The sequence below is a fragment of the Hyalella azteca genome, unplaced genomic scaffold (genome assembly GCF_000764305.2).
Source record: "Hyalella azteca isolate HAZT.00-mixed unplaced genomic scaffold, Hazt_2.0.2 contig5737, whole genome shotgun sequence".
In the NCBI taxonomy this organism is placed as follows: domain Eukaryota; kingdom Metazoa; phylum Arthropoda; class Malacostraca; order Amphipoda; family Hyalellidae; genus Hyalella; species Hyalella azteca.
In genome coordinates this window covers 115965-188053 of record NW_025935919.1, presented here as the reverse complement: position 1 = coordinate 188053, position 72089 = coordinate 115965, and the positions used below count along the sequence as shown (strand labels likewise).

General features: G+C 39.9%; 3 protein-coding genes across 3 annotated transcripts; 2 read left to right on the top strand and 1 right to left on the bottom strand.

The window, feature by feature from the left end:
- Positions 1-6245: 6245 nt before the first annotated feature.
- Positions 6246-10627, bottom strand: LOC108681713 (phosphatidylglycerophosphatase and protein-tyrosine phosphatase 1). Its single transcript, XM_018170776.2, has 6 exons — positions 10505-10627; positions 9513-9595; positions 8320-8467; positions 7777-7972; positions 7284-7435; positions 6246-7128 (listed from the first exon to the last, which is right to left on the bottom strand). The coding sequence occupies exons 2-6, from the start codon at positions 9536-9538 to the stop codon at positions 6931-6933; spliced, it is 720 nt and encodes a 239-aa protein (XP_018026265.2). The 5' UTR covers positions 9539-9595; positions 10505-10627; the 3' UTR covers positions 6246-6930.
- A 2140-nt stretch (positions 10628-12767) lies between these two features.
- LOC108681712 (phosphatidylinositol transfer protein alpha isoform) lies at positions 12768-31338 on the top strand. The gene is made up of 10 exons (XM_018170775.1): positions 12768-12867; positions 13353-13395; positions 16454-16484; positions 17467-17630; positions 18875-18974; positions 20732-20809; positions 22957-23124; positions 23634-23755; positions 24410-24500; positions 24822-31338. The coding sequence occupies exons 1-10, from the start codon at positions 12768-12770 to the stop codon at positions 24861-24863; spliced, it is 939 nt and encodes a 312-aa protein (XP_018026264.1). The 3' UTR covers positions 24864-31338.
- A 17746-nt stretch (positions 31339-49084) lies between these two features.
- On the top strand, positions 49085-54977 carry LOC108681717 (lariat debranching enzyme). The gene is made up of 5 exons (XM_018170779.2): positions 49085-49475; positions 50428-51673; positions 52223-52335; positions 53472-53614; positions 54515-54977. Exons 1-5 carry the CDS (start codon positions 49198-49200, stop codon positions 54757-54759), a joined length of 2025 nt encoding a protein of 674 aa, XP_018026268.1. The 5' UTR covers positions 49085-49197; the 3' UTR covers positions 54760-54977.
- The last annotated feature ends 17112 nt before the right edge of the window (positions 54978-72089 follow it).

The window sequence follows — 72089 nt, the reverse complement described above, 5'->3', positions numbered from 1 at the left end:
TACGGTCAAGGGACAAAATTCGCTGTGAATTTAATTTTTAAACTACTGAGCAGATTTGTAGGAACCTTTGTATAAAAATGACTATGTATAAACGTCACCTAACGCTGACGTTTAGCTTATGGCAATTTTTTTCGATCTTGCCTTCATTCGCGAGTTATTCGGCTACATGTAGAAGCGACCGGTGTTTGTGCGGTCAATTGTCAAATTTGTAGCGAACATGAAATATCTCGCAAGCTAATTAACTCAGCTCGATGAAACTTTGCACATGCGTTCATTGGGACCTGAGGATGACAGTACAGATGGTCCCCACTTCTACTACCATCATACATGCATTCATATTTTGCCATCGCTTTCATCTGATACTGTTTTAGAGTATTCTTTACCCCCATTCCTTGCCTCCACACCTTCAGCCCATAGTCTTTCACTCGCTTATTTATTTCTCTTTTCCATTATTTCTCATCCCACTCTATCCCAACCGCACCCCGTACTGTCACCACCCAGTCGTCCTTTGGCCATGCTCCATGCATACCACACTTACGTATCAATGCACGACATCTACGTGCCCATTGCTCACTTTATGCTCCACATATACATCTTTCGTGCCCAGCGTTCATGTCCATTCGCTCCAGTCTTGCCCGGTGTCAATCTGGCGTCTCATTATATTCCTGTCTCTTATACACATCTAGATGTGTATAAGAGACAGCAATATTACCATAAAAACGTTCTTCTTTTAAATAAAACAAGTTTCAACTTCATAACGTTCTTAGTTTTTTATTTATTAACAAATTAAAAGGGTTACTTAATTCTGAAACACCCTGTATGTGGAATTCTGTAATTCTTTACGTCTGAAAAAATCCTGAAAGACGAATTAATGCTACGCATAACACTGAAAATACTTTAAAGCTGGAATTTATTTACTTGATTTTCTCCTTGGTGCCAGTTCACACCAAGTCCACACTTCACCTCATATTTCGTACTTGTAGGTTAACGTACTAGAGGACCTAGCCCCTAGGGCACAGTAGCATGTGAGAGTCGCGCTCAGCGCCGCGAGCCCCGGACAGCCTGCCGTACGTGTGCCGTGTTCCCTATGAGGTTTTTCGCTACGTTGGCTTGTCATATCACAACACGAAAATGAGGCAACACCCCGAGATTTCTCATGCTATTCTAGCTACTTATTCCTCATTATTGGCCAGTGACATAAAAGTATACGATTTTGTACATTAAGAATTAATGCAAATGTCACGAATGTTTCTTACTCCATGTTTATTGTTCTACTTGGAGCTGCAACTCAACCATCAAATAGTTTTGAAGGAGGATAAGAAGCGGCAAATCGCTGGTTTTATCTTGTATCATCATTTTGCCGTTAAAATCTGTAGGGAACATTCAATAAATGCAGTTAATTTAACGGGAAAACTAAATATCCTGACATTATTAAATGCAGCACGACATGTCTGAACTGAGCGTCCTCTGTCACGTATGCTCTGGCTTGCAATAGCTATGCAAGTCTAACGATTTGGGGAAATGCAATGACGACATAATCGTTAGTGACAAATTGGTGCTATCTGTATACTCAGCCGAACTATTTCGCTATCCAAATAAACAGGCGTTAAAATCGTATAAACTTCCTATTTCAGCATTAATCTTCAATGAACATAAATCAAACGTATCAACATAGACGAAATATAAAAAGAAATAAATAGAATACAAGTTACAGTTCCAGAGCAAGCTGTCCTGCAAGTTTTTATAGCAGTCACTGTAGTAAGCACCGGCAAAACAAACTGCGGCCACGTCACTGCTTGGGTTGTTACCGGTGCCTTCAAGGATACACTGCAGGACAGGGCAAGGAATGAAACAAGAATCTCTCTTCTATGCGGACAAAAGCAACGAAGAGCTCCGCCTCAATGTTTTGCCAAGAACTGCACGACTCACGCCAACTGCGATGCATGCTGCGCGTTACCATGCCACATCTAACAAACTTTGCTTTAGTAGAATTTTTCCAGTGTTCCTCGGAAGATTACCCGAAGGATAACTAGAATTTGAAACAAGAACCAACACCAGGGGCCACGGCTATAAGCTAAAAAAATTGCGCTGCAACTTCTCCACGCGACAAAATTTCTTCTCGCTTCGAATCACCGACATGTGGAACAGCCTCCCCGATGACATCGTTGGCGCTCCAAGTATGAACGCGTTCAAGAACAGACTAGATAAAGCTATAGAAAAATATATGTTCAGATTTGAAATGCCTAGCTCCTTATCGAACCCGGTGGAAGTCTAGTAGCTACTCTAAACTGTCGTCAGTCATGAAAAGATCCAGTCAAATGACACGATATTAGATCTTCTGTGAACAAGGAACGAAAAGATCAAGAATCGGCGACAGGCCACATCAGGCCTACGCTTCAGCGCCGACATCACTATGTTATGTTATATCATAATGTTATATAAAATCTATTGACTGGTATCTGTCGTCGAACAGCCTTATGCATCTCTTTTAATTTTGTTTACTATATCTCCGTCGATGGTCGCCAGAAATGGAGGCGTTCCTTTGCATCCAAGTCCGGTAATTTCAAAGACTGCTCCTGCCAGGGGCTTTGCTTTGAGGACCTCGAGCGGGGTGTCGTGACGCGCGGTGGTCACATACATGACGTCGTACGCAGGGCCGCCCCAACACATCGACGTGATGTTCAGAGCAGGCATCTCCACAGTGCGCACCACAGCTCCATTCATGGGGTCAATGCATGAAATCTGCGAGCATGAATGAAAAATAGAAAATTACTAGGCAATTGAAATATTCAGCTAATAGAAGTACAATATAGAGGTAATATAATAGAGTTGCTTTGTATTCCTATACTTGGAACAGCATAAAATTCTTGTCGGCTCATGTTGAAGCTGATTGTCGAAAACGGTGAGAAATAAAAATATATTTTTACAAAAAAGTTTTTATGAAAAAAACACAATGTTCTAAAAACGTTTTTTGTTATAATTTTTATCAAAAACGTTTATGAAAACGTTTTTTATCGATCGCTCCATGATCGATAGCTCCACCTTGTAGAGATATACTGGTACGTTGGTGGAGTACTTTTCTCAATTCTCTCGGTGTGAACGACATTTTTCTTAATCTATCTGTAGGATCAGTCAAGAGCATGTATGTTTTTTCTGCTTAGCTAATTTTAAAATAAAACCACATTCCTGCCTAATAACATTTTTGAAGGAACAAACTTAAAACTTTGAACATGTAGCAGGTACCTAATGAGAACCGTTCATGAATACTGAACACTAAAGGAAGCTTCATGGTCAGCTGACAGAGATACACGCCGATGTTGCATCAAGAATTTAATAACTCTGAACTTTGATCCAAGATCGTCAGAACAAAAAGAGTTTGATGGCTTGCCTTCATTATTACTTCTTGTGATTGAATTGTAATACGTAGGAATACTGGCAGAGTTGTATCACTTTCTCAAGGCCTAACTCGCGACACGCGTTTTGAGGTAGGGAGCGCCTTTTCTACGCCATAGGCGTCCGAGTCAGCGACTCAACTTCGCTATAAATGTGTACAACCGCGTTTTGCACTACTTACAGTGCATGCAACATAATTCATTTGTGCAGACTAAATGAAGTCCACATCAAACACCTAACTATAGTCGTGTATGTATCTATAGAAACGGATATTTTCAATTATAATACAGCACTACGTTAACGGTATTGAGAGAAATGCATAGCTGAATTATATTCAACAGTTTTTAAATCACACTTATAAATCAATAATGAGACTTGATACAATGAAATGAGCAACAATGTTGAGTTTGAATAAATGGGCAAGTATGCTGAATTATTGGGTCTGAGAATCATCAATGTCTGGAAATCGTTAAACATTCGTAGAAAACGATTTGCTGGAGTAACTCAAGGAAATATATATACATACATTGCTGAAGATTCCTAGGACGTGGAGAAAAATGCTGGCCCGAGGAGCGAAAATTCCAATAATCTTCGGGGGAAAATGTTGCAACCCTTTAAGTGATTTGAGAATATGTAGAATATACAGAATGTTATTCGTCAAAATTGAGAATGAGAATCATATCGGTTAACACGATTGCCTCGGAATCGAATGCTCTGACAGTCTTCCAATGGTCATAAGTCTTTTCGCTATAAATTTGTACAACCGCGTTTTACACTACTTACAGTGCATGCTACATAATTCATCTGTGCAGACTAAATGAAGTCCACATCACACAGTACAGACCTAACTATAGTTGTATATATATCTATATAAATGGATATTTCCAATTATTATACAGCACTACGTCACGGTGTTGAGAGAAATGCATAACTAAATTATATTTAACAGTTTTTAAATCACACTTGTAAATCATTAATGAGACTTGATACAATGAGATGAGCAACAACGTTGAGTTCGAGTAAATGGGTAAGTATGCTGAATTATTGGGCCCGAGAATCATCACCACTGAGAGAATAACCACTGGGCCGAGGGTGGCCCAGTGGTTAAAGTTCAGAAGTGCGCCAGCTTCTGGTCAGAATCGGCAAAAAGGCCGGGCGGTTAAGCACAGCAGAATTGTAGCAGTGAGTTGCGAGACCGCAACAAGCTGTGAATGTTCTGTGATGTTAAGAATCGGCGACAGGCCTACGGCCTAATAAACGCTGACACCGCTATTATTATAAAGTCTGGAAATCGTTAAACATTCGTAGAAAACGATTTGCTGGAGTAACTCAAGAAAATATATATACATACATTGCTGAAGATTCCCAGGACGTGGAGAAAAATGCTGGCCTGAGGAGCAAAAATTCCAATAATCTTCGGGGGAAAATGTTGCAATCCTTAAAGTGATTTGAGAATATGTAGAATATACAGAATTTTATACTTTTTAAGCAATTTTTTAATTGAGAATGAGAATCATATCGGCTAACACGATTGCCTCGGAATCGAATGCTCTGACAATCTTACAATAGTCATAAGTCTCACAGGTGTCATAGATTTTTAAACGCATCCAGCAGGTTTAAATTTGCCATGAACAGTGAGTAGCCAGCACATTAAAAGATCGTAATGTTACAAATGAATGAATAAATTGAGTCATGTTGGTGAATTTAATGATGTTCGCTGGACGTCAAATGTGAGCTGTTCAGCAGACGATGAAGTCACAGGAACGCTATATACTGCAGATGGTAACGGCAGACGTGCGGTACTCAACTGTGTGAACATGCTTGCATGCGCTCGTTATGGTTGTGAGATCACAATCTTGCAAGGATAAGAATTGTTCACGCAGTGAGGTTCACAGTCTACGGTGACGCTGTGGCATTCCAGACGTTACATAATATATAGCGGTTCCAGCGTTTATTAGGCCGTAGGCCTGTCGCCGGTTCTTAACATCGCAGAACATCCACAGCATGTTGCGAGCTTGAACTTGCAACTAACTGCCTCAAATTTTTTTTTTTTTTTTTCTTAACCGCCCGGCCTCCTTGCCGATTTTGACCAGAAACTGACGCACAGAGCTGGGATCGAACCCGCGCCTCTCTGTTCCAATCTTGGTACTCTGAACTTTATCCAACGAGCCACCCTGTGGAGCGCAGCCGTGCACCACCAATTTTGTGCACCAATAAGCCCTGAATTGAACGACTTGGATATCTCCGGATATCCACCAATCAGCCGTGAACCACTGCTTTGTCTTCCTCCGGCCTCGCATAGAACCTGCCGTGCACAGCCAGGCCGCGGATCGAATCTGACTTCCAGGCATCGTTAAATTACGTAATTTTACGTTCACCGCATCTGAGGTTAGGTTTCAGATGGCATAATTATGTTCCAAAATTTATCGTCCTTCGACGCGTGGCCGTTCGAGCGAGGGCTGGTTCGACCCACGGCCTAGATACGGACGGCTTGAAGTGTTGAAGGCTACGTTCCGGAAGGCAGGAATCATGATGGTCCATTACATCCAGGGCAGTGGTGGTCTTCGGCAGGCGACCCCCACCCAGCCCGTTCATATGAATGAATTTTCCAGAATCGTGTTCTCTGATTCGGTCTTTACAACATTTATATATCTTTCAATCACAACACCGGTCCTAATCTTGTTGATAATTAATAACTATGCTTTACGTGATTTTCCTAGACTGGAAGTGATCTTCAGCACCAATTGTCATTTTAATTTTTGATTGGTTGAGACTTTTTCGAGTGCTTTCACTTTCTGAGCTTTAGCGCTAGGTAGTAGTTTTTCTCACTTTGCAGTAGGGAATATCAAGTAGTAAATCAAAATTTTTAATGAAATCAGTTTTGTTTGAACAATATTCTGCCATCATGCTGCTTCTCAATTCTCAATATTTCACATAATAAGTTTTTTATTTAATGCACTTCATGCAGTTTGAAACATGGGATTGATGCCAATTCCCGAAGAGAGGTAAATCTCTGTGTAATTATATCATAATTAGTAGAATTAACAGAAGCTCTCAACAACACATATTTAACAGCGTTCGAACAACACATACATAATGATATTTTGGTAAGTAAGTAACTATTAATACCGAACAATCTCTTAAATACTAATATACGGACAAAAAACGCACTCTTGTCATAAAAGTTTACTGGCCATTGGAGCTGATATTAATCTCTCTATATGAGCCATTCATAGCTGCCTTGGTGCTGCCTTCGCCACAAGAGGGAGGATGGTGATAGAGAGAAACCCCACGAGGCAGCTAGGGGAACAGCAACAAGGAGAAAGGTTGGAGTGGGCTAGCGGGGAAATAATCTTTGTGTGAGGAAAAGATGGGAGAGGCGCCCAGCGCCAGATTCCCTGGGTATGGATATTCCTCACGGAGGAATGGGGGGCTGGATGAAAGTACGAGTCAGAAGGGTGGGCTCTACGGGGAACAGAGATCCTACGTTGGAAATGAAAGCTTCTTGAGGGCGAGGTCCTGTGTATGGGCGAGGAACTACGTAGGGGAGGGGCTATGAGCAGCGCCTCGCAGCAGGTCGCGGTGGAAGGCATCAATGGCGGCCAGTTGAGCGTTGCCCAACCAAACGTGAGGTCGTGTCAGAGTGAGTTGCTCCACCGCCTGCTGGGGGGCCAGCCCGTAAACCTGGGGGAGGGAGACGCTGGTGAGATAAAAGGTTTTTATACTGAAGGTACACTACCTGCTGAGTAATTAACCAGCTTTCAGGAGGCAATAGAGGACTGTTAATGATGTTCAGATTTTATAATTTATTAAATTATATATCAAAAATTATGTCAGCAGTGACATGTGTTTCTTGGCATGTTTAATCTAAATAAAGGAGAAGACCCTACACAAAAGGAGGAGAAAGAAGGAAGAGGGCAGCAGCACCTGCATTCGCTTCGCGTCCTGCCCGCCTTGCAGTGTACGTAGACACGCCCACAGTTACTGTTGTTCTTGCCAGTGTTGCTGTTGCTGTTGTTGCCGTCGGTGCTGGCGTCAGCATCTGAATGAAGAATCATATTGTAATATACAACTAATTTGGTGACAACATAGAAATGTTTGAGAAGGTAGAGTAGCAGTCGGGCTGTCGAGGCGCTCACTAACGCGGCGGGGCGCTCACTAACGCGGCGGGGCGCTCACTAACGCGGCGGGGCGCTCACTTAAATCCACCAATCATAGACAAGAAAATAGAGCGTAAGTACTCACGTTCACTTAGCGAGTTTTGAAACTATGGCCCCTGGGCATTCTCTAGGGGGTGCTGCTGAAGTGGGAGGAGGGAGCATTAACTAAGACAGGAGTGCAACAGGTGGTAGAGGGGTAAGTTATTGATAGAGGAACGCTCACTTAAGGGTCGAGGCTGCAAGATGAAAGCCACGCCTCTGTGCAGTTTTTCCAGGCTGGGGGCCTCAAAGATATCCGTTGTGCTCAGCTGGAGGAACTCCACCCCGTGACTCCCCCACTCCTGAGCGGAGGGGGTGAGAAGGAGTTCGTAGTCTTCATTCATGGAGACCACAGCACGCACCCCCTGCTCGTCCACCAGCTGTGGGGGAGGGAAGGGGGACTTTTGGGCAACGCAGAATATTCTCTTGCAAGGCACCACTACTGATATGGATGACACCAATCATCCAATATTATTCTTGTAAATATCTACATATAGTGATACATTACATTGATTAGTGATATGCAACGATAGAATACAATTAAACGCCAGCGTAGTGAAGATTATACTAGACAAGCTATCCACTATCCAAACTTTTACAGCCTCCACAAAACCCATCCAGTTAAGCCCCAATATAATAAGCCAGTAACCTTCTCATCCATTCATCCCCATATATACCTGCCAACCAGTCCTCTCAAGCATCCAACCAACCCTTCCCCTCCTCCCACCTCCCGGGCCATGCTCCTGAAGGGCAGCGCCCCCAGCAGGACGCGCTCGTCCACGGCGCTGTACCAGGTCCTGGCGGTGACCCTCTCGAGCAGCAGGTTCAGTGCCAGCGTCGGCAGGAAGGAGAGGCGAGCAAACACTCGCCCCATCCTAGGGTGGGTAGAATAGTTGAGCAAAACTGATAAATCAGCGAGTCGTGGGTTCGAACTCTGGCTAATTATATGTTTACGAATCCTAAGTTCAAGCAGACGGTATACCAGCACACGGCACACCACTAATGCCACTGACATGAAGCTGTAAGGGCGCAGCTCCTTTATTTGAAATCCTGATTTCAAGGACCAATTCTTGCGACCCTATTGTTCGGGACTTATTTTAGAGCCCCAAACAATAAGGGCAGGCGACGCCATTGTTAACAGCTGCTCTCTGACATGGCCGCCCTTTGAATATTGTGATGCATATTGTGATGTTTATATGGTGATGTATATCACTTGTGTACATTGTGTGACGGAACTCAGGGTACAATTTTTGTTAGCATAAATATTCAGAAAGCAATAAGCATTAGTTGTGACTGCTAATTATGTCTGTCAGTTTATGGCATCAGAAAAAAGCACATACTAATGATACAGTACTGTGAATACTATATTCATTAAAAAAACCTTATAAATTTAGATTATCTATGAAGAGAATTCTTATTTTATATGCCACTTGCGCACGGCACAGCTGAAATAATCATCACATTACTCATCATGCCACGCACAGCTACATGGCATCATGCCACGCACAGCTCCGTGGCATCATGCCACGCACAGCTACATGGCATCATGCCACGCACAGCTCCGTGGCATCATGCCACGCACAGCTCCGTGGCATCATGCCACGCACAGGTCTGTGGCATCATGCCATGCACAGCTCCGTGGCATCTGTCTCTTATACACATCTAGATGTGTATAAGAGACAGCAATTTAACGTGAATAATAGGCTATAAATGGGACTTTTTATATATAAATATATATATATATAAAATATTCATTTTACATAACTTTACAACTGCATTACGCAAAAACTATTGCATGAACATCCATGGTAGTAGCTTCTGTCTCTTATACACATCTAGATGTGTATAAGAGANTACCGTACAACTGTCTCTTATACACATCTAGATGTGTATAAGAGACAGTGAGAAGGGGGGGCTCACCTCAGAGGCTTGAGCCCAGAAGACATGGCAGGAGGTCTGGGCTACAGAAGTGCAGAAGTCTGAGCAGAATTCATTTCAGAGATCTGTGCAGATGCAGGAGGTGCAGGAGGAAATGTTCTACACATAAGATTATCCCAAAAACTCCAATGACTTAATAATAATAATAATAATAATTATGTCATCCACATGATATACAGGGTTTATTCAAAAAGAATCATCATTCAATTTCGAATCTCTTAATATTAAACATCATTAAAAATTACAAAATACAATTTTTTGCCTGTAAGGGAAACCCCACAATTTGGATCATTTTTAATGTGTTCAATCAGTCCATATTAAAGTGCCCAGCCTATGTCTTTTAATATGCAATATGTAAGTCTAATTTGCCCCAACTGAGTTACCAACTCTGCTGCTGTTTGTTACACAATGCCTTGCACTGCCCATTCTTTTTGCTAACATAGGCTCAAAAATGCAGTCTTTTAATAAATTCCTACATTGAATTAGGCTGGACATTTATTACTGAGTTGAACTCCAAAAATTTTTGGACACAAAATGCATTATTTGGTTCAGATGCCATCTTCAGACAAGTTTGCTGCTGCTAAACCATGCAAAGCTTGACAGCTTTGTATTTCCAACAACACCTTGTTGATACATGTAGCAATAGTGACAAAACAGTTATGATTTCATGAAGCAGGATGATTCATTTTCATATACCCTGTATATAGTGAACATTTTACCTTACATATATCATCCACTTATACAAAATTCCCCAATATGACTACATTATCAACTTGATGTATAAAATCACCATTATAACTAGACCATCAGCATAATATATGAAGTCACTGTTTCCACTACATCATCCACACACATAATTTCAGCTTTATAACTACATATTCTACATGATAATATCACCTTTATTTCTACACCAACCACATGATATATAATCATATCACCACAACATCATCAGAATGATATATAGTCACCATTACCTGCTGGGTAGGAAAGCGGTTCTGGTTGCCAAATTGCTCAACTGTCACTGTGTACTTCCACCCAGCAGTTCACTTCAATATTTAAATCTTCACATGCATAAAATTATAGAGTTTTTTATTTATAAAGCATTAATTCCCTGTTGATAAAAAAAGGTTGCATTAATAATACATAGCCCAGATTATGGTGCACATTAATTTATATGTCCAATAAAATATTATGTTATAAATTGAAAAAGGTCTCTAGGGAGGCAAGCTGACCTTCAAAGTCCATCTAAGTCTATTCAAGCTTATTAAATTTTTTATAATTTCTTATAAGTTTTATCAATTGATTAAGTTTTATCAATTGATTAAGTTTTGTCCATTGATTTCTTTTGAGTATCCTATATTTTTACATTTCTTCAATTTATTTCAAGTTCATTCAATTATTTTCACATAGCTGTCAATCTCATCAAGTCCCCAGTTTATTCAGAAAGGAAGAAATACAAGGCATGATTATAATTATTAAAAAATCTCTCACTACCCTTATTCTGCCCATATTTTCCTACTGGTCATTGATATGCTTTTTAAACAAGTAATAATCTAGATATCTTAGCCCTGATCATCATGAGTGTAAATATTATGCCATACAAAGCTCCAACATATTGAAAGACATTTGATTCACCCAAACAAGGACATTCTAGGTACTGTTTCTGAGTAGGGAGGTCATGTCACAGGTAAAATAAACTTGTCACCTTATTTCACTGAGTTTAGTTAGACAATCAAGGTAAAAGTGAAGATGAATCAAGTACAGGTTCTATTAAATGATCATTTTCAAATGCATTCAAGAACAGACTAGACAAGGCCATGCAGGAGCATATGTTTAGTATTGAAATGCTTTGTATCCTACAGAACAACTGAAATCTTGAAGCAATTTTAAACCTACCGTCCATTGAAAAGATTTGATCTAAAGGCAATTCTAATCAAGAAAAGTACAAGAATCAGCGACAGGCCTACCCAGGCCTATTCTTCAATGCCAAAGATACTATACTATACTATACTAAATAATACATAACACAGTGTTTGAATTAAAGAGAAAATGTTGAAATTATTCAATCTTTGATTTATATGGGCCTTTGTAAATAGAATAGAAGTGTCGGCACTGAAGAAATAGGCCGTCTATTTAGGTCTGTTGCCGATTCTTGAATTTTTTGTGACTTGATTCACAAGGGATCTGGCCTTTGGAACCCGATCTTTCCATAACTGACGATTGATCGAGATAGCTGCTGGACTTATTGCCTGGTCCGTAATTTGCTAGGCATTTTGAGACTGAACATATGCTCCTGCATAGCTTTTAACAAAGTAAGCTAAACATTGATCAATCCGTAAAAAAATTACTTGGAGGAGGCCCTTTCTCACTCGAGTCACAGGTGAAGGTAATCAAAACCACCACAGACTACCTTTTAGAAATTAATGCCTCAAGCAAATGTAGCTTACTAAATAAAGTTTACTATATTTGACCTATCTCAATGCTGTTCATTTGTCTTATTGAACTTCTACCTGTAATCTCTAACAATCATGAGCAACTACAAATAGCTCTCTGTGGAACTAACTTCATCCTAACATTCAACAAATGCACCACTTGGTGCATCCCTGTGTTTAAGTATAGGTGCTCTGTGCAGATCAATTAAATACTGTAATGACAGCTTATCTGGGCTGTTATCCTGATATTTTTTCCAATGACAGGAGATTACTGAGACAATGACAGACATGACTTAGGACCTCAATGAGGTCCTCAGTCATGTCTGCATTGGAGGTGCCAGGAGGACAGCAGAGTTAGGTTGGCTGGCAGAGATTAAGGAAGTTATGGGGTTGGGGACCTGATAAGGAGCTGGATCTGGACAAATAGTGTGGCAGTGGAGGCAGGTTGGGAGCAATCTAATTGCAGGGTCTCTCTGGTTAGTTCAGTGACAATTTTTGTTATATTTGACTTATCAGTTTTGGTACAGAGGGCAATAATCTTCGACATGAGTTCAATAAATTCAGTTAGAGTGAGACTCTGCAGCGTAGAAGTTGCAGGGTCATTGGTCAGTGTTCCACTGGTCACAGTATTGATTGCCTGAGGATGTGTAGATTTAACTTTCTGAGCCCAGGTTTTGAATTCAGCAGTTGGAGTGGAAGATAGAGGAGAGTCAGGAGACTGACAGATATTTGTACCAGAACTTAAGACCTCATTGATTTGCCAAACATTTTTTTTAGACAACTGCTTCACCATCTTCATGGCATCATGATAGGAGACTCTCAGCTCATCCCTGGTTTTCTCCACAGCCTGGGCCTCCTTCATGAACCTACATCCCCCATAGTTAGCAGTGTGCTGGCCACCACAGGTGCAAAAGAGGGGGGCTTCCTTTTGCTGAACAGTCTTTCCCATTGTGTGCACCACTGCATGGGGCATTTTTGCAACTAATGGCATTGTGGTGATATATTTGACATTCAAAACACTGCCAAGGCTTGGCAATGTAGGGGCTTACTTGGAAGCGCTGATACTCGAGGTAAATGAATGCTGCCAGTGTGGTTGAGTTGAACGTGACTTTAAACATTGGTGTCTTTGTTTTCTCTTTCCTTTTCAGAATTCTTTCTGGAGTGGCATCGCTGTGTCCAGGTCCAGCAAGAACTAAAGCCTCACCAAGGTCCTCATTCAAGACATCTTCACCCAGCAGTCCAATGACACCAACAGATCTAACAAGATTGGCAGGAAGGTGACACTTTATGGTCCATGATGCAAGTCAATTGAAAGGATTGATAGGTATTCAACAAAGAGGCCATCCCAGTTCCGAGCTCCCTCTTAATGGTAACAACAAGAATTTTGCAGCCAAGATTCTTGCTAAACCCAGCAATGCCTGCTCTGCCAAAAGGTGAGTCAGCCAGGGTCAGATCATAATCATTTGAGAAGAATTCATCAACTGGATGGGTCTCTGCAATTGGCTCAATGATAATGACTTTTCCAAACAAGTTAGGAGCAGCAGACTCTGTCTCCTGGATAGGTTTGACAGAGACTCTAAGGTTGGTGATAGTTTTAGTGACAGCAGTTCTTTGAGCAGGAGTCAGCAGGCTCTCACCATGGTCAGGAAGATGTGCCAGGTGCGCGGGAATTTATTTTGTCATTTTAACGACCTGCGCAGTGCGCCGTACTATGCTGGTAAAAAATGCACCGTGCGCCGTACTTTAGAAAGCTAAAATAGTTCTACTATTTTAGTCGACAATATACGCGAGTATATTGACTACGCGAGTAGAACTGACAATAATAAAATGTAAGACATGTCCGGGTTACTTCTGACTCTTCCGCTTGTCCGCCTTGTCGGATAAGGAACGTACGGTAATCGTAAACTGCGGCTATTATACATAAGAAATGTAAACAGACGGTGTAGGTGTTCAGTGTTGCCATATGACTTTGGAGAAAATTTCTTCTAAAATAAAGTTCTAGACACGTTGGTTAACTAAATACTTGACTGAATCTTGATCATTACAAACAAAAGGCCTGGAAAATTAAAAAAATCCATCAAATAAAAGACAAAAAATATCTATCAAAAAAGAGACATCTAAATAATTCTTTTACAAATCTAATGTACTAGTTTAAAATTGAAACATTTTGTCCACAGTCCACTTTTGATCCACCTTTTCATTTATAGTCACCTAGTCATTCACTTGGCAAAGCTGCCAGAGCACTGTGGCAATGGGAAAGCTTTTTAGCTTGGATGGAAAGCTTTTTAATAAGTGAACTTCCATTCTTAAAATTCCAGCCTGATCATCGTACATGTGTAACGTTGGAGACTCTGGATTTTTTAGAAGTGTTGCCTTTAAAAAGTAATTTTTAAACGCATATTATTTTATTATTAGTCATTATTAATAGTTGAAAAGTGTAGTCTTGAAATACCAATTGTTCCAACTTCTCTTCCAGTTTCTCTTCGAAGAGCTGGTGCTTCAGAATCATTTCAGCGACGTCAGTTGTGCGCAGTTTCAGTTCGACATGACTAAAGCTTTGTTTCCAATGTTCATCAAATTCACTGGCAAACCAGAGTACCATTTCCCAATGTATCGAGACATTTCATTATGATAGTATTTCATCATTGCATTAAGTGGTTTTTTCAAACATGTACATTTGGGTGCAAGTTAGTACCTAATTAGCATACTAAGCAATTTTGGCAAGATGTTTAAAGATAAGTCATCTTTGTGATGAAATGTTAAGGTAATGAAATGTCTCGGAAGATTACATATCAGGGAACCTCTATGCCGAATGAGATATGCTGTGCCTGGGTGTGCCGAGTGTGGTCTGGTGTATCGAGGGTTGTCTGATATGCCGAGTGTGATGTAGTGTGCTGTGCATTTTTAAACAAAGTGTGTAGTGTGCTGTGCACACTACACACTACTAACTGTAGCGATCGGTGTGGTGTGATGTCCCTGGGTGTGGTGTGCTTGGTTATGTTATAATGAGCTTCTATGGTTCATTGTGCTTATAAATGAAGAACTTTTTTTCGTGGTTGATTTTGTGACGCATGATTTGTATTTTCTGACGTAATTTGTTTGTGGGCAGCAAATAGTGCAAGGCCCCGTGCGGGGCATGACGTGCGAGTAGGAGGTGCGTTGTACGTCCATCTNAGTGCAATAAATAAATAGGACCTAGCAATAATAAAATAATAATAGCTAATGATTTTGTCACAACGAGGCTATGCAATCACCAACGAAACATCTTGAGTTGACTCATTAGTCATTAACTGTCATTATGCAGGATATTTGGGTTTGAATGGTAGCTACTGAACTGTCCAAGCTAAAATTTTTGTGAAATTACATCTGTGTGAACAATGATTTCTTCAATCAAACAAAGATACATTATACACAAGCACTGCAAGATTCCACACCTACTGAAATTGTGTGATATTAGAGCTGTGATATTTCTGAAAAGAAGAAGGACTTCTCCCAAGTAGCTCATTCCTAAGGCTTTTTCCTAATTTCTTCAGTAAAAATAAGAATAAAGCCATTGTCACTTGCAATTTATTAAAGTCACATGAGGAACAATTTTTACCTGCAATTCTAAGATAGTTATGTCTAATATTTCAGTTTTTTGCAGATTCTGTAACCAGACTTTTTTTGCACCATTTTGTAGAATGGTAGTACCTAATCCAGTTAGGTATGCTTATTTGGAATATTAGGCAGATTGGCATAATTTTCCTTCAACGAAGGGTAAAAGCAATCATTTCACACATGATTTTAAAAAATTGCATGTTAAAATAAGCCTTATTTTTTATTGAATAAATTTGGAATGGGTAAAATGGGTAAAATTGGCCAGATTCACAGGCACTTTTGCCCAATTTTCTGCTTCAAAGGACTTGATATCAAACTTGAAGAATAGTTCTAAAAAATTTCTTCTCTGCCACATGGCATGAACTATATTTACTTTTTGAACCTCAAGTCCTGCTAGTAGAGCTATCATGCCATTCCTAAAGCCATAGTGGCAAACCAGAGATTTTTTAGAATCAGTTCATTTTTAATTTCCTCATTTACTCAAGATTTAAGCTTATTTCCTACAAGACTTAAAAATGAACTTGAGGGAGTCTAAAAAACTCTCTGCTTTGCTACTATGCTTAAAGGCACAAGATTCCTGCTAGACGAATTATATCCTGCCATGATTAATTGCAAATGTATGTAAAGAGCAGTTAACCTCAGAGCATTGTGCCACATATTATTTAACTTTTCTTCATCAGTAATAGAATATATTCAACATTTCAGAGAGATTTTGTCAATATAACAGCATTTTCAGGTATTGAAGTTTGCATCCTAGCACAAAAATTAGATTATAAAACTGAAATAATATTTCCTAGCATTGAAATTTTTTTTGACATGAATATTTTTTGCTTAATATCAGTGTAAATTATGTAGAAGCACTCAAGGCCTAATCAATATTATCTTTATTTTCAGTAAAGTGGTGCTTCCTCTCACAGTGGAGGAGGTGAGTTCACTTAGAGCTGCTAGGACATTTCTGAGTGATCATTAGACCTCATAGCAGCTAGTGGACTACACGTCATGTCCTATATTGTAAAGCATAAGACAGAACTGGGCACTGCAGATATTGCTGACAAATTATAAAGACTTAATCTTTTGTTCATGAAGCTTGGTAACTTGACTATAGTATAAGTCACTTTAATTTTGCTCCTCCCTGCCCCAATCCCCACTCTAATTCTACTCCATCCCCTGCTCCACTCCCCACTCTAATTCTGCTCTACCCCTGTCCCACTCCCCACTCTAATTCTGCTCCACCCCCTGTCCCACTCCCCACTCTAATTCTACTCCATCCCCTGCTCCACTCCTCACTCTAAATCTACTCCATCCCCTGCTCCACTCCCCACTCTAATTCTGCTCCACCCACTGTCCCACTCCCCACTCTAATTCTGCTCCACCTCCTGTACCACTCCCCACTCTAATTCTGCTCCTTAACTTCAAAATTTGCTTGCATTTTTTCTATTGCACATTTTGGATCTAAGTATCACTGCAGTGCCATCAATCATGTCAGAAAGAATACATAATAGATTACCTATAATTATATTTATAATCAAGTTGAATGGTTTACTTCAGTAGAATTTCTGGATTGTCTAATGTCACCAACTCTCCTTCCAATCCTAAAATGTTTGAAGTCCTATCAAATTACCAAGAAAAGGCTCAATTAGGTCTTGAATTTTATTTCTATCGTGCCGATATCATTATGAAAAAACACATTTGAACTTTATTCCTCATGTTTGAAGCTGATTGACAGGCAGTTTTTGCAAGTTCATTATTATTTCAACTCTGATAATTCTCATGAAGTTTGAATGTGAACAAACAACTGGATAATTAGTAAATTTACAGTTTTATAGAATTTGGAATTCAAATAATTACAAAATTCTCTTATAAATGTCCTTTGCTGAGGCATCTACAATCTTTCTTGTGTATTTCAGTATCAAGTGGGGCAGCTGTACAGCGTAGCTGAGGCAAGCAAGAATGAAACTGGCGGGGGTGAGGGCATCGAGGTGCTCAAGAATGAACCGTACACAGACCATCCTCTGCTTGGCGGCAAATACACTTCTGGCCAGTACACTTATAAGATCTACCATCTGAAGAGGCAAGTGTCAGTACACTTATAAGATCTACCATCTGAAGAGGCAAGTGTCAGTACACTTATAAGATCTACCATTTGAAGAGGCAAGTGTCAGACAATCCTTCATGAACTTCCAACAAGGTTCATTCTATGAACTTCATTTTCTTGCTATCAAACAAGGTCATTTCGTTCGGGAAGTTGCTTGTCATTTTTTGACTATTTTTTTCTATACTTGCCTTGCTTGACTATTTGTCTCTTTTCTATTCTACATTGTTGAATTAGTTATTTGTCAACCAGAATTAAAAAATCCCTGAATACTTTTTTTATGCCCCAGTGTTTATTGAAATTTCCTGATAAAAATAGCTGTTTGTGACTAACAAGATGGATCTTTATTTTTGCTATTTCAGTAATAATAGTGTTGACGCAGAGACTCTTATTATATATAGCAAAACTCTTTATTTTCCACTGTAGCTATTTGTGAGAGTCTTCCTCTATGAGCATCTCAGTTGTAGAACAAGAAAGATTATAATTTAAATTCAATTGATCAACTGAATCAAACACATCAACTGGAAGCTGCCAAAATTTGTTCCTGTTTTTGCACAATTTAGCTGGACAAAATAAATGATCTCTGCTAGGTTGCTGCAGTAATTTCTGTACAATGTACATCTGTTATTTGGTGTGCAGCAAAGTAAGAGGCAAGTGTCAGTACACTTATAAGATCTACCATTTGAAGAGGCAAGTGTCAGTACACTTATAAGATCTACCATTTGAAGAGGCAAGTGTCATTACACTTATAAGATCAACAAGGTTCATTCTATGAGCTTAATTTTTTTTTGCTGTCAAACCAGGTATTTCATTCAAGATTTAGCTTGTCGTGCTTGGCAATTTTTTTATATGCTCGCCATGCTTGACATGTGATCTTTTCCTATTTTTGCCATTGGTAAGTGAGTTATATGTTGACCAATCATTGTATAATTTTTTGATACCCTGGTGTTTTATTGAAATTTCCTGATAAAAATTGCAGTTTGTGAATAATATCTGGATTCTTTTCTGCTATAATGCTGAGGTCTTGCCCTGGGAGCATCTCAGTTGTAGAACAAGATTGATTATAATTTAATTGCAATTGATCAACTGAATCAAGAACACATCAACTGAAAGCTGCCAAAATTTCTTCCTTATTTGCACAATTTAGCTGGACAAAATGTAAGATCTCTGCTAGGTTGCTGCAGTAATTTCTGTACAATGTACATCTGTTATTCGGTGTGCAGCAAAGTTCCAGCATTCATCCGCATGATGGCGCCTGAAGGTTCCCTGGAGGTGCATGAGGAAGCCTGGAATGCCTACCCATACTGCAAGACTGTCATCACGGTCAGTTGCTCTGCCTGTATGTCTTATTGTGCAGTTAATGCACTTGTTAGTTCATCATGTGCTGACGTGATGCCTCTTACAGGCTAGTCTCAAGTATGCCCTTGAAAAATGTGAACTTTTTCTTGATTATTTTTCAAGACTTGACATTTCAAAAATATATTTTTTATTACAATCAATTTCCAAATTATCAAGTGATTTTTATTCTTTCACATGACCAATTTTTACCCAAAATTTCCTTTCCTCGTGTCAGATTTAAAGTGAATTCCTGATCATATATTATTTGTGAAAGTTTAAACTATGAACAAGAATACATGAACATATTATGTTTTACTTCCTTCCATTCAGGCTAGCAGCTCAGCTGCCAATGTTAAGTTTTCAAATATCAATTATCAAGCTTCTATTTATTGTTATAACTTCACTATGTCTTTATTTATCCAGGTATTCCTGATGTCACTCAAACCCTTCTGTCTGACCTAAGGGGTCTGAAATATTGTGTGGATCCCTCCCATCTTTTCCAGAGCTCTTGGGGATAATCTTCATTTGATTCTAATTCCCCAGAATCCAGGCTACATGAAAGAAAGCTTATTTAATCTCCATTTGATTCTTTCAATTCTAATTCCCCAGAATCCGGGCTACATGAAAGAAAGCTTATTTAATCTCCATTTGATTCTTTCAATTCTAATTCCCCAGAATCCAGGCTACATGAAAGAAAGCTTATTTAATCTCCATTTGATTCTTTCAATTCTAATTCCCCAGAATCCAGGATACATGAAAGAAAGCTTTCATATCACCATAGAGACGCTTCACGCTCCTGGTAAAGGTGAACTGACTAACGTGAGTGCAGCAAATGCATGCATACACAAATACAACTCTTTCTTGTGGACGTTTTTTTGTATAACATTTCTTTTGTATGTACAAGCTTCTCGTGATACTCATTTGCTGTAGGTATTTAAATACGCTGCATTATTTCTTCCAGCAGCGGCAGCAGTAATGCTTGCTGCTCGTCTGGCTTATTTCAGTTTGTGCGTGCTGTAAAATGTATTTTTAACTGAATAAAGTTTTTTGTCTATGTTTTGACATTTAGTTTGCACAAAATGTACATGAATTGCCGTTTTGTCCGTGTTTTGAAGCATGTGAAAATGTTGCTTAATATTTTCCTCGTAGCATACAGTATTGTGCATGTGGACATCACTTGTATGTATCACATTTGGACCTGTTAACCTGCTACCCAATAAGCATTTCTTGTATATTTACCTCAGGTAAATTAATTATTATTAATTATTTTTATTGCCAACTCTTTTACGGAGGACAGGCTGCTGTACAGTTTTGCCGTGGCTGCATGCTTACTAACTTCCTCTCTTTCCAGTTCTCTTGGTTTGCTCGATTTTGTGTTGATTTTGCAGCATGTTTTATGACGATGCAATTTACTTACAATCCTCTTCCAATGGTCCTGTTTCTCATAGGATCCTTGTTTGATGGAACTTGGCAGCAAAATTTTGATTCCTGTTGTCCTTGGTTTTGAATTTTTTTTCATATCCTGGCACATATTCAGGCGAAATAATTTTTTTTAAACATCAATTAAGTTGTGGCTTGTTGTTTGCATGCTCTCCCTCCTTTAAATCGTACCAGTTGCACGTCCCAGGTAGAAGCTGCAGAATATCGTTTTAATTTATTTGCATGGAGCAACATGAAGCTTTATGTCAAGTATCACAGTTTATTATTAAATGGTTTGCTTGCTTGTGTTGGCTGAATCTCAGAACCCTGGATACATGAAGGAGAAGTTCACCATCACGGTGGACACTCTGCACCTCCCTGGCAGAGGAGAGCTCGAAAACGTGAGTGACAGCACTACCGTAACTGGTGGATGACGGAACCCTGTGTGCTGCTAGTGGCAGCACGGCTGTAACTGGTGGATAACAGCAGTCTGAGTAATATGCCGCTAGTGGCAGAACGGCTGTAACTGGTGGATAACAGCAGTCTGAGTAATATGCCGCTAGTGGCAGAACGGCTGTAACTGGTGGATAACAGCAGTCTGAGTAATATGCCGCTAGTGGCAGAACGGCTGTAACTGGTGGATAACAGCAGTCTGAGTAATATGCCGCTAGTGGCAGAACGGCTGTAACTGGTGGATAACAGCAGTCTGAGTAATATGCCGCTAGTGGCAGAACGGCTGTAACTGGTGGATAACAGCAGTCTGAGTTACCGGCTGCTGCAATTCAATGAATGCCAGTTTGCCTTGCCACATTTCTCAATGAGTTGACACTCGTATTAAAATTCAGACACCCACATGCTGTCAGTGGCATGTAATTTCTGCTGATATTGTACCCCATTTTACCTAATTACATGGAATTACATGGAATACTTAATGAACTTTTCTACAATTGAAAATGTTTAAAATTTTTTAAAGTTGACACTGTCACTATAAGTATCAGGCTCGAGCAATAACATTGAAGCTTCTTTCATTTGAAACCTACCATTATAATCATGCCTCTCACTACTGAGCTCGACTTCAGACTTCCAGTACATTTATTATGAGGACTATAGTTACTGAGAACTTAGAAGTCGTGGTGCTAGGGTGAGTATCCTGCACTCAGCGCTAGTGAAGAAGTGTGCTGGTGAGACGTCGTGGNAAGCAATAACACTGAAGCTTCTTTCATTTGAAACCTACCATTATAATCATGCCTCTCACTACTGAGCTCGACTTCAGACTTCCAGTCTATTTATTATGAGGACAATAGTTACTGAAAACTTAGACATCGTGGTGCCAGGGTGAGTATCCTGCACTCAGCGCCAGTGAAGAAGTGTACTGGTGAGACGTCGTGGTGCCAGGGTGAGTATCCAGTCTTTAAGTACATGTAGTTCACTCAGCTGTAAAGTGAACACTTCCATGTGATGGGCTGGCTAGTGAGGGATCGCTTCCTACGAGCAGAAGTAACCTACAAAGAGTGTGTATAGTATTTTTATGTGATTCTGCATTTATCAGCTACGGTATTGTATGAAACTTTTGAGGAAGAGCTATTGGACTGTAAATAAAGAGTTACGTTTTGTTGAAACTGTAAACATTTGTCAAATGGTCATCTGGTATGGAAGTTAATGTTTGTTTTGTTTGTGTTTGATACTAACACTTGCATGATAATTTAAAGTTAAAATAAAAACCCAGAGCTTCATTAACACTTAATATCGTTATTCTTCCTTAGTTCATACTAATCATTGCCTCTGGTGCTCTTGCTTCAGTCCTGCTCTAGTGGCTCGTTTGTCTGTAGTCTTCCTTTCATCTGAATTTCTATGTTGGAAAATAAGTCTTTATTGAATAAATAAATTACGACCTTTCTGAAAATCTATTTTTGATGTTGTGAACTTTTAACTTCATTCCATTGAGTTGCAGCTTGAGTTATGGATGTTCTTGTAGAATTTTAGAAAGAATTTTAAATTAGAAAGTTACCTTACTCCTGAATTGAAAACTTTATTCTTGCATGAATCAGTTTTTTAAGTTTGTTTCTGTTATGTCATGACTAAAAACCAATTTTGATGAGAAACACATACCATTGAAAAAGTGCCATATTTTCATAGGCTCTTTATTATTTTTTGTCATGTGCTTGAGATTTATTAAAAATACATTTGTTGATGCTATATACCTTAGTTTGCTTTATTATACTTAACAATGATAAGTCAGTGGAAAAAGAAACTTCTCTAGCCCCTGACCCAATTGATAGAGATAAAAGATGATTAAAGTACCTTTTAGAATTTAAATGAAAATGAATGTGTCAATATTTGTTATACTATGGTATGAATAATTGTATCAAAAAGAGTCATGTTCTTCATTTTGATGAGCAAATAAAGTGTGCCCAGTTCTAACTCTACCACTTCAGCTCAAACAACTAATGGTATCCCATTTTGCTCACTAATTATCTACCGTGCAATAATTAATTTATATCTTATAATTAGTACCAAGTGCATTAATAATATTGCCATCAACACGCAGGCCCACGAGTTGACAGGTGAGCGGTTAAAGCTGCGCGAGGTCATCATGATAGACATCGCTAACGACCCCGTGAAGCCTGCAGACTACAAGCCCCAGGAAGACCCCACCAAGTTCAAGAGTCAGACCACCGGGCGAGGGCCGCTAGTGGGCAAGGACTGGCAGGATAAGGTGATCTCTTAGCGCCTTGAATGGCTTGAACCTTGCAGTGCGTGAGTGAAATGATGGATAACTTGCTCCGTGCAGTGGAGTAACATTCCACTGCTGTGGAGTAATATTCCACTGCTGTGGAGTAACATTCCACTGCTGTGTGGTAACATTCCACTGATGTGGAGTTGATTATCTCATGATCTTCATCCCCAATACCATTCTTGTCTTGATTAATTTTTGTCTACCAACTTTATCTTTCAACAACTTTATTTTTATCTATCATATCTTTCATCTTTTAGTCATATAGAAACCAATAGCATTTATGTCCATTATTTTATCCACAAAAAAGATTTAACATCACACTTATCTTAGTTTACCCAGTGCTACCGAGCTTGAACTGTAAGACAAGTTCACTAGCAGCTGTGATGGGGCACAGCTTGTATTAGTTCAAGTGATAATGTTAATAATGAGTTGCTGTATCAGGTTATTAATGAGTTGCTGTGTCAGGTTAATAATGAGTTATGCGTCAGGTTAACCCGGTGATGACGTGTTACAAGTTGGTCACGTGCGAGTTCAAGTGGTTTGGTCTGCAGAACAGAGTTGAGAAGATCATTCAGGATGCTGAGCGCAGACTCTTCACCAACTTCCACAGGTCTGCATCTTATGCTAATGGACATTTATAAACCTGGATTATAAGATCACCTTTTAATTTAATATTGGCAAAATGGTGTTTTATTTCTTCAGCGCCTTTGAGACTGATTATTGAACTAGGGATAATTGTAGAAATACACTGCCTGTATTGACGTGTAATAGGCAAAACTAGTTCATTATCGACCTTCCATTATTTTCTGTGATGTATCATATCTAATACTGTTGGTGCGACACATGTTGTGTGCAGAAGTTTATTGATCAGGATGTTTTCTCATTCATATTGCAATATTAGTTTGTGAACAATTATGTCGATCAGGATATTTCCACACATTAACATTCTTACAACCATCACCCAAATCAAGTTTTGCGTGGTTCTAGAACACCTGCGGTAATTAACGCTTTGTAATGATGGGCCCACTTGAGAATTATAGAAGCAAAATGGCAAGTGGCCGTCCAAATGTGCCACTGGGCTCTTTAAGGCCTGGAGTTAAGTGTTTGGCAAATCAATCAGATTTGGTCATCAAGGCCGTACTTGCAAAGTTGGCGGAAAATTGTCTTTGATTTGATAGGTTAGCGTAAAAACCATCATTGATTGGCTGACAAAGTTGTAATTATCTTTGATATTACAGCTCTCATGAATTGCTTTCGTCGCCAGGCAAGTGTTCTGTTGGATCGATCGATGGCATGGCCTCACCATGGAGGACATACGGCGACTGGAGGACAAAACCAAAGAGGAGCTTAGTGAGGTAAGCTGGTCTGAGAGTGGTATGCTGTGCCGAGTGCGGTAAGCTGTGCGGGGTGGCCGAGTGTGGTCTGGTGTGCCGAGTGTGGTCTGGTGTGCCGAGTGTGGTCTGGTTGCCGAGTGTGGTCTGGTGTGCCGAGTGTGGTCTGGTGTGATGTGCCTGGCTGTGGTGTGGCGTCCCTGGGTGGGTGTGGTGTGTCTGGGTATGGTACAATGAGCTTATTTTGTTCTAAGGCAAGTTCTTTGTGCTTATGAATGAAAAACATTTTTCGGGGTCGATTTTGTGACGTCTGGTTTGTTTCTGACGTAATTTGTTTGTGGGCAGCAAATAGTGCAAGGCCCCGTGCGGGGCATGACGTGCGAGTAGGAGGTGCGTTGTACGTCCATCTCTTCTGCCTCAACTGAGTCCTGCTGCTAGACCACGACCTGCTGCAGGAGCAGCGTGTGCATCACGACCTGCTGCTGGAGCAGCGTGTGCATCATGACCTGCTGCTAGAGCAGCCTGTGCATCACGACCTGCTGCTCTGCCCTGGTTACTCTTACTTCGTATCTTCAATCATGCAATCCTACTCCACACGGACAAGCCTCACCACACCGGCATTGCCTATCATTCCACTTACTGAGCGTTTACCATCACTCAATTTCATGGCATCTTATTTCCCGTTACCAACTTTTCCCCTCGCCCCTGAATTATTCCTCACTCCTGCACACATCAGTATTACCGTTGTTGCCCATTAATTTGCATCATAATGTCAGCTGCCTCCACTTGCCTTAATAACTCAAAGGCAAGTTATTAATCATTTACATCCTCCCTATTCCTATTTCATGGTATTTGTGACCCCCTCTTACGGGATAAATACTTAATGTCTACATTGAGCAGCGAATTGTTCTGGATGCTCATTCATTTAGTAGATCATTCCGTAAAAACTCAACTCCATGCAGAGCTCTTTGAGTGTCATCAATTGATATTTGATTTGTTTTTATTGAAATTGTGCAAGAACTGTGGCTGTTTTGTGCATGAGGACTAACGATGTAATCTTTAACAAGATTGTAGTCGCTTCTGTTTTGCTCACGTTTTATCGTTGCAAGCTTGTCCAAAATATGGTAAAATTTAGTGGCAAACGAGGAGACAAATCACGTGAAACTGTTTTCCAGTATTTTCATCTACTTGTAACCTTCCAACTAGAAGCCCCATAGTCGCACTAATGAACTTCTTTACCGAAATTTGATGATCTCACCTCAAGCCCACTAAATTATGCCTTCTAACGTGAGAAGCAACATTCAACTCCGCAAAGCATCTACCCTCGGGGTCCTCAGTGCGGCCTCGCAAGAAAGGTACCGTTATCTTCTTACAAATATTGAATACCACTTCCATGGCACTCATGCCTAGAGATCTTTAAATGTGAATAAGATCATTTTTGGACCCAGAAATATACATTCTGTTATCTTCCGCGTATAAGTTGCAATATCTATGTTTTGCCATTCATTTCTTTTAAATACGCTGTATCACTTAGTTAGATCTTGGCTCGATAAAAAATTGTAATCCGTTTTTGTCCCGCGGAGAAATGTTCCCTATTAACCATTGCCCCTGTTTCGTTGGTGATTTTCGAGTTGGCCGAACCTTCAATTCCTAATGTGGCATTTGCCGCTTGTTTACTCATGTTCTATTGCTGGCCTGTCCTGTGGAAATACCTGGCCACTGAGATATTCTTGCCTGGGCCACGCTTCTTGCTTGGGCGACCGTAGTCTAATTTTGAAACGTTACTAATTATGGTAGCTTTAATTGTGGATCAATGATACCTGCTCCTCCTGAACATTTTCCCTCCCTTTCCACAAGAATTCATTGTTCAGTTTCTTTGGTTTGGATGCTTGTTTGTTCGATAATCGTTACAAAAGCTCCAACTGTATTTCTTGTTAAAACCAAATGTATTTCAATAGCTGAATGAATGATGCCTGCCGGCGGGATAGAACGAGCTCTTATTTATATTCAAATTTTTTATTTTGAGGATAAACTTTTGTTCCCTTTTTAAGTTAGGTAAATACAGGAGGGTAAACAAATTATTACTTGAATTTTCGACTACAACATTTATTGACAGCCGGGTTCTGGCATCCGAGTATTGCTGGTAGACACGTTTGTTTGTTTTTCGAGCTCACACATGAATACATTGTTCACCGTGCATTGAGTTACTTTCGTTGAATAAAAGCCCCGACGATGATAAAGATTCGTTTAAGTTTGTTGTTCCGCTCATCTGCAGGAGCCTAATTTCCTGTCACATGGGTGCCTGAGGTGTACAGAGTTTACGTAATATTGACGAACAATACTTGCCTAAAATTGTTTAAAGTTCATAAAAACAATCGGTAGGATGACGAACTAGCAATCTGTGCATCTGCAGCACAGGTCACGTGTACATAGAATACATAGTCTATGGCTGCTTGTCATTCACATGGTGAACATCTGTTCTCATCATCAAACAACCAATTCACGAACCAATATCTCACCTAGTTTTGATTTTATTTTTCGTAAATTTTATACATATGCTGACTACAAAAACTTTTTTCTAAGCATTGGTTTATTTCATCTCTGTACATGATTTAGATGGAGGTTTTGTGTGAGGGAACTTCCACGAATGTCCGTGAGACAACCTGCCTATTTAGCTTACTTTGAGAGATTATGTGCTAAATTGTTGCATTGCTTGATGGTATCGCTGCATGTGGAAGTTAAGATCAACTCTAATTTTTTCTTCTCATAGACAGTGACAAACGTGAACTACTTCAAGCAGGGCTCCCACATTAATCTAAGTTCAAATTGTTTCTGTAAAAGCCGTTCACATACTACAGTTCTTCTCTAGGAATACTCAGCTAGGATATCCTTTCTGTGGGCGCTATACTTTGTCTGGTTTACTTGAGTGTAGCGGCAACCTGGAAGAACTTGTGCCCCATGCACTCAAGTGAGAGCCTCGTGAATACGTTTTCTTATTCTCGGGCACGCAAGGTAACGCCGTGTAAACTTATGACTGCAGACGTGTTAGTGAGAATCTATTGATGTTGTGAACTGAAAGAGGATGTGTGACAGGAAGACTCGTTAATATGCATTACTTTTTGCTGTAAAATTTGACTCATTTTAGTTGAGCACCTAAAAATAATTAGAATTACTGGTGTGTTGCGCTGCCTACTCTATATCTTGCGTTGTGAAGTATACGATAATGGGAGCCGGTGAACAACATGTCTTATCGAACGGGGCCGTGTTGAGGTTGTGCGCGTATCAGTTGTTCGATAATCTGAAAATTTCCTTTTTGGAATTCAATTTTATTTATGACCCGTAGAGTTTTCTGGCCATATGTAGTATTTTAGGAGTAGCTTTGGGTTTGTTTGATAGGGAAAAATGGTGGACTTATGTGTTTGAATCGTTAACTTGCTCTTCAGAAGCTTCTTGTTGATGCAGTCTCAGCAACATATATTTCTTGCCAGTTATGCTCGATCTTTACTCGTTCTCTTCTTCCCATGTTGGGTTTAAAATGAAGTGAATATCGGGAGTTAATTGCCGTGCGGACGCGAGTCTAATTTCATTACGTTATGGCATTTTGTATCAAAACAGACGTGTATCTTACGTTTTCCTTATTTGTACAGTTTGCTTTATCGTTTGCATGAAGTGGGTGGTGTAATTATATATCATTTATGCAACTCGAATAATTGATGCACTAATGCTGATTGCTGATGAGCTTAGCGTGCATCCATGATCCTCTCTAACTCTTCGTCCTTATTCTGTGTATAAGCAAAACAGGGACACGTCGCTGCCTCACATATTATATACTATGACAATCTTCAGGTATGGAATATAGATATTTTCTCTTAGCCTCTTTGCTGTCACATGCTTACAAGAAACTTTATGATTTCAATCTATTGGCTACTGTTGTTCCTTGTTGATTAGAGTGATTTTTCCTGGTGCCTTTATATTTTATTTGATGATATTCCTGTTCTTAGTTTGCGTGTATCTAATTTTATTTCTCTTGAATATTTTTGTATTTAACTTTTTTCCTCACTTATTTATTATACTTGTTTACTTTAGTGTGTTTACATCCTGATTTGGTCAGAGCCTTTTACCAACCTTATTTTTAACGTGAATTCCTTCACATGTAAAATTTATATATCCCTTGAGTGGTCCTGATTTCAGCCGACAGCTCGTCGGTGTTTAAAATTTTTTGATGCTCACGAAGCCTTGCGTTGAAACTTATCAATCACTTCGATCATTACTAGGAAAAGTCAACTAAAGAATAACGCGACTAAACATCGCTTGCTTTATCTGGAAATGTTTTGACTACAAATGGCTTTGATAACAGCTCGAGTTGTAACGTGCAGCCTTGACTCGTGTGACGCATGTCTGAATATTAGTTAACATGTCACAATTACTCGACTTTCAGCTTCCTTTGGAGCTTGGATGAACTCAGTCACTCAGGAATGTTCTGTCGCTGCTTCCATGTGAACTTATTCATAATCCAGAGGCGGGCTTACCGCGCACGAGGGAGCAGCTGGGCGGGGCTTTCAATGTTGATGAATTTAGTTGCTTACCATGACATTCGAACCTGATTTCCAACGTATTTTGTCATGACAGTTCTTATATTTGGCATGGCATCTTTATCAAGGAGCGAGGGTTTAACTTTATTTATTAATCGCAAGTCATTTTCAATCATTTGATAACATTATGCGTTGTTACATGTATACCCTCTGGAGCTGCTCATGTTGGTTGGTCGTATGTTTGCAAGCGTATGTGTCGGGGCTTCTTTTTCTTGGCTTATAAGTTATGTACACGATTTTCTTCATCATTTTGATTTATTGCTTTCATAGACCTTACTAACAATTTAGTTTTGAGGTCAGAAGCTTACGTGACCTCGTTAGTCATCTCGTTATTGAGTGCGAAAGAGCCAGTCAATCTGTCTGCGTTGCATGCCTGTATTAGTCTAAGATAATTTTACATTCACTTGTGTTAATTCAACTCATCCCTTCTCTGTGAACTTGATATTTTTTAGCTAAATTTTCAGAGCTTTCATTAAAACTTATCCTCCTGGACATTGGCCAATCTTGGATTGATTTTATTCGCCTAAGTTGACATCTTTTTACAAATCTTTAAATCTAAAAGTTAATTTGAATTAAACAAATTTCCATTGCCTGCCTCCACCACACCGGAGCTCTCCCTGTGAGCTCAATCTCGTTGGTACAAGCATGACTTCTGCTCCACGAACTGCCGCTTGTGGCGTGCAATGTGTATGAAAAACAATACAGCAATATATTGTCTTGACGCTACATGGATACTGTGCATTAAATTTATAATCTTGAGCATATTATGGTTACGGTTGATATACATCACGCCAACAGTTCCTAGCCCAAATCTTTGTGCATTCGTTTCCAAGTGCTACTTTGGATAACGATCGACATGCTTGTTGTGTGTCCCGTGTCTTCGAGCCTAAAAAGTTAACTGTATATCGTAGGTCGTGTGCCATAGCTGTCACAGACGGTTAGTGATCTATTACTCTACAGTTCTCCCGCTGGACATCACGTGGTGCTCTCACACTTAGGATTTTTGGCTTTGAAATCGCCACTGGAAAACTTGATGTTTCGTTCGTTGTTAGAATGCAAAAGGTCTTAACTAGACGCAAGATGTGTCTGGCCCTAGGCCATGTACATGGTAGCGCCTATAGTAGAGAGTAGTGTTGTTCTAGGACTAGTAAATCACTGCACCTCTATTTATAAAACCGTGAATCGTTAAAAAATGTAATTACTAGTTTTGAAGCTGTTATTGTTAGGAGCGTCCAGCGAGTGACGAACATTCCAAGAAGTCTTGGTGTATTGAACTATGAACTTTTTTGTCTTAAGGATAACTTTGTTATTCCGGCGAACTCTTGGTGTTGTTTATTTTACCGTGCATTAATCAATGATTGCTGCAGCCCCACTCACACTATATTGCTGTCGTTTATCATAGACCACGTCGCACACACCCTGGTGAACGCACGCTATAGGTGCTCCTACAAGGTGAAAGTATTAGCAGGTAGAGGTAGCGGCAAGCACTTCTTACTCAGACATTTGGGGGGACTTTGTTCAGTTTTTGGCATCATTTTATTATATTCTTATCTAATTTATTATTAAAAATAGAAACTGATAACTTTTCTTCCCATTTTCAGCCCGATATTTGAGATAGAAAATACTTGCCGTTAGCGCTATTTCGGGTAATATTTCCCCCGTGTACAAGTACCTTCTGACAGGCCGGTCAAAGCGACGCCGTGAGCGCGATGGGTGTGACGTGAGGAGTCCTGTGAGAGATGAGCGGTCGCATGGGTGATATAAATTGCTCTTATTCGGTGTGATAGTAAACATTTTACCTCACTTGCTCACGGATCAGTAATTATCTCCTTAATTCAATGACTGACATTTGCCTACATCACCGGATTTTCATGAACGAATTCTGTAGAAGCCAACGATCTGTGGCAGCCTCGTGTAACTGAGTCTGAGTCACACAAATTTGAAAGTCAATTGTATCCTTTGATGTCTACTATGTCATTTAATTTCAAATCCTCTACATGTAACTAAACGCGAAATTGCTCATCTAAGTCGAAGACTCTAATTATGATTATTGATGCTAACAATTGACTGCCATTCGTGAGATCGTCAGATAATTGCGTCAGACGTGCGTTGCGTTTACGAACTTCTACGTATTTAGCCTCTGGCTGGGATGTGTTACGAGGTTTGTTAAATCTGTTTGAGACCTTTCAGCTACTGGCACTTCCTGATTTATGGTGTGCATAGGCGTGATGAGAGACGTCAACGCGCCCGAATAATCAAGTAAGCTAAAATTGATTGTTTCATTCTCACCTGTTTGGAGACAGCACAGGTTGCAGCGAACTTAGCAGCAGCAGTGGATACTATCGCAGGAGATAATGAAAATAGCTTACGATGTTCAATTATTTATCAGATATCAGTCGCCTTTACTGCAAGTGGTCTGAAGCGCACACAATGTTAAGCCAAGGGGCTTGGGCTAAATTTATTTCCTGTAAATATGAAAAAAAATCACGCTTTAAAATACAAATCAACAGTACGGCTAAGGGATACAAACCAGCGAGGTAAAAAATATTCACCCAATTGTCTTCAAAATCACGCAATCGTTAAAGATAGTCTTATGTTTGATGCATAGACTGAGGTGTATCTGTGGATATGCAGTAGAAATTTGTTGTCTCCTATACCTAAAATGAAGTCTGCAATTGGTAATCTATCGTTCTTGATTTCGTTGCACGTTCGATAGTTAAATAGCAGAAGCGCTAATAAACATTTGGCCACTAAACTAACATTTTGAGGTTAGCATTCCCTGCAAGAAACATTACACCGTATTTTCTGAGAAACTACGGCTTTACACAGAAAAATTAGGGTCAACAATTATCGTACAAACCAAGTAGTATCAAAGTTTTCAATAACTTATCTTCCAACTAACTTCCAGTGCTAGGTTGTCGCACGTTTCACCGAGAACTATTAGCGCCAGCCACCTGATATTGGCTCCAACTTGGCTCTATGCTCGGCGTCGGCACACCACGCAGCTCACAGAGAGGCTTCGACGACACGTTGTCTCAAGAGCGTCTCGTGAGCTTAATGTGAATCATGAATTTTAATTACCGGAGTTTGTTAAGTCCCTAATATTCTGAAATTCATACCCTAAAACGAGGTCCCAACAATATGCCACAATGGTTGTAAAGGAAAGTTCAATTTAAGGAAAAAAACGTTTTAAAAATACTAGGAGCGGTTAAAATCATTCAAGTTCTAATGATAAGCCTATGTACATAAAGCAAAACCCTCAACCGATCGGGAATGCCAAATTAGCATAGAGAGCTACAAAAAATCACCAAGTTATTATACGGTTACCCGCGTCTGGGCACTTTCAAAATTTAAAGCCATTTTCAGTGTCCCTTAAGAGCTGTGAAGTCCCTTACAAATGGTTTCTTTAGGAGCAGCACGAGCCAGAGTCTGCAACGAGGTCCTGTATTTTCAAAGCCGCAGTAAGCGCGGTTTGATCTCTGACGGGGTAATAAAGTGAATACGCTACTACATACACTACAATACAATTAAAATACGTACTTATCACAGTTCCTCAGATTTAGGGAAATTTATGTAACTATTGCTGGCGGGAGGCCACATGGCCCCAGACTACCTAAGACTGCAGATGCTCTGATGAGGGCGGATTAGGCAAGCGAGATAAAGTATAGGTCGGCACGAGCATGTCATTTGTTATGTTAAACATTTCAATAATTAAGGACCTCATTTCCTCTGCCCAGCCGATGAGGGCAGAAGACGATAACAGCCTACTGAGCACAGGGGGAACGGTTGACAGAAACTGCATGGGTGAAGGAAAAACCAAAGAAAATTTATCTGCATGACAAGAAGTGTAGCACGGAGTAACACACGTGAACAGCTAACGATAAACCGCATCGATTTTTTGACTTCTTTTGATCGCGTACCACGCATAGGTTCTGTACCACCACACACATGCCGCGCAGTATTAGCTGGTAATAAGTGGTTTTGGTTGCAATCATCATTTGGTCTTACACAACACAATCATAAGCAAATCACGTATATATTTATACATGTACTTCAGGAATTCAATGGTGTACTGCTGCGACCAGGAAAAGAAGTGCAGTAATTGTTGCAAATCGTTACTAGATTTTGTTATGTTAGAAAACATTCAAAGTGAATTAAAAAGTAACAAACTACCAATTATTCATTCCACGAAAATATTCCCGTACCACGTGGAATGCCCTAGTGTGGTATAAACGTGTACCACAGTTTGGAACCACAGACCAAGCAATTTGAAGACAACCAAGAGCAACAAACGTGGCCGATAAGACAAGGCAGTCGAGCTGTAGAACATTGCTTCACTTATCTCATGACACACAACTGACAATCCCAGCACTCATATTTAGGCCAATTCATCGCGAAAGTAGCGGCAGGTTATGAGCAACGAGTTATAACTTGTTAGACGTTGTAGCATCGATGTTTATGACTATTATGTAGAGGGAGATGCTAGATGTTAAGTGCATGATACATGTTAGCCAAAAAACTGTGAGCATAAAATTAGATTACTTTTTACAAACAAGCCAAGTTCCAGGAAAACTTTCCACGAGATAATACAAAAACTAGCCATCAGCACGTGTACTAGCAGCTAGACCGAACTGCCATCAGCACTTGAAATACGTACGTAGCAGTGTTAAATTAATGAAAACATTTCAAACTACAAAAAAATAAAAATAAATAGATAGGAGGGATAAATCTGTCCCCTTGCATAAAGTTAAACAGAAAACAATGAATGGCGATTGCTTTATTGGGGCGCCGAAAATATATCAGACACTTTATTCAACTATGATGTCTTGGCGCAGACAACAATAACCTTGGAAAAATCTTCAAAGAGATCCATCAATAAAATTATGTAATAATAGAGAATAAAATTTGCTGTCAATGACACAATATAATTGCAAGTATTATAATTACCTATACCGGTATATCAGGGTACCAGGTTATTTTTACGTCAACGCACATTTACGTCAACGCATTTACGCATTATTTTGTCTGCATCTCAAACTCCTTTCAAATAATGCTTTATAAAAACTAATAAAAACTATATTGGAAATAAAATTTAACATAATGGTGACTGTGAAGAATTTTGATTATTCTACTAGACCAGTTTCCACTAGACAAATAATTTTCAAGTTATATAAACAAGATGAACAATATAGCACTTAGCTCAATGAAAGGTGTTTTTTTTTGTAATTTTTCTAATTTGCAATTACAATGCATAGAAAAACAAAATATATGATAAAAATTTACCAAAATATTGACTTCAATCAACAAGTTGTACCCTTACAAGCCATAGTATTTTAGGCTAAATCTTTCTTCTGAATTTCTGTACAGATGAGATAATGTCATCTCATTCCTGTATATACTTGCTCCATGGTAAATATTAATCCACTGATCAATTCCAGGATTGTAGTAAAAAATGTAACCTAATTCAAGCCCAATGAAACTAAGCAATTAATAATCACGCTAAAAAAGAGGCACACATACAAAGTTGAGAGATAAATGAAGTGATGTAAATGTCATCGGCTGGCTGAAGTTTCAGCGAATGTCAGCTCCACTTGCATGTCTGCACATCGGCAGTCAGCCAGCTCCCTCACACAACTCCCCGCCTCCATCATCTGCAAAATGTAAATATACAGATATATGTACAGTAACTGTTCATACAAGATTGATTGTTGAAAATAATCCAGGTGAGAAGCTTCATAAATGCTTGCGCAGATTTACTGGAAAAGGAAACTATGACAGGTGTTCTGAACAAATTACAAAACAAGATTGCGACTGCCACCACATTTAGGGGTTGTTTGCATTACTCTGGGTGTTACTTCAAAATGCAGGGATCTCTTGACAACATTACTGATACAGAACTGAAGTTAAGTTGAGAGACTTAATGTCAAATTCAATTAAAAGTGAACAATTTCAAGGATTACAAAAATTCATAATTAATACCTACACAGTACACAATGTACAAATGATGCAATCATTTATATTATGATACTTCCATCAGCACTCACAATTTTTCAAATGAGTAGGGAATTTTGAAGACTGGGGTATGGTAAATTTGGATAGGACTGCTAACTGCTTCCACGTTGGACTTCTGACAAAAATATTGAAATTTGTCCTAACCCACCAAACCATTAACAAGAATTTAGATACTTGGTCAACACCATTGAAATTTGAAAGAACACTTAACTGCAAAGCACTCACCTTGACATTCAGGCATAGGCCAAAACAAGCAGTTTCCAATGCCAGAGTAGCAGAGGACAGTAACAGCAGCCAGGAAAACAAGAGAACAAATGGTGCAAGGTTTCCTTTCTAAAAAGAAACCTGCAAGATATAAAAGCACAAAGACTACATGATTGTGTAGGAGTCCTGCAGGAACAGGCTTAGGTATGAGCAACACTGGTATCAGCCACTGCAAACAATACATTCTTTGTTGATTTCCTCAGTTATAGATGTCTGTAAATGAGATAATATTTATAGTAATAAATAATAATGTAAACAAAATATAAGAAAATTGCTAATATAAAGCATTCACTGGTTTTCAATCAAGAAGACCAGTGAACTATATCAGATCACCAAACTATATCACTAGTAAAAAGACTACGGTAGTAATAATAGTGTACCTATATTTTCTTTCAATAATATATTCAAGTTGATAAATATAAGAATGGGTAAGCTCAGGGCCTCAGGCCAATCTGAATCCGTCAATGCAAAGTACAAAAAATAGTTGTTTAATTGGCTTGAAAAGACAAAATTGTATGTGTGTATGTAATTGGGCTATTTTTTGAGGTAATTTTATTAGCAAAGTAGGGATAGATGATGGATCTAGCCTGCTTGAATAGTGAATACTTTTGTTACAAAAAACAGAAATTTCTAGTAATTTCTATGCTTAAAAATTCTTGGTTAATTTGTAGTTGAAAGAATCAAGTGATATTGATACCACGGTGACGGGACTGATCAACATGGTGCTGACACATTGATCAATTATTTGACATTGGTTCAGTACCTAACTAAAAATATATGCCAGCTCAAGATCAAGCTGCCTTAATGGGAAGCTTGAAATTATACAAATATCTTGACATCAAAGGCTCTACTCATAAGTTTTGATCCCAACAAATCTATGAACTGGCAGATCTGCTCATTGTATCTTCAACCCATGGTGAAACTTGGATGTCTCGTTTCATTTGGTATTTAAATGGATGAAACTGCTAGTCTAGTCTAGAAAAATTTTGTTAGGTTTAAGAAATCATTCAAATTTGTGAATATCCACATTGGCCCTCTGTAGAAAAGATATCAGCAGCACAGGTACTGTGATGGATATAATGCGTGTCAATTTGGAAAAATTGGATAGAAGCTAGTCAGGACACCTGCAAACAAAGACAAGAGTTCCCCTGCTAGAGGGTACTTCACTTTTTTATGGTGAACTGGCCATGCTTCAACTTCATTTTTCCCCAAGCTTTACCATTTTTATTAGGCACTGACCTAATTTTTTTGGTAAAAATAAGAAAAATGGCATATTTTATCCAAGATATAAAAAAGTTTTTACAAGTGATTTTTGAGAAATGTTGCACATTATTACAGATGAGATGGGAGTCATGTCATTTGTGTTTAGCGCATGCGTGTGCTGCCCTAACTAAAAAATTGGGCCAATTTTATACCACAATTTTCCCACATGTAATTTTAGGAAGATTCTTCGTTTCTTCCAAATATTCCAGAATCCAGATATGTGTACTGCCACTGCCAGTGCCATGATCTCTCATTTCCACTTTGGATTATGTATACCAATTAGGCAATAACCAGCAATCATTATTAAATATATATTGAACAAAACATTGGAGTTTGAAGTTTGAGCTACATACCATCAAATGGGGTAATAAGGGACGGTTTCTAGCGTTTTTTGTTTATAACTTCTTACCATGAATTTTTTCATAAACAAGTTTGGGCTCATTTTGTAGCTCTTTGCAAGGGCTATCATATGGCATCATAAAAAAATTCCATATGCTATTGTTAAGGCGCCAGACGCAAATAAAAGCGACCCGAATTACCCCTGGAAACAGGGTTATCCAGGACACTTGAAATAAAACTTAATTTTGAATGTTTGAAGCATGCAAAGTGTACTTATACATTATTAACAGTACTCTGAAATCCTCTTCTTCCTTTGTAGATGATGTAAATGTAGAATAAATGACATTTTCTGTGATTTTTACTTGTTTTTCCTTTATTGATACGATGCATATCTGTTGAATCTTGAATTGCTTAGTAGGATCTACCCGACCTCAGTTTGCAATTCTGGTGTTCACAACGAGTTAAACTCTTCTGCTTTGATCTGACTCCAAAAGATCTTGTTATAATAATTAGTTGGTTGTTGAGGATACAAAACTGATTTACACTAATTATTTACTTTATTTCACTCAAATTTTCAAGCCACCCAAAAGTTGACTATTGAGTTTATTAATGTCACTTGCAATGTAAAAATTTTGCCATCACAAAAATCTATTTTGATTGGAAATAAGAGCTACAGGCAATAATCTGGCTACGAAAACACACTGACACCAAAATTTTGAGCGAACAAAGAAATATTGGGCTATCAAATATCTAACATAATTTCGACTCTACAAACTCTAAAAAATATAAAATGAAATCTCACATCCTTCCCCTAAATTATGAACCTAACATGAATAATTTACAATAATCTTAATTTCATAAATTGAGCTTCTTAGTTGCAATCAAATGCTGTCCAAATCTTGATCTCCATGCTTCTTCAGTGGTTTTAGCTCCTTCCTCGTTGGTTGTTTGATCTTGAGCTTACGTTTCCTCAACCACTCCTCTAGATTTATCGGACACAGGAGCTACAGGTACATTGGGCAGCTCTAGAGGGTACAAATGCTGGAGCGGTCTCAGTATGGTGCCAGCAACAGTACTCAGCCTTATAGTGCGCACCATTCCATCAGTTCCCTTGATAAGTTCCTTGACTCTCTTCAATGGCCAGTCATATATTTTCTTTCCATCTTATCTAATTAATACAAGCTGTCCTATTGTCAGTTCAGTTGACTTCTGAATGGGTTAGCGCACCAGAAGACCAAGGTATTCCTTACAAAAATGCGTGTTAAGGGACTCCCTTAGCTTTATAAGTTTTTCATGCCTTTGGCGGAAGCTCATTGCCGTTATTTCTTCCACTTCATGAAAGTGCATATTCTTCGTTTCTTTCATGAACATTGCAGGGGTGAGTGGAGTCAGGTCCTCTGGGTCTTTGGTAACGGTCATGAGCAGACAGTCATTAATTGTAACTGCCACTGATGTGAATATGGTTCAGAGTCGGTCGTAATCCAGTTTTGCCCTCCCCAACATTCTTCGTAACAACTCTTTTACTGACTTGACCATGCGTTCCCAGAAGCCACCCCACCAGGCAGCCGTTGGGGGATTTAGTATCCACATTGTTACACTTCACTCTTTTCTTTGACTGCTTTCCAATCCAATGTATTAAAAATATTACATGCTCCCACAAAGTTTGTCCCATTATCTGAGTAGAGAGTGGTTGGATGTCCGTGGTCAGCAATAAAGCGTTCCAATGATTGAACAAATGTGGCTGTGTCCAGTGATCTTATTAAATCCAACACTATACATTGGTACACAGCACAAGTGTATAAGACAATCCATACTTTCTATTATTAAAAAATAAGGGTCCGGTTAAATCTACTCCAGTAGTTGAAAACACCTCTCCTCTTTATAATCTTCTTTTGGGAAGAGGCGCCATCTCCACGCTCACTTTTCCTTTTTCATACCGTTGACATTTACCACAGTGATGTAGTACAGATGAGATTGATCTCCTTGCTTAGATTATCCAAAATCTTGTCCACAACCTCCCCATGAGAAACTGTGTTCCTGTGTGACAATAATTTTGATGACATTCCTTTATCATTGCTTGTACCATCTTGTGTCTTCCGGGCATCAGGATAGGTTAACAAAATTCCTCGCTGCCATTGCCGTTTGTGATTGCTGTTTTGACTCTTAATATACCATTGGGACATCTCACAATGGGAAGTCTCTTGGTGGTATTCTCGTCTGCGCCATCTTCTTATATATATCTAATCACGTGTGACTCTGCATGATGTAACTCCAACAAACATAATTGCTTCCCAACGTTAGGAAAGATTCTTGTTCCGGTCTTCATAACCATGTTTGCTTTCATGACCTTTTGTTCCAAATTAACCTGATCTTCATCTGTGGATTTGTTTTCAATCTGGGCCGTTGATCATGAAATTTGAGCCAAATTGGGCCCTCCCACAAGTTTGATGCTGCTAGTTCTTCTGGACTGCATCCTTGTGAAGGAAGATCAGCTGGGTTCATCTGACCAGAAATGTGATTCTATTGCACGGGCTTTATTAACTCCAAATTCTACAACTTCGAAATATGTTGCTTGGCGCAAAACATGTCTATTGAGGTTTAACCTTGGGACTCGCTGATGGGGCCGCTAACAGTCCATCCAAATCTTGTACCCCATGCTGAAAGGCCATTACCCAAATCCATGCGTGCACCACTCTTCACAAGAGCTTCATAATCTGATCCAATAATAATAATATTGCTCCGTTTTACATGATTGGTTGACAGATTACTGACGCGGTTCCATGTTTCTCAAGCCTTTCTGCTAACAGGCCTGCTGGCACAGGAGGAAATCGGAATACCTCCTCCCAACTTATTCTTCTCCGTAGTGTTATTTACATCTTTCCCTCTCCGTCCATTCCTGTGATAGATACATTATGACAGAAGGTTTTTCTAAATGGGGTAACACTGCCAGCCACAAGCACATCTCTAGATAGTTCTCTGTCACAGGCTGACTCTGTAATTCCTTCACTAAGTATGAGGTTATGGAACTCATTCAACTTCCCTCATCAAATAATAGTCTCACTCTTTGGGGTTGGCTTGATTCTGTGCTTCGTACCTTTACCAGCAGTGTCTTCATCAAAACTCTGCTGGTCCGTACACTGGATGCTATACTGATAGGCGGCTGTCTCTGGGTCGAGGCAGGGCTGGAAAAGTCCTATTTTTGTCTGAAATATCGGGGCTCTAATATCATATAATTTCAGTAGGTATGAAATCTCATGGCTCGAATGTCATAAATTTTTGTTTGATTGAAAAATTGCGGTTTGCACTTCGCAAACATGTCACTTCATAAAATGTTCAACTTACGCAATCCGCATTGCTTTACCGTTCCCGCCAAAATATCCTGCAGAAAAAACATACCTAATCATTGTAATGTAAACAAATCAACTAAACATTTTGTTGAAGATTGTGCATAGTTGCGGTCATGTCAAAGCAGTCAGACTGCATTAACACATGCTCAACTTACAGTAAAGACAAATTTTATCTTTGCCATTTGACTGTTTTAGGGTAAAATTAGAGATTTGGGGTTACACGTGCATGGACTTTGTAAATAAATTCACGCCTTGTAAATGGCTTTTCATGACCAAGATATGGAATTCGCGGCTTGGTAAAATGGAATCACGGCTCAAAAAAATGGAATCATGGCTGGCAAATCCATAAAAACACGGCTCGAAAAATTCAGTCGCGGCTCACCAAGTAGATATACCTATCCCATGCCTGGGTCGAGGTTGCTTGTTTCATCCAGTTCTTTGACTACTGTATCTTCCATAGGATTTGCTCCCTTTCCCAATTGACAACACATAACTGTCTTGTGCTTCTTACTGCAGATCTGACATTTTACAAACAAGCGACATGCTTTTGCAAAATGTCCTGGATTGAGACATAATATACACACACATCCTTCCTTAATCTTTGTGAATCTCTCATCAAATGTTAACTTGTCTGCTTTCAAACAAGCTTCAGTTTTGCATTTTCTACTGCAAAACAAACAATTGAATCTCTGTCCTAATAATAGACTGGCTGCTGTAGGCAACTTCCCTTCCTTAAAGTAAACCTTTTTGATTTTTTGCTCTGATCTTATTTCTGTCCTGAACTTGTATTTATCTTCATATCTTAGAAACCAGACAGTCCATACTTAACCAATCCAATTCTTCTATCTATATGGTCTTTGGTCTGCAGGAGTACGTTTCCAAAATCTCACTTTTCACACTTTTTTTCAGGGACTTTTTGATATGATAAGTGTATGATTTCTTAACTTGCTTTATGCTAAATAGATAGTAAAAATGTTGAACTTAAAGCTACTATTTTTAGTTTTGCAATGTTTCCATTAGTTTAGCTGCTCTAACATTTCTACAAAATGTGGGATAACTGTTCCTATTTACCCTGCCCATTCCTTATTAGGCCTACCCTGTTTGATGGTAGATGAGTAAATTTAAAATTGACTCCTGTCTAAAAATCTGGTTGCCAAGTAAATGCCAACCAACCAACCACTGTGAGACTGTGAGTCAGTGCCTCAGCACTCAGCCCTCAGGCTCAAAAGCAGGGTTGGCAATGATTAAATCAAAATGAATAAATCATGTGATTAAATCACTTGATTTTTTATAAAAAAAATCATTATTTTTTTTATTTTTTTGATTTTTTCATATATTTAAATATATTGAGTGGCAGTCTTTAATTTATATTGAGGTATTGTTATTCATGGTTTAGTATAAATGTACNACGTATGCTTGTCCACTTTCGAATATTGCTGATCCTAGATAAATCACTGCGTATTCTACTGTACTTCCTTGCATCTTGTGTACAGTAGAGGCCCATGACAGTATAATTGGGAGCATTCTTCTCTCCATTGTTCCGTAGCTATATTTGGCAGGGAATTGCTTCAATATTGGCTGAATGATGTGAGTGCCATCATTACCGAAGTCAATTCGTAGAAATGGTATGTCTGTATCGTACGTTTGAGCTCTACGGAATAGTGGCCATATAATTTCAGTGATGAATCCTATTGTGCCATTCACTAAGCTCTTTGTGACGTCAATGTTTGACCGTAGCATGACCTTTGCTCCCACGAAGATTTCGATTTCATTGGGAAGGCCAGTTGTGTTGTTGATATCGGTCGGTGTGATTTTCTGCATATCAACATTCTCGGTGTTTCTTTTATAGTCAAAAAGCATGTCCTGGGCCTGTCTCTTATACACATCTAGATGTGTATAAGAGACAGGTGGTAAACACCACTTTGGCCTGTTGGCCATTATTGAAGGCAATAAGTGCCCTTTTTAGCCATCCATTATGATCCATATACTGTTATTGTTAGTAGGCTAATTGCAACCTAAAAAATAACACTTCAAAAAGACAAAAAAGTTGAAAAAATAAAAAAAAATAAAAAATAAAAAAAAATAAAAAATCATTGATTTTTTATTTTTTTTTTTTTTAAATAAGAAAAAATTGCCAACCCTGCTCAAAAGCAAAATGTACTGCAGCACAAATATATTGTATTGTGAATTACTGACAACGCTTTTTAAAGTTCATAGCCTAGCCTAGCTACTTTACACAGTTTACACTTAACAGTCTGGGTTGGTCAAAGTTTCAAAGTTTATATTGGAAATGAGAATTCATGACATATGTAGGAGCCTAGGAGGTGGAGGACCTCAGGACTGTAGGAGTAGTAGACTAGGCTAGTAGAAATGTAGAATTAGTCTTAGATGATCCAAAAGAAAGTGTCGGTGCACATCTCAGCAGCTCAGCTGAGATAAAGCAGATGGGAAGAATTTAAGATACTAGGGCATTAGCCATTACCATTAGGCTTAGGGCTGCAGGCTGTTTTGCAGTTAGCAGCTGCTAATCAGCCATGGTCAGGAAGATGTGTCAGGTGCGCGGGAATTTATTTTGTCATTTTAATGACCTGCGCGGTGCGCCGTACTATGCTGGTAAAAAAATGCGCCATGCGCCGTACTTTAGAAAGCTAAAATAGTTTAAATATGGATGTGCGGCAACGCAAATTACGCAATCGCACTGACTGTACACACAAACGTGTAGGTATCCGCATTAACCAATCACAGCTGGAAAGCTGAAAGGGGCTAAAATTACAATCTTATCAATCAATCATAGCTGGAATTCTGGAAAGGGACAGGATATGTACATAATTGACTGAAAGTGTAAAGTTCCTGGCCTTTCCAAGCTTTCAGGTCCTGCTTTCCAATATGCTGTGTGTACTGGTTAATTTAATATCCCTCTAGAATTCCACACTGGTCACTTGCCATATGACTTTGGAGAAAATTTCTTCTAAAATAAAGTTCTAGATTTCTCATTCACCAAATTTCCGTATCAAGAAAAATCATATATTATTGAAAGATAATTAGAGGCATACTGTACTGAGTATTACGTCTGTTCCTCCACAAACTGCTCGTGCGCGGCAGCACAACGTAGAATTGATGGCCGGGATTGCGCGAACACGTGCGTGAAGAGAATCAATTTTCATTACATTGCGCCAACTGTAATGAAAAAAAAGTGAAAATGCGCGGGAAAATTCACCGAAAACATACATCATCCTGAGTGTGGACCCAGCGGTCCAACGACACCAACAGATCTAACAANTATATTTTTTCCAAGTGGCGCTACATAAAAACAATCTCGAAATATAGATGAAACTCTGATTATATTGGCGAAAATATAGAAGTTAGGCATAAACAAACGAGAAAGTTTAACCACACATTAAGTTTGAGAGGGAAACCGTGGTCCACGTTCATCAATCAGAATATCATTCCTACATGTAATCGACAGTTTAGCTTTCCATTAACATTGGGCTGCGATGAGCACTACGCCACTACCAGTTGTTGAAGCTCAACCGTCAGGTCTTGCATGCGACTATACAATGATGCAGGTACAATTCAGTGACTAACCGCCTGTCTATTTTAAGAACTCGCAACCATCTTCGAAAGTGCATGTACCCTGCATTTTTTCGCAGTATGTGTGGAGGGCGCAGATGGATTTCCTATGTGAGTAGAATTACGGAATAATAAGACATGGAAACAGGTAAAAGGTATAATTTAATTAAATTTTTTTAACCATATGCTGAGAATGAACAGCGAAAATCATTACGAATATGCGATTAAGAACACGTAAATTATTTAAACCAATAGGAATTTTACATAACATAACATAACATAACATAGNGTTCAGTGATGCCATCAGGCTGGAATTCTAAGAATGGAAGTTCACTTATAAAAAAGCTTTCCACCCAAGGTGAAAAGCTTTCCTTTGATACAGTGCTCTGCCATGTTACTGACTACAAATGTAAAGATAGATCATAAGTGGACAAATTGTTTCAATTGTATAGTACATCAGGTTTGTCATAGATTAATTTTGATGTCTCTTGTTTGATAGATATTTTTTATTTTTATCTTATTTATTGGATTTTTAGAAAATTTTCCAGGCCCTTTGTTCATAATGATCAAGTTTAAGTTAAGTATTTAGTTAACCAGTACTCTGAGTACTGTAGCACATATACCATATTTGGGGGCAGGGCTTATGGACACAACCAATCACAGGTTGAGAATTCTGTTCTGACCGCCAAAGCTGGGGTTGTGTTGTGCTGAGCTCCCGTGACGGAAGCCGGCTTCTGCCTACTGCCACGTCATCCGGTCATCGTTCTCAAAATTTTTAAGTGCCTATGGAATGGATGCTGTGCAGTGCTGACTCGCTCCAAGGCGTTGAGCCGGCAAAGGAGCTACTGGCTAAATAATATATGAACATCTATCAATGTTCCCTCCTCTCTGCATCCCACTGCAAAATGCTGTTCTGTTGAGGTGACTGGACTCACTGGAGAAAAACTTTTTGGATGGCACCTAGTCCTGAGTGGCTTTGCCTGTTTGCCAGCCCGCGCAGTGTGGAATTCTGTATGGGTAATATATTTTCATGTTAACATAAGAATATGAATCAAAAAACCTACCTGAAACACCTTCCACCGCTGCACGGCTGCACCGCAGTGTCAGTTCGGAACTGACAGTTCCATTTCCAATATCTTGCGTGGTTCAAAATCCTTATTTTATTATATCCTTATCAAACAAATAACAAATTTTTGCAATTAATATAATAATATGTTAATGAATAACACATCTTGAAAAACTTTATCAGGGATTAAAAAATTAGATCAGTAGAAGGACAGTTTATTGAGCGATGAAATATGTGATGTGCATTGCATCAAAAATGTATGATGAATATCATAGCTTGGTATCCTCCCCAAATCCGGTAGCTGTGGCAGGGACCTCTGCCGCTGTTAGGTAAGCAGTGGGCCAGTGCTCCCGCTGCAGTCCCAGGCAAAGTTTCAAGAGATCACAGCACCACATGCTGTCGTCTGGAGTCCACGTGTTTGCACCGAAGAATGGGCACGGCCAGCGGTCCACGTCTCACGCCCAAGGCAGGAGGACGATTGATGGGGGATGAGTCTAGTAGAGATGAAGCATCAACTGAAGTCCACAGAAACTTCAAGCGGGGCCACACTGGACAAGAGCGTCACCACACAAAATTGCAAAGCACAGATGAGAACTTGAGAAGTCCAGCATAAGTGACAGACCGCTATAGACTGGCGAATCTTCTTACAAGAGGCTGAAGATAGTTTCTGTTGTATTCAGGTGTGCCCTGGAATACTTAAGGGGAGCGTCTAGGGTAAAATTTATCTCGGCTATTCACAGACCGATCACTTTGAAACTTGGTACACATATGTAAAACAGAATTCTAAGACATTTTTGTTCGTGTGAATTTTTCGAAAAAAATGAAAGAAAACGTGAAATTCTTAGAAAACGGCCAAAAAAGGGGGTACCGTAGAAATCTATCTCCTCCTAGGATTTTCAAGCTACCACATCGAGACACATATCATTCGATGCGTAAAGACCATATCTAAAACTGATGGCAGCGGTTTTTTGGATTTCTAATTTTTGTGGGAGTGGGAGCATTTTTCGTGAATTTTTCGAAAAATTTTCGATTTTCCCCCCCGCCACCCCCCTTTTTGCGGAATAAAATCCAAACTATAACGAAATTAGAAAAAAGCCTGCCATCCGTTCTAGATAATTTTGTTGCGCATCGAATGGTATATGTCTCATTGTTGTAGCTCAAAAACTCTAGGAGGAGATAGGTTTTCCGTGACAATAAGTGTGAATGTTGAGGAGAGCCCGACAAAGTCCCGAGCGCACTGCAATAGGCGCTCAATGTAGCATAGATACCAAACTAAACGTTTCTGGATCTTGATTCCACTCAAGGATGATGGGAGCAACTACATGCGCATCTCTCCCTACAAAGCCCGGAGGCACACAGAGTCAGACCTCATAGAAACACTGTATTTGTAGTGCTGGGCAGCGAATTAGCTCCTATGTAATTACTGAAAGAACTCTCCCCCCGCCCTCCTTTCATGAAGTGTCGTGAACGTACAAATCAACGTACAGAGATGGTAATGGTACCGTTGGATAGGCCAGAATGTCAGCTTTAAGATGAGACTAAACACGTAACTGCAGCACAACTCAAGTAGACACTATACTTAAAGAGCTCAGCAGCTAATTAGTTCCTATCTAATTACTTAAAGAACTCCCCCATCCGCCCCCCTTTCATGAAATGTCGTGAAATCATAAATCAACGTACAGATATGGCAGTGGTACCGTTGGATAGGGCAGAATGTCAGCTTTAAAATGAGTATAAAAACCGAAAAAGTGAAAATTTTCAATTTTAGGGTAGACGCTCCCCTTAATTCTCCAGGTGAAATTGTGGTTGGAAAATGTGGCATGAAGTGGCACAACGACACAGATGCAGTATACTGATACAGATGCTGTTAACTGATATTCAAGACATTTAAAGTTGAGGCTTTTACCAAAGTGGAGATCGTGAAAAAGATTCTGCATAAAGTTATGCAAATAAACTACATGAATTTTAATTCTTTAACAATACATCAACTTGCACAGAAAATCGTCACAATTTCCCCAAAGTTCTTGAAACCACACAAAAAGATGGGATAAACTGCTAATCTTTCACAGCATAGTGTCAAAGCACTGAAAGCAGATAGTTTTTTAGACTTTCTCTCAAGTTCATTTATGAGTCCTATAAGTAAACCAGTACTAAAGTATCATAGATACTTTACTAAAATTATTTTTCACGGTGTATGGGTACATTGTCTTTGTTCTGGTCTTGTCAAGTTTGATTTTAAACTTAAATCATTTTTTGCCTCAAATAACGATGTTGTGTAGAAAAAGTGGTCTTGGTGGATCGAAATAATATATGAACCTTCAAAATTAGAATTCCATCCTGCTCTAATATCATATTATTTCAGTAGGTATGAAATCTCGCAGCTTGAATGTCATAAATTTTTGTTTGATTGAAAAATCGCGGTTTGCACTTCACAAACGTGTCACTTCATAAAATTTTCAACTTCCCCAATCTGCATTGCTTTACTGTTCCCGCCAAAATATCCTGCAGAAAAAAAAATAAATATCGTAATGTAAACAAATAAACTAAACGCTTTGTTATAGATTGCGCATAGTTGCAGTCCTGTCAAAGCGGCTAGACTGCATTAACACATGCTCAACTTACAGTAAAGACAAATTTTATTGTTGCCATTTGACTGTTTTGGGGTAAAACTAGAGATTTGGGGTTACACGTGCATGGACTTTGTAAATAAATTCGCGCCTCGTAAATGGCTTTTCATGATCGAGATATGAAATTCACGGCTTGGTGAAATGGAATCACGGCTCAAAGAAATGGAATCACGGCTGGCAAATCCATAAAACCATGGCTCAAAAAATTCAGTCGCGGCTCACCAAGTAGATATATTCCATGCCTGTGGGTACATTGTGGTGCCATGTAAATATTCATCAGAACATTCTTTGTTCTGGTCTGGTCAAGTTTGATTTTACAATTACTAGATTTAATCCACATTCCACACTGAGAATCTGAGATTTAAATGATGGAAAGTTGTTTCGAAATTTAAACACCTATTGATATGCTTCCAGATATGAATTTTTCCATGTTTTTTGCCCTATTATGTCAAATTTGTCTTAAAAACTTAACTTAAATTTCTGAATGATTTTGTCTGCGATTGCAAGTTTTTGAATGTTTTGTGTCTTTCAGAAAATGCTTGTTGTTTAAAAGGGTGCAACTATTGCATTATATAAAACATTGAGCATGTACCATGAGGTGTATTAATTATTCAATTTAATTTAGTAAAAATAGATTTTCAATTTGAAAAATTTAATCAGAATTTTTAATTCAATATTTTTTAATAGAATTTAATTTTACAGCATGTACAGCATCTAAAATATTAAATAATCAAATTTAATTTAATAAAATGTAATTTTAATTCAATTTTTCTTAATTTAATTCTACAGCTTCAACCGTTAAAAATGATCATAAGATCAAAGGTAAAATTGTCATTCATACACCCCAAATCAAATTACAATTTAAATGAATTTAATAGGTGTATTAATAATCCCATTTATATATAGGAATGAAAATGTCACTTCTATTTCAGAATCTGTTCTGGAATACATTTGTGAAACTACCATAATACTTCCTGTAAATACTGTAACTGTAATACTATAGTACTACTTACATACCATAATATTACTGAATTTATATCACTTGTTTGCTTAAATCGCAAATTAACTAAGAATTTAAAAGCAAAGAATGTCCACAAAAATTCATATCTTTATAGAAAACGTTTCGGAGACCAGCTCCATCGTCAGTTCATAGAATCTAGAATCACAAGTCAGAAGTCACAAATTAATATATTGAAAGCACAGAACAAAATTAAAAACCTAAATTTACAAGTAATAGACGGAGCAAAAAAAAAAACTATCTATTAACAATTTCAAGGGGATAGGAGCTAGCAGCTGAATTCAAACTGGGCCTAAGTTTAAAGATGTACAGCGATTCTAAAATGNTCTGATTTGTGATTCTAGATTCTACGAACTGACGATGGAGCTGGTCTCCGAAGCGTTTTCTACAAAGATATAAATTTTTGTGAACTTTACTTTGCTTTTAAATTCTTAGTTAATTTGCAATTTAAGCTAACAAGTGATATAAATTTATTACAAATATTTTTAGATTGCCCTATGTGTGGTTAGTGCCCCTGGGTTTGTGGTTGGTTACCCCAGGTGAGTGGTTACGGTAGTCTGTTAGTGCTGAGATGACTGGAGAATAAGTTTTTTGGATGGCACCTAGTCCATAATTTTTTCTACATGCTCTCCAAATTACAGGGTGATGCAATAAGGAACCAAGTATTTAAATTAACCAGTTTTAACTTAGTCTTGCAAGATAAAATGAATATTGCTGTTGAAGGCTGTAGCCATGGTGAACTGGATGTCATATTTGCTGCTGTTGAGCATGCAAAGCAGTCATCTGGTCTGAGCATTGATCTTCTTATTTGTTGTGGGGATTTCCAATCTGTCCGCAATCTTGGGGACCTGCGATGTATGGCCGCTCCCATCAAATACCTCAACATCCAAACCTTCTATAAGTAAGTACAAATGAGAAATGGAAGGCATAAAGGATATTTATAAAGGACTGTTCATTTAATATTAAGGACTGTTAATTTTTCATTCATTTTATTTTGATCTCAATCATTCATAGTATGGTACATATGGTTACAGCCAAATTACTTTGCATTTTGGTATATATGAAAATTGATTTTTACACTTACAAATTTTTATCTTTGTTTTGTGTTAAAAATTGAACTGACCTGGGTAACCCAAAGATCTGGCCTCTCATCAATCCTTTTTAATCTTTGCTTGCATTACATACTACATATCAGACCCACCAGACAACATACACATGTTATTATGTGCCAAAGATAAATTTTAATCAACACAGACCAACATATATATACACATGCTCCACACAAGTACAATCTTACATCACACAGCTAGAGGGCTGGCCATATGTATTTGCATCATAAACTCAATAATCTGGGTTAAGTTTTGAAAATTGAGCACTAATTTCCTAATTAGGCAGAAATAGGTAAGTTTTTTTTTTTAATGTCACAAATCTGGGATTTTCAAGAATTTTCTGATTCAATAATGGATTTTGTATCAAGAATTTTGACACAAGAATTTTCTGATTCAAGAATGGAAAATTGTTGCTTGAGATCTGTGCACATAAAATAATCCTGGTCAGATTATAAATTTTTAAAAATAAATCAATAGGTATATCATGTTGTTTGCTTGATGTTCATAGCTAATCAACAGCTTGAAAACAGACTATAAAACAGTGAACAGTACATATGTTGGATTTTATTCCCTTGTTTTTTCTAATTCTCATTGTTCAATAAATTTCATTTTAAAATCTAACAATATTGGTTCGAAGACAATATGCATCTATTATGCACATTTGCATAAGAAATGAAGCTGTGTTGGAATAGGTAAGAAAACACAGCTTTATTATTAATACTCTAAATTTTTACTACCCTTCAGGTACTACAGTGGTGAGAAGGTAGCCCCTGTGCTGACCATTTTCATTGGAGGCAATCATGAGGCCAGCAATTATTTGCAAGAATTACCATATGGGGGCTGGGTGGCTCCAAACATCTACTTCCTTGGTTATGGCGGAGTGATAAATGTTGGTGGCTTGAGAATTGGGGGAATATCTGGCATATACAAAGGCATTGACTACCTCAAAGGGAGGTATGAGCGACCTCCTTATACAGAGTCCAGCATTCGAAGTGTCTATCACGTTAGAAATTTGGAAGTGTTCAGAATGAAGCAACTGGATAAGACAGCTGCTCCTCTTGATATTTTTTTGTCACATGACTGGCCAAGAGGAGTCACCCAATTTGGGGATGCTAACAAGCTGGTCAGACAGAAGCCATTCTTCAAGGATGAGGTGGAGAGCAACACCTTGGGTTCCAAACCTGCACAAGAGCTCTTGCATTATCTACAACCTCGATATTGGTTTGCTGGACACTTGCACATCAAGTTTGTAGCCTTAGTAGATCATGGTCAAGCCCCAAAAAGCAGTGAATTCAACGAAGGAAAAAATTGCCTTGAATCTCAGAGGTTCACAAGGTTTATTGCTCTTGATAAATGCCTGCCAAGGCGAGAGTTTCTACAAGTCTTAAATGTCAAGTGTGGACTGCAACACAGGCACCAGAATTTACAGATGGAAACCTCATCCCCATGTCATGAATCAGAAATGGAGTCATCAGAGAAAATGCAGAAAAAACAAGAAACACTGTATTCATATCCTCTGCATGATGATAATGGTTGCATCCAGCTCTATCATGATCTAGAATGGCTCACAATTCTGAGATTAACTGACCATTTACTTCAGGTTACCCCTAATGCTGTGTACATGCCAGGCCCTGGAAACTCCTCTGAACGCTTCAATTTCACACCTACACAAGAAGACCTTGAAGAAACTTTAAAGTTGATGAAGAATGATTTGAGAATCTGTCCTGATCAATTTTGTAGAACTGCTGATGCATTCAATCCTGAGAGTGATGCACTGCTGATGGAACACATAGCAACTGTAGAGCAGCCTGAACCAGTCATGAATCCTTTCACTGCCGAGCTGTGTGAGAAGTTACGTATCAGGGACCCAATGGCTGTTTTGCTCAAGTGTGCTCATGGCAAGAGCCCTTTTGTTCTTAGGACCCCAAAGAAAGGTTGCAGTTCAGACGTAAATGAATCTTTGGACAGCTCCAGACTCACCTATGATGATGTGAGGCACTGAATTATAACTTTAATTTTTGTTGGATTCTGTGCTGAAGTTAAGTCTAGTACTAAACAAAAGTTAGGAAGAACATTGGTTGTAATTTCATAAATGCTTGGGCTTGTTAGCTGATCAGACACATTGACATACTCTGTTTAAATGTGCATATTTTTTCCATGTGTAATTCAATCCAACTCTATCACTTGAATTGTTCAGATGACCCTCCTTAGCCCTAATTGGGAAATTACTAATAAAGAGTATTTGCATGTCACTCCAAAAAGACATTTTTCATGAAAATTTGACTAATTTTATCATCAGTTTACACTTTTGGAGCGTATTTTTCTAAGACCACTCACAATGAAAATGCTGATGCTTCATCTCTATGATGTTGCAGTTCCTGTGACGTTATTGTGTTATAAAGTATGGTAAAAAATATCCCAAAGCATTGCAACAAAATCAGCTTGTGCTACTACTGTGACTCCAATATTATATTTTATTGAGTGCAAAATATATTGATTTTTGTAGACATTTGGTAATAATTCCTCCTCTGCTGTGCAGCCTGGTAGTGACGTGGATTCCAGTTCAGGAGATATAGTGTTTGAAGTCTCAATTAGCAACAACAATGATGGAACTGCTGAAGGCACACTGAGTCCTGCTCTTAATCCAGCCAGGTTAGTTTGATTCTGTTAAATAAGATGAGGATCTAAACTCTTATACTCTATTACTCTGTTTAATGTGCTACTATAATATGCTTGTTACCCCTGCACAAATGTCAACATTGAGGTGTGTGGCGCAATTAAAACTCAAATTTAATGTATTTTCTTTCATTCGATGTACTGTAGTTGAAAATTATGCATCGTTATTAAATATTGTGTTAAATCTCGTTAAAATCCTGGGGATGGGAAGAGGTGCATCATTGTTAGAAATGTGGCTGCATAGAAAATTAAAAGAAAGTCGTCCATTTTATTTGCATTACTAGCACTGTTTAGGAAGCTTTCAGGAGATACACAGTGCAAAAACCTGCTAACAGATGCTATCACACAGCATGGATTTAAACTTCTGAACTAATCTGGATTTTGGTTTTGAAATGCAATGTTTAGACTTCATTAACTTGCAATTCGATCAAATACAACAAAAGTTATAATGAATGACTTTTCATGGTTCAAAGAAGATGTGAATATTATGTAGTAGTGTATTGCACCATATTAAAAAGAAAAATGAACAACCCTATGATGCCTGCCCCCTCAGGCATCATATTGTTGCCTTGATTTTCAGAATTTTTACATTTTTCCTGAACTCATTACGCAATGTAATTGATAATTAACCACCTCTTTTGGATGACCTAAAAAAAGGTAATTTAATACATAGGGATGAATTTATCTTTTGCATCAAGTCACTACTTGGGGTTGGTAATTTTTATACTCTAATGAAAGCATAATAACTGTACTCTGCCACAAAATTGTCAATATTTGCCTCAAATTATTGCAAACAATTGACAAGTTCATCATTGCACCTGTGGCCCTAGCTACAAAGTGGTTATGGAGGGAATTCAAAGTGGTAAAAAAATTAAATACTGTAGGAAAAAAATTCTAATGCATAAACATCAGGTGTATCCATAATATAGCAGCTGTGCATGCTTAATGTAAAGAAGTAAGGCACTTCCTTCCAGCAGTGAAACTAAGCTGATGACCATATATCTTCCTATCACTATTGGACTGATCTTCTTTGCACAACGCTTCCCTGTACTGTTCTCTTCCTGTACTTCCCTGTACTATACTCTCCCCGCTGTACTATATTTCCATTGCAGAGCTGTGCCACGCCGTGCTCTGGTCCTGGGAGCTCCTCAGAACACCGCAGACTCTGATTCTGAATTTCCCTGCTCTGCCAACTCAGCTGAGGCAAAGCCTTCTTCCTCTGCATCGCCTGCCACCGATTCTACTTCTGCCGCGGGTCAGTTTCTTAAAATGAATCGTTAAGTTGCGACAGAAACTGTTTATGAATCACAACTCCGAGGTGTGGCTGGGAAGTGTAGAGACCGTGGAGACCAGCTGCACTGCAAGACGATAGAAACTGCAAAGCCTGGTTTGAGCCAGGAAAGACATCCTGACTAATGCATACCCCACTGCCCCCTCCATCAAGACACCCTGACAAATGCATACCCCACTGCCCCCTCCATCAAGACATCCTGACGAATGCATACCCCACTGCCCCCTCCATCAAGACACCCTGACAAATGCATACCCCACTGCCCCCTCCGTCAAGACATCATCCCTCAAGACATCCTGACAAATGCATGCCCCGCTGCCCTCTCCATCAGTCACCGCTTTTTTGTACATTAATATCGTTCCGGTGGTGTGCCAGCCTCCATATTCACGTGATCTAGGCTCCTGCGACTGTAAACAACTAAAATAAGTCTTCAGATGACATTCAGGACATTACCAATCTTCTTGAAGTGTGTAAGACAAGTATGCTGAAGACCGTACAAGGCCTTCAGCGCTGCTTAAAAAAAGCAGAAACAATTCCATTAGCTGGTGTAGCTGCCTAGGGCAACTAGGGTAGGTATGTTTCAGAAATTAACATTAATTTTGTAGAAAAATCCAAGCAAATAAAGCATTAAACTATCTACTTCTATGCCACACCTTTTGAACGAAAATTTTATAATACTAGAATTGATTCCAGAATGCTGCACAAATTGATTAGGTATGGCATATTTAGGTACATACTGCAGAAATTGATTTGGTATGATTAAGGGCAGTGTATCGCCCTTCCAGTATTGCCTGGGCAAATTAAGATGCTGCAGAAATTGATTAATACTAAAGGTAAACATTCAATAGACTTCTTACGTTACAGAGACGTCGTCGCAATCGAGTGACGTCGAAGAGCCCGTGGCCGTTTGTTGTCCCAAGCGCCCTTCTCTTCGTCTTTCATCGCCGACCAAAACATCGTACGTCCTTCCCGACGTACCCTCAGCATCTGACGTCTCAACGCCAAAGCTAGAATGTGATCAGGAACAAAACGTAGACGTCAGTCAAGCCAAGAAACCGTCCAAGATCAGGAGACGTAACGCCGCCCTCTACGTCGGTGACGATGAGTGATCAATTTGTAACAGCAAATATGAGCGAATCGTACGTTTGCAAAAAGGAATATAATTACGAGGAATTGCAAGTTAACGAGAGAAGAAATTTCACGTGCGCAACAAGAGACGAAATTGTACGACATCAACGAAGGGAGAAAATCAGCCAAGTGAATCGAAGCTACTGCGAGGAGGTTGGAACTGGCCGCAATGCCGGCGCTTGTGTGAAGTAAAATGTGTTCAGCGAACGCGTCATGTTAAATATCCACTGCCTCTTTTATTGCACACCAAACAAGAACTGCTTAATGTTTTAAGTAGCATGCAATGGTAATAGGTACCGCGTCATCGTGCTAGCACGGTTCCTGTACCAGTACAGTGTTAAAATGCCGGGCCTGATGCTAGATTAATGGTGCCATTATCAGATGAATGATATGCCATCAGTGGGGCACGAGCTGGGGACTATCATCAGATGAATGATAAGCTATCAGTTGGAAGCTTGTGTGTAGACCAGCTCCTTCAATGCGGCGCATTACCCCGATAGTTGAGCTTAGTTCGCTCATCGTTCGTTATGGGGACCTGAGGTTCCCAAATTTCCCATACTTGTTCCCCCATCTTCATCCTCGTGCCTGTTCGGCACGGCCATTTGCTACCGTCACTGCAGGGGCAGTCTTCAGTGTTGCAGCCACCGCAGTTAATTTAGCCGCAGTTACTTTAGTCTATTGTCGCCACCGCAGTTACTATAGCAGTCAGGAACTCTCGTGGCGGACGAGTTGATACGAAAATATGGAATCAGGAGCGCCGTGCGGCAATATATGTAATGGAAGAGCTTTGTAATTGGGGAATCTGACAAGGCTTTCATTGGGCTTAATGCAGACTGTTCGCTCTGCACGTTGTCCAGCGCTTGTTATGTGCAGACTGTTTGCTCTGCACGTTGTCCAGAGTTTGACCAAGACGCTCGGGCGGTACTGGCCGGCTTGCGCTGAAAGGGAAACAAAAAATGAACGTGTGAAGGCTATCCATGCATAAAAGCTACGCAAATAATGATAAAAAGTTGTTAGTGATTAAAGTGGTCTACCGTAGTGGGAATTGAGGCCTTCTGCATGCCAACAAATGCGGATAAAAACTCATGCGGAAAATTAACGCGTGCGTGCGGCTGTTGGTAAACTCCTGCGTATCAGAACAGTTTACTTGTGATGATAAACTCGGCAATGAGACGAAGAAAGAATGAAAGATGAACGAAAAAAAGTAAAAAAAATTGTCCCTGAATAAAGTTAGGACTCACAACGATGATTAGGAACAGGAAATTATGAAGCGTTAAGAGTTATTTAAAACCAGACTAATAACAATATTAAAGTCGCGGATCTGGCGGTCTATGGCTGCCTACATTTTTTGGCACAAACGGTGATAGGCAAAGTCGGCAAGACATGGCCGGCAAAATAATTTTTCTAAGCCTATTTTCTACCTTTTCATCGCACCTCTATCGGCTAACTTTACATCATCGCAGCAAACACGTTCGCTACGCGTTTCATATCTCGGATTGAAATCGGTGCAGACCGGCAGCGCTTTGACTTTGAGTGCTTTTTTTGATTTGAACTAGTTTCGTTGAAACAATACAACGTTGATAACGAGTTCATTTCGTTGAAACAACTCAACGTTGATTACGAGTTCATTTCGTTGAAACAATACAAAGTTTGTAACGAGTTCATTTCGTTGAAACAACTCAACGTTGATAACGAGTTCATTTCGTTGAAACAATACAACGTTGATAACCAGTTCATTTCGTTGAAACACGAGGCAATCAACAGCTTCCAGATTTCTAAAGTGTTGCGGCCGGTATCGCGCAAACTGACTGGTGGGGTGACAATTCAAATCTCTGTGATTATTTCGCATAACATTTTGCGATGAATTTCTGAAGATCACCAAGCAATCATTGACGAAAAACAGCATTACTGCGAAACGACTATTATTAGTCGACTTCAATGTAAATTAATTTAGGTATAAGTTGGAAACTTGTCATGCCAATAATTGCTGTTGAATGTTAAACTTTTTGGTTACGGAAGCGTTATCCGTCGTCAATACTATTAGTATGGCAGGAGCTGATATAGAATTTACCGTCAGTAGTCACAGAGTTTTAAGATCGTAATCGAAGAAGTACATTAAAAGGGAAATAATGGAGCGGCAGAAACAAGAGTGACAATCTCAGTTGCATAGCAACAACTGCGTGAATAAAGATGACGAAAAATACAGGAAAGGCAAAACTCGCAACAATATCTACAGCTGAAACAATGATAACAACAACAAATCCAGAGACGACAACAACAATGAGAAGGCATGACGCCGCGCGTTCCTCTCGAGCACGTCCGTGATGTTATCCCGCAGAGGGAAAAGAGCTTCCCCGTAAGAATAACCCATAAACGAACGACTGGTTTATAAGCTTGTATGGCGGATTATCGATTCATCACTGTGGAAAACTGTAGACGTGATATTATGTTTGTAGGAATAAAACGGAATGCAATAAAGGTCACGGAATAATTTTTGAGCGGAAAATCAATCCATGAGCTGCATTGATATTTGAATTATTTATACCTCGTAGAAATATCACAAAGATGGTGATAAAGGATGTTTGAATTCCTGAACGATAAAGAGATCGGAATAACTCAAGCAGCGGAGAAGTGATCCGTCTGGCGTGATGGGTGCGTAAATGTGATCGAAGGTTACCATCATAGCATAGCGGCGGAGAATTGATCAGTTTGTGGACTGCTTCTCTGGCATACTTTGCTATTTAGCGCTGCAGTTGGCGGGCAACTTTTTTGACCGGCCCTTTCAGGGTGATCTGCCGGAGCCCGACTGATGCTGCACGTATAGTACTGCTGCTGCTGCTGCTGCACGTATAGTACTGCTGCTGCTGCTGCTGCTGCACGTATAGTACTGCTGCTGCTGCTGCTGCTGCACGTATAGTACTGCTGCTGCTGCACGTTTAGTACTGCTGCTGCTGCACGTTTACTACTGCTGCTGCTGCACGTTTAGTACTGCTGGTGCAGCACGTTTAGTACGGTTTAACTAGTCGGGACTGCAGCACTGCAGGCACAGCAGCAGCTCTGTGCGATCACAATTTATATCCGTTGAGGGGAATTATTGAGTCTCAGTTTAGCAGCACTGCGTGCAGCAATAGCACTGCGTGCAGCAATAGCACTGCTTGCAGCAATAGCACTGCTTGCAGCATTAGCACTGCTTGCAGCAATTGCACCATTAAAATTTCCTAAAATGTAATTGTAAATTATATTATTTTTATATTTTCGACTTTCTCCGGTGCGTGCACGCCTACTGAAGATGAAAGCAGATGGTGCCAGCTCGAGCATGGCACCAACTGCCACAAAAAAGGTAATTCGCCAGCATTTTATTTGCTTATGAGAATAGTGAACGTTAAATAACTCGAATGATCGTTAGGCGAATATACAAATGCAAATTATTTTGCGAATTTTACCGTATTGATTACATATAAGATTGAAGTAACACCTTCGTGCTTCTAGTGATGTTTGTGGCACAGGTAGAATATTTCGCCGGCATTTTATTTGCTTACGAGAATAGTGAGCGTTAAATAACTTGAATGATCGTTAGGCGAACATATACAAATGCAAAATATTTTGCGAATTTTAACGTATTGATTACATATAGGATTGAAGTAACACCTACGTGCTTCTATTGATGTTTGTGGCATCGGTAGAATATATGAAAAATAATTGACGTCAAATTATTGGTATTGGACTTTATCATGGGATATAAGCGATGTATCTATTGCAGGTGGAACTGGAACTGCCGTCTATGTTGAGAACTTCATATTCCCGAGCAAAATTCTGGCGCCACTCATATATAATGACCTATAACAACGAGCTATCACCCTGCATTATATTATCATCAACGACCTCGCTCCTAATCTACCTTTATCTACGAGATCTACCGCGTCAAGTCGTGCGTAGAGCGGCGTAGAAAACGACACTCCTAGCGCTGCTCAACATGCCTTGGGATTAATTAAAATCCCTGCAATTGCCTAACACGCGCTAGGATTAAAATCTTAGCTATTATGAATACGCGCTAGGATTGAAATCCTATCAATCAGTAATGATGGTAACGATCAGTTAATACAGTTAATAGTTGAAGTTAATAGTTGCAACAACGTTGATTCCGAGTTTATTTCTTCGAAACAATACAACGTTTAATCGACGTTATTTCTATGTCAGACGCGAGATAAGATACGCCTTGTGTAGTTTTTTTCCTGTAAACGGAGAAAAACTGTACTCCTGTAAACGCTTTCCTGTACTACTATCATAATTAAGCGTTTTTAAGGCAAACGTTCGAGTTTTAGGCAAACTCGAAAGTCTCATGTTTACATGGTCAATAGCGCAAAACTAAAGTATTGGGTTTTCCACAATATTTTTCGCGACTGTTTATAATTCTTAAGTGAGGAATTGAAATTGTAAATTCTATATAATTAAGGAAATCTTTCCGCCATGAAAAGGAATGAGAAAATTATTAAAATTATTGCAACGTAGAGGTTTGTGAATAACAAATATAATTTTTCGGAAACTATGTCCCTAATATTTCCATACAATTTATTCATAATTTAAATACATAAATTGAAGAACATTAAATTTAAATTTGTATGAACTAGCTTATGAAGCCTGGTATATCTGAGGCAGATTTTAGTGAATAATCACCCAATACTTTTATGCACGAGTGGATAAACTTGTGCAATCTCGATTTTACACGGGCCTAGACAATCCAAAGAGGTAACTAGTTGGTTAATCCGTGTAATCTAGGACTTGCACCATACGGTTCCGTATAATCTCAGACCTAAACCCTTCAGTTACGCATTTTCTCGGACCTAGACCGTAAGGTTCCATGTAATCTCGGACCTATAGACCACACGATTCCATATAATCTCGGACGTAGACTAAACGATTCCGTATAATCTCGGACCTAGACTATACGGTTCCATATAATCTCGGACCTAGACGATACGGTTCCGTATAATCTCGGACCCAGGCTATTCGGTTCCGCCTAATCCCAGTTCAGGATTTTACGATTCCGTATTATCCAGGACTTATGGAGCATAAGGTCCCATATAATCTACTATCTTGGTCTTAGATTATACGGTTCGGAATCATCTCGGACATAGACCATCAGGTTATATTTAATCTCTGCCATAGACCATACGTCTCCGTATTATCTAAGTTCAGATGTAAACTTACCAGGTTACCTAAGTCCCGCTGCAGCCATAGCCCTCTGAACAGAATTGAAGCGTAGCGGAAAGGGGAACTCTGCACGAATTTCCCCTCTCCGTGGGAGTATGTCTTCCCTCACTGTCGGGGGTGCGGTGCGCGATGTGATACAGAAACAGGATCTGTTATAGTCCAGTGCTGGACTGAGCTGAATTTCTGGTATAATGATGGAAAATTAATTGATAATAGGGCACAGTATCATTCCAGTAGGGCACAGGAACAGATGAATGATACACACACGTCACGCGGTGGAACTAAACACTTGTTGTATTAAAGAAATTAATTGTTGACAAGGAATTTCTCTTGTAGTGCCGACCGCCCGCCCTTTGAACGGTTCGTTTATGTGAAAATCAAATCAACGCCTCTCTGACGGTTCATTTATTCGAAAGTCAAGTCAACCGCCTCTCGCACGGTTCATTTATTCGAAAGTCAAGTCAACCGCCTCTCGGACGGTTCATTTATTCGAAAGTCAAGTCAACCGCCTCTCGGACGGTTCATTTATTCGAAAGTCAAGTTAACCGCCTCTCGGACGGTTCATTTATTCGAAAGTCAAGTTAACCGCCTCTCGGACGGTTCATTTATTCGAAAGTCAAGTTAACCGCCTCTCGGACGGTTCGTTTATTCGTATTAAGTCAAGTCCACATCCGCTGTTAACATCAACTTTTCGGACATTTTAAGACCAGTTGATTTAAAGGAAGATTGTACCTCTGCCGCTTACCCTCTGACCCCAAGCGTGTCTGGAAATGCCCTAAAATTGGGAAAACTTTCACGCGCTGAACTCGGCGCAGATTTTATTGGGACATTCCACGGCCTGAAAACAACATCCAAATTTTTCTAGTGGAACATGATTCCTTGATCTTCACGGGTCGGTGCATCGGTATTCCAAATTGAAGGAAGCGATAGCACAATACAATAACAAAATGTTTAAGGGAGAAGGTTATTGACGATTAATAAAGTATATTAGGTACAATAATCTTGTAGGTAGATAATTCTATACCAAAACGCGAGAGGCTGAGTTGAGGCGATGAACTGTTAGCTGTTAGGGAAATCCAACTAGGCTAGTGAAGAATTTGAGTTAAAGTTATGAGTTATAATAAACGGCAGTTATTTAGCAAATCAAATGTAGATAGTAACTAAAGGAGCGTATTTTGAAATCATTACAATTTCAATGATGCACAATTTCAGATAGCCTTAATCAGAGCAAATAACGCTCAATAATACCGACATAATTCTTAAATTAATTTGCGAGTGAGAGCACAGTTTCAATGGCGAGAATGAGCAAGATATATATCATGGAAACCATAATTAGAAAGAATGATAATAGTTAAAATAATTATGATCACGAGGGTTGACGTAACAACACGGAAAATATGGAATAATTCGGGAACTGGGCGATGGAGGGTGCCGGAGAGCGGGGGAGGGGCGACGTTTGGGGGAGGGGCGACGTTTGGGGGGAAGGGGCACCGTCAGGAGAGTCCCTGTGCAGGCCTCCTAAGCTCCCCAGATCTGGGGTGTTGCACGGGGTGGGGGGAGTCAAGGGGAGGGAGATGAGCGCTGGGAAATTAAAGGGAGTGGTAGTAGTGGTAAGGGGAGTGGTAATAGTGGTAGGGGGAGTGGTAGTAGTGGTAGAAGGAGTGGTAGTAATGGTATAGCGGCCAAATGCTTGACAAGCGCTCCAGCTACACGTTTTCCAGCACCACAAGTCAAGAATAAACATCACCGACTAGCGTAAATCCCTCATAATTCTGTTATTAAAACTTATTTCCAGCTCAAACGGATACTCCAATGTTTATTAAATTTTGAATACGATCAACAATTTTGATTGGAAACTAGTTGACAGGCTGTGGATTAAAGTTTCGGTCTGCTTCAGTTACTCCGATCTTGGATTAAAGTTTCGTGGGGCGCGTGTAGGAAATTTATGAATGCATATGTTACCGGAAAACCGATGCAGCGCCTTCGACCAACAAATGGGCGATACTGAAACAATCCTTACAGTTTGCCAATTAATAAAAAATCTAGATGATCGGGATAAAATAATAAAAGGAAGCTGACTGCGCTGACTATTTCTCGAATTAACTTGAAGGGTACGTCCCCGTTTTATACAGTATAAGTATATAAAAAGGGTCCCCTTATATAAGCAGATCGATTAAGATAAGGGTACGTCCCTGTATACAGTACAAGTATATAAAAAGAGTCCCCTTATATAAGTAGATCGATTTAGATCAAACGTAGACGTTCGCTTGCGGGGTAAGTGCAAGTCATTATCCGAACAGCGAGATATCAAGCAGACGTAAGGTTGTATAAATATAAAGTAAAGATTGAAAATTAAAGAGCGTAAAACAAAAGAGTTTTATTGACTACCGGCAATAATTAATTAGTCGCCACAGAGCAGATACTGCACTCACCTCACCACTCTTGATTTAAATTCATATAATTCTGGCCAGAACTACGATTAGTAAAGTTCTATAAAATCATAATGAATATAATGCCGTTTTAATCACGCTATAAATATGTGGTTCAGTTTGGTTCACAAAATAAATAATTATTTTCAATGCCTGCGACTTGGCAACGATGGAAACGTTAGCAGCATTCACGATATTTACTGGCGACTCCGGATAAGTTAGATGTTCTAAAATATGAAAAAAGAGAATATCCCTAGCAACTATAAGGCCTTGTTGAGAAGTATATTTTTTTGATAATGGTAGTTGAAGACTATAATAATTAAGCATGACAATTATCTAGATAATTACAAAGAAACCTATTCGAGTGACCTAGAGTTTTACTAACCTGACGCGAGGCTCGGCTTGAAGATAATGATTAGCAAGTTAAATCGTACGCGGTGTTGCCAAGTACCAGGAAAAGTCATAATGTGTTCATAGAAATAAAACTCGCAAGTTTGGTACACTACATACCAACTTTTTACATAGCAACTTTATCAGTAAATTGAACGCCAGCCTATAAATTCACTTTTAAAAAACTTTCGTCAATTCAATTATCACGATGTAATTTATAAGTGCTGCATGATTATAAATACTTTCAATATTGAAAAAGATGCTGGCGCGGTAGTGGCGTAATGACGACGCATTACGATCCACGTGAGCGCATTCCGCGCATACCTTGCACGTTTGTGCAGCTGCTTACCCCCACGGGGGGAGGGGAGGAAATTTCTTATGGTATGCCATACGTGAGAGGGGGCGGGGGGTGGACAGTACCTGGAAGGGAGGGGGGAGGACCATGTATGCATGGGGTCCGGGGGAGTAAGTTGCATCACAGGTAACGCTAACCTCACGCGGTGGAAGAAATGGTCCACGCGGTGGAAGAAATGGTCCACGCGGTGGAAGAAATGGTCCACGCGGTGGAAGAAATGCTCGCTCCACNTAGGTTGCATCCCAGTAACGCCAACCTCACGCGGTGGAAGAAATGCTCGCTCCACGCGGTGGAAGAAATGCTCGCTCCACGCGGTGGAAGAAAAGGTCCTCGCGGTGGATGAAATGGTCCACGCGGTGGAAAAAATGGTCCACGCGGTGGAAAAAAATGTTCGCTCCACGCGGTGGAAAAAAATGTTCGCTCCATGTTGTTAGAGAAAATGTTCGCTCCACACGGTGGAAGAAAAGATCTCACTAGGTGGAAGACAATAATGAAAATAAATAATGTGATTAACTGTTTGTTCAACATATATTATGATCCTCCTCAACACTCTGGATGGTGTTGGTCGTGGCTGGTGTGAACAATATAAGGCTTATCAGTACAGCTCTCGGCAAACTCTCATATTGATTAATTTTATTACTTACAGCTATAGATAGGGATAATTTTTTACCAATGTTAATTTCTATTCTCTATGCAACAATAATTCCTCTGATAAATTTGTGACTTCAGTTTAATCAAGCGATTACGATAGAGCCGGATTCGTCGTTAAGTTAATTATTCTCTTGCTTTTGGATAGTTTTATGAATGTATTTTCTTCTAGTGTTCATAGTGTGATATTCAGTACACTCTTTTCTTATAAAATACTCGCAGCCAAATATTAGATGACCATAGTCAGCATAGTTAAAGTAAGACTTCATTTAATAGTTTATTCATTATATATCTATAACTCCGATATCAAACTGATTGGTCTGATGTTGATGAAAATCAGAAGAGAATAGGCCAAATTATAAATTATGTAGCGCAATTTTGCATATAACGCTTAGGTTGCCGACAATCGACATTGTCGGCAACCTAAAAAAAGGGAATTAATAAAATTAATTCCCTTTTTGTTGGAATGTTGAGTTTGGGAGGCCCTTAAAAAAATTAAAAAAAATCCACATGACTCAAGGAAGTTTCATTGGATTGGGGATCCAACATTAGTTCGAACAAGCACCAGCAAACCCACGACGAAAATACATGTATCCAGAGATCTGATCAGGTAAGGTCAATCCGACGATAACTACGAATATAATAACTTATTCAAGCAAGAAGCTATACCAATAGATTATAGAACAAGGAATAATATTGTGCCTGTTGATAATAAAATACTCGCAGCTGTGTTATATTTTATTTAGTTTTAGGAAAGTTCTGAACAAAGGTTTCCGCACAGCCCCTTGTCAGAACGATACAGATTGCACTGCATCTTATTTGTCTGGCCAAAGTTGGTTCAATTTTCGGCCGCTTTACCGTGATAGCAGAACAAAAAACTTCATCATTCACAAACCTCATCATTCACAAACCTCATCACTCACAAACCTCACCAGTCACAAACCTAATCATTCACAAACCTCGTCATTCACAAACCTCGTCATTCACAAACCTCATCATTCACAAACCTCATCATTCACAAACCTCATCATTCACAAACCTCATCATTCACAAACCTCATCATTCACAAACCTCATCATTCACAAACCTCATCATTCACAAACCTCATCATTCACAAACCTCATCATTCACAAACCTCATCATTCACAAACCTCATCATTCACAAACCTCATCATNTGTAATCAGTGGTGCTGGCTTGATATAATCAGTGGTGCTGGCTTGATATAATCACTGGTGCTGGCTTGATATAATCAGTGGTGCTGGCTTGATATAATCAGTGGCGCTGGCTTGATATAATCAGTGGCGCTGGCTTGATATAATCAGCGGCGTTGGCTTGATATAATCAGTGGCGCTGGCTTGGTATAATCAGTGGCGCTGGCTTGATATAATCAGCGGCGTTGGCTTGATATAATCAGCGGCGTTGGCTTGATATAATCAGTAGTGCTGGCTTGATATAATCAGTAGTGCTGGCTTGATATAATCAGTGGCGCTGGCTTGATATAATCAGTAGTGCTGGCTTGATATAATCAGTAGTGCTGGCTTGATATAATCAGCGGCGCTGGCTTGATATAATCAGCGGCGTTGGCTTGATATAATCAGCGGCGTTGGCTTGATATAATCAGTAGTGCTGGCTAGATATAATCAGTGGCGCTGGCTTGATATAATCAGTGGCGCTGACTTGATATAATCAGTAGTGCTGGCTTGATATAATCAGTGGTGCTGGCTTGATATAATCAGTGGTGCTGGCTTGATATAATCAGTATCGGGGGCTTGATGCAATCAGTGGCGCTGGCTTGATATAATCAGTGGCGCTGGCTTGATATAATCAGCGGCGTTGGCTTGATATAATCAGCGGCGTTGGCTTGATATAATCAGCGGCGTTGGCTTGATATAATCAGCGGCGTTGGCTTGATATAATCAGTGGTGCAAGACCCGCGGCACAGGTTCTCATAAAGAGACAGCCAGGCGTTCATCCGTAAATGTTATTTGGTATTACGTTCCATCTAAATTCAAACATTAAGTTACTCGTACCCAAATCCACTTTTTTTGCATATGTCACGAAATCATTCGATTTACCGACGTATTTACTTTCCACAGATGGCAATAGTACAAGTGATAGGTAAACGAGTAGCTGATTAGATTCCTTCTCGTGGAAATAATCATTAGCATTCATTTATTCATTCAATAACATTCACACTTCTCAGAGAATTAATTTTTACTAATATTTCTCTATTTGCCGTTGCATCAATTTTCTTAATTATTCCAGCAAACTCTCATCGGCCTCCCACTTTGATCCCTATCACCGTACTCCTTGTATTTGACACGCCAAATGCAAAAGAAACTTTCATAAATATATCGACTATCTATAAATACTATATATTTCATATATATACTACAATAAATTCGGTGAGAAACACCCTAAAATGCTGCCGAAAGTCAGCCTGACTATTCGAAAATGAGGAACAAAATGAATCGGAAAACGGTGCTACCGTCCACATGCGCCGACTTGTCCGCACAGNAATAACCATACGTCCTGTCTCTTATACACATCTAGATGTGTATAAGAGAAACGTGTTGGACTGTGCAACCAAAAGATTGTGCAAAACGTACCGTCTGGCCCGGCCTTAACAAAGCGCCAAAGGCCCTGTTTCTAATATAGGGCCTAGGGCTTGGGTCCTTAGGTAGAGCCCAGGAGCAGATCGGTAGGGCCCAGGAGCAGAGGTAGGGCCCAGGAGTCGGGTCCTTCAATAAGGTAGAGCCCAGGAGCAGAGGTAGGGCCCAGGTGCAGAGGTAGGGCCGGCCCAGAAGTTGGGTCTTTCAATAAGGCCTGGGTCATTATATAGGGCCATGGTCCCAGGGCCTTACAGATGGCCAGGGTCCCACGCCCTTACATAGGGCCAGGGTCCCGGTCCCTTACATAGGGCCAGGGTCTCGGGCCCATATATGCGGCCCAGGGTGACCGGTGTGTCCAGGTTTGTGGCCGCGCCTGAGGAACTCGTGGCGGCCACAAATGCACCGAAATATCCAGCCTGTCTGCTTGCGGTGGTCAACTGCTTCCGAGTCCGTAGGAACCAAGCTTCATACTTCATACATTCATTCATTCGTACCACAACATTTGGAACTTCTAACCCCTCGCCCTCCCATTTCCTACGGTTGCTTCCTCCCCTCCTCCAGAGGGTAAAGTTACCGCTGCTAGAAGCGAAGAGCGCAGTCTCGCCGACCTCAAATTTTAATAAAAAATTAATAACATTCACGCACTTAATAACCTTGACCTTGCAAGCGACGGGATGTTCATATAATAAAATTAAGAATTTCAATGCAAAGTATAGAAAAGAATAAATTACATAGGATTTACCTCTTCTATACATTGAATTGGACGATTAAGATCGTTGATACTGTTATTTCTTCACCGGCAGACGAGAAATATTTTATTAGTTAAGAGAGATACGAGCAAGAGTATTCGTGCCACGTGGGAGCAATGCACGCGGAGGATACGTGCTGCGTGGGAGCAATGCACGCGGGAGGATACGTGCCGCGTGGGAGCAATGCACGCGGGAGGATACGTGCCGCGTGGGAGCAATGCACGCGGGAGGATACGTGCTGCGTGGGAGCAATGCACGCGGGAGGATACGTGCTGCGTGGGAGCAATGCACGCGGGAGGATACGTGCTGCGTGGGAGCAGCTGTGGCGGTGCAGCTGTGACCCGTGACGACCTGCCACCGCAGCTGCTTCCTGCTGCTGCTGCTGCTACGATTGCAGCTGTTAATGCCGCTTCTGTTGCAGCTGCTAATACTGCTGCTGTTGTGATCGTAGCTGTTAATGCTGCTATTGTTGCTGCTGGTATTGTAGCTACTGTACTGTTAATGGCGGTGCTGCTGTTGTTGCTTCTTCTTTGTACACACGTAGCGTACGTACACTCACGTGTGCACACGTAGCGTACGTACACGCACGTGTACACACGTAGTGTACGTACACTCACGTGTACACACGTAGTGTACGTACACTCACGTGTACAACATGTGTGTAGGTTGAATATCCTTTGATGGTGAGTCATGCGAGGGTAGGGAGGAGCTACAACTGGGCACAACTGCCAGATTGACCATTTTGACGATGATTCACGCTGAAAGAGTGATCTATTCAGTTAATCGTATGGCGACCATAATGAAATTGGCGCGGACGATTCTATAGATAGGCTGGAGAACCTCTTTGGTGTGAAGTCACTGAAGTGTCTTCGAGCACCGTGCTGATTGGCTCACTACGATCGAACATGCTAGTGCGTTGTAGTGAGGTCGATAAGTCGTGGTCATAACAGCCTGTTCCTGCACTTCTATCATTGAAGGTAGCGACTGTCCAGCTTTATAATCCCGGTTCCGGTAATCATTACTCAAGGGCGCTGAAAGGCCGCAACGAGGACGGGGAGCTCATGACTGTCCCCTGGCAACTTCGGGACATCTGTCAACATAATCAAAGTCATCCGGATTCCGGACCCGTGACTGAAGTATCGGGAAGTTTTAGAAAACTTTACTCAGACTTTACTCATGCCCCGGCGTTCGCGGCATGCACTAAAAGAGTAGATAGAGCACTAAAAGAGTAGATCTCCACCATGTCGGGTGCCGGCCTTCAGCCCACTTCTGTGTGGAGAGGGCTATGCAGCGGTGCTTTACACAGTAGCACGCATAGTGCCGTTGTAAGGTCGACAATCGATACCGTAAGGCGAATCGGATAAGTCACGTGGTTGCATTACGCTAGGTTAATATACGACCTGGTTGAACTATATCAGGTTGACCCACGAGAAGTTCGGTCTTTCAGTTCAGCTTTCTTGTTACGTTACGTAGATCGAGAAACGTAAACAAACCCTTCATTCCCATGCCTGATTGGTCGACTGGTTTGATCGAATTTCGGTGATTGGTTAATGCCCGTGACGGATCAGTGACGTCACAGGCGAACAACGAGCTACATCCGCAAAAATGGGCTTCTGATGGGTCAACCTTATACTAGTTCAACCATGATATACGAGGTACACTGCATCCACTGGCTTCCTTTCGTCCAACAGGCGAGTCCAGTCGTTCAACGTAGACAAGGGGTTAGTGGTGCAGGATCTGCCGGTAATAAAGCCATGTTGCCAGTCTGATAGGAGATGGTGAACAGTCAGTTGATCGATAATCCTATCCCTCACAACAGATTCCATTACCTTACATAAAATACTTATCAGACTGGCAGGGCGATAGTTAACGGGGCTACTTTTGTCATCTTGCATTTTTTTACATTTATGGAAAAAATGCACTATTGTGCTCGCCATGTCCGTCTGTCCGTCCGTGACTTAACGTTTTCGTCGACGAGAAAATGCGCTACTGTGTCTCTCAATACTCAGTGAGTACTGAGTTATATTTTTTGAACAATGGTGTTACGTGAGCTTCTTTCCAATCGGCCGACGAAGTCCCTTCGTTCAAGGGTTTTTGAAAGAACGCATTCAAAGGGCAGGCCAAGACGATTGCTGAAGATGCTCGTGATTAGTCAAACGCGTCATCGGACTTTGCTAACCTTTCATTTGGACAAATTTTAAGAATTGTTGACCCTACTACTCTACCTACTATCAGGCAGCTAGAGACGGTAAACTAAAGTAGTTCTAAATGAAAATTGTGACAGACTAGCCTTAGATATCCTTATTAACCATGCCAATTACCAGTCGTGTCACCACCAAAGTTCGGATGGTCTTGTCACGCCCACCATGCAATCACCGGGAATTGTAAAGCCCTCACCTATTGACTTGATGCGAAAGGCTTGGGCTAGACGGATTTGAAACTTCAATGACAAGCTTAATTCAATGGAATAAAAATAAACAACAAATTATAGCAAAACAAATCAGAACGAATGATTTTGCAAACGGAAGCGAAAATAGGAACTAAGCAAATTAACTAATCGCAATCGGAAACAATACGAATATTTTCAAATCGGACACGATAGCTATAATAAATAGAATGCACGGAGAGAGAGCTAAAGCAACGAGTTTTTGTTAAGCGCATGATCCTGAAACAGGAAAACAAGAGTAAATACCTACGAATAACAAATCAACCTGATCACTGAAATCAAGGCTTTCCACAAAGTATTCAAGTTCCAACAAATCGCACGCAACAACTCACCCTGGCGTCGGAGTTACAACTCTGTAAGTATAAGAGGACACTAGTACAACTCTGTAGGTATAAGAGGACACTAGTAGGCTACGCCAGTCGAGATCAACAGCCTAACTGACGGCTACCACAAATTTAACGACAACATCAAAGCTGGTCGCGCTTAATCTTAACGGTCTGCTAATTGCCAGTGATGGGAAATTTGCATACTACTACATTGCAAATATGACTTTCTTTTTAACCAAACTTGTATACATGAAGGGCACTGCCCTAAGCCTACGAATTTATGTCTCGTGTAAAGTTTCATAATATCCGGTGCACAAGTTTAAAAATCTGGGACACAAGTGTGTTTCGAATTATAACTTTATTATTTTATTCCGGGATAAATTTTCGCCTATGTCTCGTTATCTTTATCCGGGAAATTTCTCGTCTCGTCTCGCTATCTCGGTTCATTTATTTTAGAGATAGCTATTCCGAGACTCAGGAGTCTACTCAGCGCTTCACGAAGCCGGCGCTACACCGCACGCTTCATGAAGCCGGCGCTACTTCCCGCGCTTCACGAAGCCAGCACTGCTCCTCGCGCTTCACGAAGCCGGCGCTGTTCCCCGCGCTTCACGAAGCCGGCGCTTCAGGCTGGAATGCCAGGAATGCGTCGGGATGCCAGCGACCGCCATTAGAAGTAGGCGAGTTGCGCGCGCCATAAGCTCTTGCATGCAGCCATAACCTGTCATTAATAATTACAACCGAACAGTTCGTAACGCAACCTTGTATTGGTCTTATCGCAAATGATTGGCACCGGGGCGCAATTATCACAATCAAATTGTATTGTATTCTGTGCTATGTCGTGTTCTGCTGTAAAAATATTTGAGATTGATAGAATGGGAACTACAATTATACTTCAGAATTCTCTGAAGCACCCGTTGAATCACCTCTCCTTAGTATGCTTCCTTATTCACTTAAGAAATTATTGCAACGTTTCTTCGTTCGGAATTATTTCTTATCGTCATTATCATGGTATAGTGCAGCAAATGACAGACTGGTCATTGTTATACCGCATAGTGTACAGAAGTTTCATTGGATAACACCTAAGAAGACTAAACAGTTCAATATTTATAAAATAAATTACACGTCTTGCATTCACACTATGGGAGTCAAGTAACTATGACGTGAACGCTGCATGGTAAAAAAATGAATTTTAGAAAATTGGAGTCTAGTTCAACGAAGAAACAAGATTGGTTTAGTTTAGGTGAAGCAGGGCTTCGCCGGTCTAGGGATTGTCGTCGCCGGTCTTGGTGATCGTCGTCGCCGGTCTTGGTGATCATCGTCGCCGGTCTTGGTGATCGTCGTCGCCGGTCTTGGTGATCGTCGTCGCCGGTCTTGGTGATCGTCGTCGCCGGTCTTGGTGATCGTCGTCGCCGGTCTTGGTGATTGTCGTCGCCGGTCTTGGTGATCGTCACCGCCGGTCTTGGAGATCGTTGATCGTGATCAAGCAGTTCGTGGCAAGCTATGAGCCCCGACGGGAGACTGCAATTAAGACCTCGGTAAACAAAAGGCTGGTTCCTATTAAAGGATTGCAAGAGTAAACAAAAGAAGGCGCACAACAAAAAAGGCGCCCGACGCTGCGGTGCGCGGACTTGAAAGCCGCCGCGTTCCGTTGTCGGCGTCACAGCGACGGCGACTCGTCAGGTCCGCTGCATTTTTCACACGCGGCCGCTGTTTTCGCAAAATTTTCTGAATTTTCACAAGCAGTCTTGGGTATTTTGTATAAAAATTTTGACGGATTTTTATGATCGCTCGCAGTATTTGCTTTTGGTTTCCTAGGATTTGAGTAAACCACCCGATTTACAGGCAGGAAGGATGAAGGGTGTAAATACGCGGTCCTATTACCATTCGTAAAAAGAGTGGCATAGCTAAATTAGCGAGTGGGAGTTAAGAAATTTATAATCGTACTCTTACCAGACGATACCTACGATACAAGGATTGAAGTGCATGGAGCGAATTATTTCCGTCTGTATGACATAGTAGATCAGAAACTCTTACTAGGGTTACTGACCAGCCATTAACAAATTGCAATTCAGGGACCTTAATAAACCCAAAATTTACCGCAAAGAAATAATATAACATTGTTGAAAAAACCGCATTGGTGTAAG

What these genes read in the sequence shown, in the direction of transcription:
- LOC108681713 (XM_018170776.2), bottom strand. Translation starts at nt 9,538, where the DNA reads ATGTCTTCTGGGCTCAAGCCTCTGAG. An exon ending in TCAGGAGCATGGCCCGGGAG is followed by an intron (nt 7,973 to 8,319) that starts GTGGGAGGAGGG and finishes CCTCCCCCACAG; the next exon opens with CTGGTGGACGAGCAGGGGGT. An exon ending in CTTGCAGCCTCGACCCTTAA is followed by an intron (nt 7,436 to 7,776) that starts GTGAGCGTTCCT and finishes TTCTTCATTCAG; the next exon opens with ATGCTGACGCCAGCACCGAC.
- LOC108681712 (XM_018170775.1), top strand. Translation starts at nt 12,768, where the DNA reads ATGATAGGAGACTCTCAGCTCATCCCTGGTTTTCTCCACAGCCTGGGC. An exon ending in TTCCTCTCACAGTGGAGGAG is followed by an intron (nt 16,485 to 17,466) that starts GTGAGTTCACTT and finishes TGTGTATTTCAG; the next exon opens with TATCAAGTGGGGCAGCTGTA. An exon ending in GCAGAGGAGAGCTCGAAAAC is followed by an intron (nt 20,810 to 22,956) that starts GTGAGTGACAGC and finishes ATCAACACGCAG; the next exon opens with GCCCACGAGTTGACAGGTGA.
- LOC108681717 (XM_018170779.2), top strand. Translation starts at nt 49,198, where the DNA reads ATGCTCTCCAAATTACAGGGTGATGCAATAAGGAACCAAGTATTTAAA. An exon ending in CCTGCTCTTAATCCAGCCAG is followed by an intron (nt 52,336 to 53,471) that starts GTTAGTTTGATT and finishes TTTCCATTGCAG; the next exon opens with AGCTGTGCCACGCCGTGCTC. An exon ending in CGATTCTACTTCTGCCGCGG is followed by an intron (nt 53,615 to 54,514) that starts GTCAGTTTCTTA and finishes CTTACGTTACAG; the next exon opens with AGACGTCGTCGCAATCGAGT.